The following is a 72,089-nucleotide window of genomic DNA, read 5'->3' as shown; positions in this document are numbered from 1 at the left end:
ACAAGAACTCAACGTGAGACAACTCTTTGAATAAGAGGGACAGAAACTGTTTTATAACTCTGGTTCCAGTTTTGATTCTTTCTTTCAATTGTTAAATCTCTGCACTGACAGGAGACAAAGACAACATGATGGTCCTGACAAAAAACAACTGTGTCCCTGAACTTAACTGAAGCCCACACATTTGATTCACCTTGCTTTTTAATAGCATCCAAAACTGTAGATGTGTAAAATGCACAACGCTGCGTGTGCAGAGTGATTAATCCTCTTTAAAGAAGGATGGAGATTTTTCATCTAACAAGAGTTTCAAGGCTGCAAGAACGTTTTAGTGAAAATGAGAAATAAACAGCATATGTGAATAACTATAGAGTTTATATAAAACCTGAAGCTGCAGACATTAATGTAAAGAACTGAAGAAATAAAGGTTTCTTCTTACCTGTTACAAACAGTTTAGTCCCCGAGCCGAAGCTATAAACCCCACAGTGAAACAGACTGATACAAAAACCCCTCTGCTGCTGAATGACTCCGATTATCAACCACGATCATATTTCAGCCCCTTGATTCATTTCTCTGAACTCCACATCAACATTATTTTCTCAGATGTCGTTCGACACTCCAGCAGAGTTTCTCTGTGGACAACAGTGTCTGTCGGTCCCATCGTTTTTGAATGTTGCACAGACTTCTTACTCAGAGGATTCTCCCCGTTCATTCAGATCACTGCAAAGGTGTCCTATAACAGAGAGAAACATGTGACTATAAAATGTTGTTTATGTTCAAAATCAACAGTGAAGCTTTCATCATTTACACTTCACAGGCAAGTCTGGACATGTAGCCCAGACTTGCCGCATTTACACGGAGACGCTGTGACAGTAAGACCAAACAGTTGAGTAACGAATTAGCCTTTCGTTCACACGGCGTCGGTGTTTGATGGGGGTGAAGATGCAAGCTTTAGAACTGCCCACTACTGGCCGGGCGTGAGAACTACACCGTTTTCACTCACGCAGATAGAGGCCTGCAGTGTAGACGGTCTGTACTTCGAAACCGGAGTGGGGTCCTTTTTCTGCGTTTCTAGGCTGTGTCTCCATGTAAACTAACAAGGCCTTATGTCTTCCCAGCATTGTTCCTTTTCTCTCCTTTAAAGATCTCATCTGGTTTAGGGGTGAAATCAGATCATGTCTATAAACCCCTCTATTTCAGCCCTGGTCAGAACAGGCTGTTTCTGTGTCTGTAGCTTTAAATATGTAAATGAGCTGTGTCTGACCACGCCCCCTCTCTGGAAGGGCTCGGGTGTACTCGCTGCTTTCTGGCTCCATGTCCTATTGTTTACGGTGAGAAGGCAGACTCAGAGGGCAGAACAAACACCTAGCTGTGGGAGTGTCACCCACCTGGGGGAGGAGCTACTGCCCTTTGTGATGTCATGAAGGGAGCATCTCCAAACGGCCTGTTTGAGCACACATTGTCTAAAAAGTGGAGCAGGCAGAAGACGGAGAGGATGGACTTTTTTCATCATTGGGGGGTGAAGTGTATTTAGTATGTCGGACCACTGACTTTTTTCTGGCAAGTCGAATCGGCTTTGACGGTCTGTGAAAGGAATCTCTCTGATTGGCTGTTTGCACACGCAATGAACAAAGAATGACCGCTGTTTCATGGCATGGTGAGTTATTTCCTCTTACATGCGCCACATAAGTGGTGGTTGTTCTGTCGGCTGTAGTCTTTGTGATGTGTTCAAGTGCAACTTTATGGACAATACAAAAGGTGATGTGAGGCGAAGCCGCTAGTTCTTAGCCGCTAGTTCTCAGCCGCTAGTTCTTAGCCGCTAGTTCTTAGCCGCTAGGTCTTAGCCATTAGTTCTTAGCCGCTAGTTCTCAGCCGCTAGTTCTTAGCCACTAGTTCTTAGCCGCTAGTTCTCAACCGCTAGTTCTTAGCCACTAGTTCTTAGCTATTAGTTCTCAGCAGCTAGTTCTTAGCCGTTGGCTTGGTGTCCGGGCCTTTACCTTCATAGATTCATCTATCCAACCTCATTATTTAGATTATCCAACCTGTCCAATCCTCCATACATAATACAACAAACTATGCTAAATCAAGAACTTTCTTGGTGTGGTCTTTGTTGGTAGTGTACTTTAGCTGCACATCTTTTGAACTGTTTTGATCATGTTTTTAGTTGGTTCTGATCCTCATGATTCTCTTTTCTGTTTTCTTCCGTCTTTCCAACAATAACAGTGTCATTGAAGAATAGAGAAGTCCTGTCAGCAGTGATGAAGTGAATCCCTCAGTGTTTGAGACACCTGAGCTGTGGTTTACTGCTCTCTTCCTCTAATTCACTCTGACTGACATCTGTTCATGTGTTGGTTTTTATTCAGGCAGCTCGCTTCATTTCTCACCGTGGTCACGAACATACCAACAGGAGCAGTAATATGTGGCTGAATGAGAGCGTTGAACTCTCTGGATCTGCAGCTCCCAGCCCTTCTGTTTGTTCACAGCTGAGAAATCACCTTGTTGTGGATGATTGTAGCTTTTAGCTATCTTTCCACTAGCCTCATTAATATGAAGAATCAATCCAAATGTTTCTGTGTCTTTCTTTTGATACCAGTATGTGTAGGAAATGGAACACTGGTAAGTCCCTCCACATCTGAAGGAGACTTCTTCACCGACTCTCCTGGTCAGTGATAAATCCTGACTCAGCTCGGCTGCCATGGTAACCAGCGCTGCAGAGAGAGAGGGTCAGACAGGTGAATGTGTGTTGGGTAAAGGTAGAGTTTGTCAGCTTCTGGTTGGCCGGGAACACTCACCTAAACACAGGCAGCACAGGGCGGCGGCTCGGAGGAGAAGCATTTTGTGCTGCGATGTTTTCGTCCCGTGAACCCGAGGAGAAGTGACGGCGTGACGCTGCAGAGGACAAACGAGGACGAGCTGAGAGAGCAGAGGAGGAACATGTGGTTTCTGTCAGAGGCCTCAGATCTCCCATCAGCCCCCTGTGGCGGACTGAGAGGGCTGCGGCGTGAGGCCGGCTGCTATTTCATTAAAGACTAAAACATCTGCACCTTTAACCTCCAGGGTCACCTGATCAGACTGAATCTTTACTCTTTAAAGTCAACAATTGACATACAGAAACATCAAACCACTGTGCTAACTGAGTATAGAAAGATTTAATAATAAAATACAAAATACCAAAAATGAGGTTAAAAAAACAGATTTACAGAAGTACAAGATAATGTGCATAAAGAAGCACTCAAAAGAAGAAATACTCTTCCTCTGTGATGAATCAGCCAATCAGAGAGCTGCTCTCTTCCTCTGTGATCAATCAGCCAATCAGAGAGCTGCTCTCTTCCTCTGTGATCAATCAGCCAATCAGAGAGCTGCTCTCTTCCTCTGTGATCAGACATGAAGGAAACATGCTGTGTTGAAGCTTCTCTTCAACAATGATTCAGAGTCTATAGACTGGTGTAGTTTTGAGTCCTAAAACCAGGAAGTGAGTTAGCATGTTAGCTTCATGGGTTCCTAACTCTAAAAGTCTAAATGTGGATTTTGAATGTGTTTGTGTTTAGACTGAAATAAGGTCTGTGGTTAACACAAGCTGAAGAGATGTTGATGTTTTGTTAGACGAGATAAACTACGTTAGCTAAGACTCCAACTTGTGAATTTTAAAGTTTTTACACAAACTTTAAACGGCGGTTGCAAACGAGTAGCTAACTGAAACTCCAGTGTTTGTCATGGAGACATTAAACGTCATCACACCGGGAACTCTCTCCCTAATCCTCCTTACAGCCTCTAGTCATGTTTTTCAGAGGTTAATAAACAACTTATTCAGCTAACGTTTAGCTAGCTTGTCAAATCCGCTGATTAGATCGATGAAGCATAACGGTCGTGACGTCCTTACAAACCGAACGCGATGCAGTTCACTAGAGCATAACGTTAGCTTTTTACTTCTCTGGGCTGCATTAACTCTTCAAACTTCATATAAATGATGTTCATCTGTAAAGATTATCCCGCTAAACAAAACAGCTACACATCAGAAACGTGTGTTTGACACAGAGCTTATTTTCTGGAATGATCCAAAATCCAATTCAAAAATCCCAGAGGAGAATTATCGTAGGAACCACCGGCGCCGTTTTTTCAGGTTGGCCTACAAAAATACGTCATTACTACTCCAGTCTATTTAGGTGAGGATGGAACAGAACTCATGTCTAAAGTTACCTTTAGGTGCACTTTCATTTCTGACAGAAAAGGCTCAGAGGGGAGTTAAGACCATGGACCATGGTAAGGACCATGTGCAAAAACAACATTAATCTCACAGAGAAAAGAGGCTTCGCACCAGATTAGAGCAGTTTGCTAATTTCCACCTGTAGACCCCGGACAGGTACGAGAGACAATGAGAGGAATCATTCAGAGGATTCATAAATGAACAGTCAGGATGTAATCTTGAATGTTGAACATGTTACATGTAAAGACGACTTGAGAAACTGGACTGAAGTGAAACTGAAAAGCTTCTCTAAAGTTGTTTATTAAACATTTACCATTAAACCTGATAAGTGTCATTTAAGAATAGAGAAGTCCTGTCAGCAGTGATGAAGTGAATCCCTCAGTGTTTGAGACACCTGAGCTGTGGTTTACTGCTCTCTTCCTCTAACTCACTCTGACTGACATCTGTTCATGTGTTGGTTTTTGTTCAGGCAGCTCGCTTCATTTCTCACCGTGGTGATTACCCATCCAACATGAGCAGTAATATGTGGCTGAATGAGAGCGTTGAACTCTCTTGATCTGCAGCTCCCAGCCGTTCTGTTTGTTCACAGCTGAGAAATCATCTTTCTGTGGATGATTGTAGCTTTTATCTAAATTTCCATTATATCTGCCAATATCAAGAATCACTCTGAATGTTTCTGTGTCTTTCTTTTGATACCAGTATATGTATCCGCCACACTGGTAAGTGCCTCCACATCTGAAGGAGACTTCTTCACCGACTCTCCTGGTCAGTGATATATCCTGACTCAGCTCGGCTGCCATGGTAACCAGCGCTGCAGACAGAGAGGGTCAGACAGGTGAATGTGAGTGTGTTAAGTAAAGGTAGAGTTTGTCAGCTTCTGATTGGCCGGGAACACTCACCTGAACATAGGCAGCACAGGGCGGCGGCTCGGAGGAGAAGCATTTTGTGCTGCGATGTTTTCGTCCCGTGAACCCGAGGAGAAGTGACGGCGTGACGCTGCAGAGGACAAATGAGGACGAGCTGAGAGATCAGAGGAGGAACACGTGGTTTCTGTCAGAGGCCTCAGATCTCCCATCAGCCCCCTGTGGCGGACTGAGAGGGCTGCGGCGTGAGGCCGGCTGCTATTTCAGTAAAGACTAAAACATCTGCACCTTTAACCTCCAGGGTCACCTGATCAGACTGAATCTTTACTCTTTAAAGTCAACAATTGACATACAGAAACATCAAACCACTGTGCTAACTAAGTATAGAAAGATTTAATAAAATAATACAAAATACCAAAAATGAGGTTAAAAAAACAGATTTACAGAAGTACAAGATAATGTGCATAAAGAAGCATTCAAAAGAAGAAATACTTTTTATTATATACATCCACACGCACACATAAATATATTCTATTTTAATTTACTTACTTGCTATTTAAGCTTCACATGTTGTTTTTGTACAAATACACCAATAAAAAATCCTTGTGTGTGTTTAAATATACTTGATAATAAAAAACGACTCTGACTCAGACTCTGCTGATGCTCTCTTCCTCTGTGATCAATCAGCCAATCAGAGAGCGGCTCTCTTCCTCTGTGATCAATCAGCCAATTAGAGAGCTGCTCTCTTCCTCTGTGATCAATCAGCCAATCAGAGCGCTGCTCTCTTCCTCTGTGATCAGACATGAAGGAAACGTGCTGTGTTGAAGCTTCTCTTCAACAATGATTCAGATATAGACTGGTGTAGTTTTGAGTCCTAAAACCAGGAAGTGAGTTAGCATGTTAGGTCCATGGGTTCCTAACTCTAAAAGTCAAAGTGGATTTTGAATGTGTTTGTGTTTAGACTGAAATAAGATCTGTGGTTAACACAAGCTGAAGAGATGTTGATGTTTTGTTAGACGAGATAAACTACGTTAGCTCAAACCCCACTTGTGACTTTTAAAGTTTTTACATGAACTTTAAACGGCGGTTGCTAACGAGTAGCTAACTGAAACTACAGTGGTTGTCATGGAGACATTACACGTCATCACGCCGGGAACTCTCTCCCTAATCCTCCTTACAGCCTCTAGTCATGTTTTTCAGTGCTCTTATAAATATTAGGTTAATAAACAACTTATTAAGCTAATGTTTAGCTAGCTTGTCAAATCCGCTGATTAGATCAATGAAGCATAACGGTCGTGACGTCATTATAAACTGACCGCGGTGTAGTTAGCTTGTAGCATAACGTTAGCTTTTAACTTCTCTGGGCTGCATTAACTCTTCAAACTTCATATAAATGATGTTCATCTGTAAAGATTATCCCGCTAAACTAAACAGCATCAGAAACGTCTGTTTGACACAGAGATTATTTTCTGCAATGATCCAAAATCCAATGCAACAATCCCATTGACGAATATTCGTAGGAACCACCGGCGCCGTTTTTTCAGGTTGGCCTCCAAAAATATGTCATTACTACACCAGTCTATTTAGGTGAGGATGGAACAGAACTCATGTCTAAAGTTACCTTTAGGTGCACTTTCATTTCTGACAGAAAAGGCTCAGAGGGGAGTTAAGATTACTGATGAATGCATCGGGAAACGATGAAAATGTGGTCGATGGTACGAAACACATCATGAGTGTCAAACTCCACGTGTAGAGCTACTGAAACAGCTGCTGATAAAGATGTTGGACCCGTCCTTCTTTAGTTGTCAGGGACCATGTACAAAAACAACATTAATCTCACAGAGAAAAGAGGCTTCGCACCAGATTAGAGCAGTTTGCTAATTTCCACCTGTTGACCCCGGACAGGTACGAGAGACAATGAGAGGAATCATTCAGAGGATTCATAAATGAACAGTCAGGATGTAATCTTGAATGTTGAACATGTTACATGTAAAGACGACTTGAGAAACTGGACTGAAGTGAAACTGAAAAGCTTCTCTAAAGTTGTTTATTAAACATTTACCATTAAACCTGATAAGTGTCATTTAAGAATAGAGAAGTCCTGTCAGCAGTGATGAAGTGAATCCCTCAGTGTTTGAGACACCTGAGCTGTGGTTTACTGCTCTCTTCCTCTAACTCACTCTGACTGACATCTGTTCATGTGTTGGTTTTTGTTCAGGCAGCTCGCTTCATTTCTCACCGTGGTAATTACCTATCCAACAGGAGCAGTAATATGTGGCTGAATGAGAGCGTTGAACTCTCTTGATCTGCAGCTCCCAGCCGTTCTGTTTGTTCACAGCTGAGAAATCATCTTGTTGTGGATGATTGTAGCCTTTATATAAATTTCCATTACTCTTTTCAATACGAAGAATCACTCTGAATGTTTCTGTGTCTTTCTTTTGGTACCAGAATATGTAGTAACACTGGTTAGTGCCTCCACATCTGAAGGAGACTTCTTCACCGACTCTCCTGGTCAGTGATATATCCTGACTCAGCTCGGCTGCCATGGTAACCAGCGCTGCAGAGAGAGAGGGTCAGACAGGTGAATGTGAGTGTGTTGGGTAAAGGTAGAGTTTGTCAGCTTCTGATTGGCCGGGAACACTCACCTGAACACAGGCAGCACAGGGCGGCGGCTGGGAGGAGAAGCATTTTGTGCTGCGATGTTTTCGTCCCGTGAACCCGAGGAGAAGTGACGGCGTGACGCTGCAGAGGACAAACGAGGACGAGCTGAGAGATCAGAGGAGGAACATGTGGTTTCTGTCAGAGGCCTCAGATCTCCCATCAGCCCCCTGTGAACTTTAGATTCTAACTTTAGATTCTGGTCCTGAATGGTCTGGATTTGTTTGGACCATTTCTTTGTAAAAGTCACATTTGAAAACATTAAAACATTTAAAACACAAGACACATCTGACCATACATGTGTCATTACTGTGTTACCTCAGTCTTTGTTGGATTTCAGAAGGCAGATTGTTGACGTTTAATTTAGAGGAGTAAGAGCACCACCTTATGGTCAGTTTAGGGAACTGCACGTGTACCCTGATGATGCTGTTGTAAAGAGTCTATCAGTATTAACTCATCCATTCAATGCTAATCACTGCTCCTTTATGTTGCTGAGCACTTTAATGGCCCAGTCTGCATCCCTGCATTGACTGTTTAATGACTGTACTCACACCTCTGGCACTACCTCAAACACCTCTGTACATGCACATGTAACTAGTTTCTAGAAGGTCAGCACTTTGTTTCTAAGGCTCTTTAACTGTTTACAGGTCTCTTTTAACCAGCACATGTTTTTCTCTCCTCACAGGTTATGTACATTATGCTATATAAGTTTAAGTCTAATGCTAATGCTAACTGCACAGGTTATGTACATTATACTATATAAGTTTAACTCAGGATCAATAAAGTATCTATCTATCTATCTATCTATCTGTCTATCTGTCTATCTGTCTGTCTGTCTGTCTGTCTGTCTGTCTGTCTGTCTGTCTATCTATCTATCTATCTATCTATCTGAGACATAACTAACTCATCCACTATATTATCCAATTTTGACTGATTCCAGGAATGATTTCATTTTACATACAAAACAAGGACAGCTGAATGTTTGTACTTCCAACAATGTAGAAACAGGAATGTGAAACTTTGAGATAAAAACAGTAGTGGTGCAATGTGTTGCTGCAGCCACTAGAGGACAGCAGAATTCATCTTTACAGTCAGGAGTACAGTCATGTACACTGTCAAGGTTGATGATACAGGAAACGACAACATAATAGTTTACCATATGACTTTTGGCTGTCTCCTGAAAAAAGGTCATTCATGACAGAACAAACGTGTGTGATGTTGTCAGTTTGTTAGTTTGTTCAAACTTTGTTTCATTTGATCTATATTTTTTATTTACTTTTAACTTCAGGTAACGAGTCTTTGAGTAAGTGAATGCTCTTCATAACAAATTGATCATCATCATTTGTTGTTTAACAAGCCAGTGATTATTGTAATGAACAAACAAACAAACATGGCCTTTCTCAGGTTCATCTCTTTAGCTTAAAAAATACACAAACTCCACAAACGTTGCCTTAAGGTGGGTCTTCAATGGTCTCAGTGTTTAGTGAAGGGCAGGCTTTTTATTTACTAATGACAAAGACAATAAATGACAGAGTGTGAGAACAGTTCATCAATGTGTGCAGCAGCAGATATGAATCAGCCCTCTGTGGTTATTAGGGTTTAGAAAAGCTGTTTACAGCAAATAGACACTTCCTCTCCTGCAGCAGGCAGGCTGTGTGGGTTGTTTCACTCCGCTTCCTGTTCTCCGTTAGCGAAGGGTTTTCACTTTAATAACACAGCGACAGTTAAAACCATCAACTCTGGTTAAAGCATTATTCCAGGAACTTCACTTTAATATGTTTGCTCAGAACTCTCGGTATCAGCTTGCTGTCTAACGTTCTGTTTTATTATTTAACCTAAATGCAGAGAACAATGAAATATTATGCGTTTTAAGTTAGACAAGGTCAAGAAAACATGAAGCTATAATATATAGTAAATGTCATTATAAGTGGTTGTGCGCTCAGGTTCACTGCTCACAGATTTTTATCATTGTGTTAGTGTGAAAGTAAAGCTGTACGCTGATGATGCTATGCTTTATTTACATGAACAAAAAGCAGAGTGAGCTGTTTGAGCACTTCACCACATTTTTAGCTTTCATCAACAGTCACAAATGATGTTTAAGAAGCTGAATATCTCAAACTGATAGAAGTCACAGTATCCGCTGTATTCTGTGTTTTCATTATGAGGGGACCGACAGCTCAAACATTCAACTGAGAGCGGGAAAAAGACCTCTTGCATTTCTGATCCCGTCAAATGATAAACTTCTGCTGTAGTTGAAGTGTGTACGTTTTTAATGTGCTTTATTAATTCTTTAAAGTGTCAACAGTTTTAAAAACTGAATCCAGCATGTTGCACAAAGCATGTGGGGAACAGCATTTTTTATTGATGCTAACATACAGAGACAAGATAAGGCAAGATTATTAATATGTTACATTTTAACAACAAAGCAACTCAATACAAGACATCAAAAGCATCATGACAGATAAAAAAGAACGATAAGATAGATGATTTAAAAATCACGGAAATGTTTGAATCCAAAAATATGTTCAAATAAAAATCATTAAATAAAATTAAAGAATAAATGATTTCTGTTTTAATTATTTTTCACAAATTTAAATGTAAATTTTGTCAAACAAAACACAATTTATAATGTTGTTCTTATGATGTATAACTGTTTCATTCTGTATTTTACAATTAATTTGATTCAGTGACAATCGTTTATTAGATTTTTTGCACCTTTTTAAAAGTTTGATGAAAGGTCATCAATAATCAAATTACTTCATTCTTTGAACTGACAGAGAAAATAAAAAAGTCATTATTTGTTGAAGAACATTGAGAGCTAAGTTGGACTCATGGAGCTGCTGTGTAATCACTTTATAAAAGGTGTAGTTTTATCGTCCATCACTTGGCTGTTTGTTCATATAAACAAGAGTATCATCAGCGTAGAGCTTTAACTTTCACACCGTCAAACACAGAAACATGAACCTGCAGTTACAGCTACACATTTATATCACATCTTCATGTTCATGATTTCTTATCTCTGTCTGACTTTCTCATCATTTTATTTAGTGGTACTTCGGGAAAGTATCTTTTGATCTACTTATAATCAGAAGCTAATTACTAATCGCTGAAAAAATAAAATGCACAACAACACTGATTCTGTTTCAACATATTTACTGTTGGATATTTAAATCCTTAAAAACACAGATTTTAATATGAAAAGAAAACCACACACTTACAGCTCCTTTCATACAACAAAGACATACAGTATTTTCTACTCATGTATTTGATTGAGCTTTATATCCATGCTGGTGTGTCACAGTATTTCTACACTTGTTGACCGTAGCAGGACTTCTGTTTATGTGGGTTTTAGAAACAATAATGCACCAATTACACAAAGACAAATTCCTTGTGTGTGTGATGTAATTTGATTGTTTTGGTTTTGTTCTATATGTAACCTCAAGCAGGGTACACGCCACAAGATACTCTGGCCAATTTTGAGACTGATGTGAAATATTTACAAAATGTATGTAAAACACAGTGTCATCAGCATACAGCTTTACTTTTTCACAAACAAGCATCTTTCTTAAAAATATACTACAAACAGTTTCTAATTCTCATACAAAACTACAATTAACAAAGAAACACAACACACACACACACACACACATGTGCAGTGGACGGTGGACGGTGTGTTGTTTCAGAAGGTCCTGAGCCGAGAGAGGCCACAGCAGTACACCAGACTCTTCACTATCAGCAGCGTGTACAGCAGCAAGAGCAGCCTCACCCTGCACTCTGACTGAAAGGACGCTAACACACACACAGAGACATGATGTAAGCTTTCCTAGTATAGAGAGTCATTTCATCCAAGGATAACTGACACCATGAAACAATCTTACACCAGGCCTCACTACTTCAGTGTTTGAAAAAAAAAACAATCTAATCAATGTATTATTTCCCTGCACTTGAACAAGTCATTAAACACAGTGCAGCTCACCTCCTTCTCCTGCGCCCTGTAAGGCTGGTTGGGCTGTCGGTCCCTGGGCTGCTGAGCGTGAAGTTGGATCTGTTTGGCACCAGGCAGGAGCAGGAAAAAACATTATTACACATAGCTCTCAGAGGCAGCACGCGCTGTAAAATGAATTGAGCAACAGAGTCCGAAATCATGAAAATTCACACGTCATTCAGTCTTTGATGGAAAGACTCCAGTAAGAGAAGAATACTGCTGCCCTGATTTTAACCAATACAAATCACAGGTCCCAAAATCTGTGTTAAGTGAAATTATCCTGAGCTGTGTGTGCTTACCAATGCAGCTCAACCCAAACTTTAAACTATCTATCTATCTATCTATCTATCTATCTATCTATCTATCTAAAACATACGTACTGTCTGTCGGCTGCAGAGTTGGCAGGTCTGTCGGCTCGCCCTCTGGAGGACTGGAGGTGGTAGGAACTGAGACATCTGTCAAACAGAAGGAGGTCAAATAGACTGGTATAGTAATGACGTATTTTTGTAGGCCAACCCAAAAAATGGGTTTAGCGGGATCATCTTTACAGATGAACATCATTTAAGAGTTAATGCAGCCCAGAGAAGTAAAAAGCTAACGTTATGCTACAAGCTAACTACACCGCTGTCGGTTTACAATGACGTCATGACCGTTATGCTTCATCAATCTAATCAGCGGATTTTACAAGCTAGCTCAACGTTAGCTTAATAAGTTGTTTATTAACCTAATATTTACAAGAACACTGAAAAACATGACTAGAGGCTGTAAGGAGGATTAGGGAGAGAGTTCCCGGCGTGATGATGTGTAATGTCTGCAACAACCACTGTAGTTTCAGTTAACTACTCGTTAGCAACTGCCGCTTAAAGTTCGTGTAAAAACTTTAAAATTCACAAGTGGGGTCTTAGCTAACGTAGTTTATCTCGTTTTAAAAACATCAACATCTCTTAAGCTTGTGTTAACCACAGACCTTTTTTCAGGCGTCTAAACACAAACACATTCAAAATCCACTTTGACTTTTAGAGTTAGGAACCCATGGAGCTAACATGCTAACTCACTTCCTGGTTTTAGGACTCAAAACTACACCAGTCTATAAATGTTTGTCGTCTGTCTTAACATGAAGCTGAATCACTGCTGAACAAAGACATCTTCAGTACCTGTTTTGGTTTGAGCATTGACTGTACCCCCCTCGTGCTGCACTGAGCAGCGGTATGTATAGATGCTGTACTCTGTCTGAGTGATCTTCAAGACAGAGCTGGTGCAGCCCGACTCTCTGAGCTCCTGCTGCTTGGCCTCAGCAGGGGTCAGCTCTGTCAGGTCACCGCTCCCTTTCTGTCTCTTCCAGGAGATCCGGACCCGAGAAGGAAACATGTCTCTGGCTACACACAGAAGAGCGCTCGTCTTCTCCAGCTGCGCTCTGGATGCTAGCGGGTACACGCTCACCACGGGCTTCACCACGGGCTCATCTATGAAAGAGCATCAACCCCTCCACAGTTATTATAAAATCCTATAACTTCCACTTTTTAACCTCCTTGTAAAATGTAAAATAAAACAGAATGTGATGGTTTTTAAATCACTAAAAATCAAGGTTCAATTAAAATTAACAAAAAGAAAAGTGATATATTTTATTGTTATTGAAAACAGATACAAACTTTGAACTTTATGCCAAAATAACCTGTTCTGAAACAACGGTCAAGAAAACGTCCCAGATGAAAAAGAACCTGTTCATCAACAGGTCGTTCATCAACAGGTCGTTCACATTTAACTTTTCTGCTCCAAAAATTTGGAATAATTTAAAACACACTCGTCTGGACAAATTGAAACAAATGAAGACAATAATCTCAAACAGCTTTGCGACAGTGTGCGATTGTTTATATGGAGAATCATCCCGACCCATTCTTGTAATTTTATTTAGGCTTTTTTAATTTTGTATTTCAACATCTTTGTAAAAAAAGGGAAACCTCAAAGATCTGATGATGATGAAATTGCATGTTCCCAAGCACAATAACCAAATAATGAAATATAATAAAATGTGTCTTGCTAGAAAATACATTTTGCGTAACAGCAAATATAAAATTGTCATCACTGTTTACAACCCGGCAACTTTATTTTAAACAGTGTTTAAAATCAGTAGAGATATATGTGTGAGTAAAGATATATGAGTGTCACTTAAAAACATTATTTTACATTCTGTAATATTTTGTAACTTGATTCATTATTTATTCACATAAAAAGCACCATTAAAAAAACCTGATTGTAACAAAGTTCATTTTTGTATGTCGTTATAATTGAATCCGTATTTGTTTGTCTCAAAAGCTGCAGCCGACTCACAGAGAGAATCAAAAACATATTTTTAATAATAATACAGTTACAGATTTTTCTAATAAAACTCGATTATCACACGAAGAAAGAAAAAATGACTTCAGATCATTTAAACTTTTTTCAGATACTATGAGTTCTCTATAAAGCATTAAAAACACAACGACGTATAAACCCTAAAGCTGCAGACATTCATGTAAAAACAATAGATTAATAAAGTTTTTGTTCTTACCTGTTACAAACAGTTTAGTCCCAGAGCCAAAGATTCGCACACACAGTGAAACAGACTGATACAAAAACCCTCTGCTGCTGAATATCAAAAACCAGGATCATATTTCACCTCCCTCCTGTTTTTTATACTCCAGCTGTGTAATCTCTGATAGTCCACTACTTTAGTCCACATGCACTAAAGGTGCATTCACATGTTGTCGGACACATCGGGAAAACGAGTTTCTCAGTTGGAAAAGAAACAAAAGTCTGCTCAAGTCGGAGCAACAACTCGAGAAAGAAGGAGAGCGACTCGATGTCATCTTCGTCACCACATTTTTAACAATTCAGGTATCGTACATTAACATTGTAATCGAACATAACTCGTAACAGAGACTGATCTTTCATACCGAAATCAGATAAACACACTGAAGACAGAAGAACGACTTCCCAACTCGGAAGCTTGGACCATCCAAGGAGCAGAACCTGAATACTGCATTCCTTCTCAGCTCAGAAGTCAGAAATTCTGCTATGCTGGTCTGATGCGTCATCAGGAACGTTTTTTATTCTGTTTCGCTATCATGTGTCATGTACTTTGGTCAACTGTTGCTGTTTTTAAATGTCCTTTATAAATAGATGTGATTGAAATCTGACTTGAAAACTGTGAAAACCGTCAGTAGCCAGAGCTAAAATCTAACATGCGACTACACGCATCAACAGTGACGTTTGAGCTGTAGTTTTTGTGTTTACTAACAACGTAGTCCTCTTCATGTCTAATTAAATGAATCACACTGATAGTAGCATGCAAGTTACTTAAAACTCGCCTCAGCTCCAGCTCTCAGTCTGTCGTTAGCTTGACTCAAAGTTAGGCTGAGACAGCATTTCCAGCACGGAGACCGCCATCCATGGGACACACGGGGGACTCCAGCGCCCCCTGCAGGGACACACAGGGACTCCAGCGCCCCTGCAGGGACACACAGGGGACTCTAGCGCCCCCTGCAGGAACACACGGGGGACTCCAGCACCCCTGCAGGGATACACAGGGGACTCCAGCGCCTCCTGCAGGAACACACTGTGTTATTGACTGTAACACTCTTTTGTCCCCCTATACTCTTTTGTCCCCCTGGCCATAAGACTGTACAACACTTCACTGTCACGGCAGGGAAGAAGCACACGGTGAACCCTGGACTCATTTTTCACTTTTTTTCTCACTCCTCATCTGCACTGCTGACCTCAGAGTCAGCCTCCAGTTGGACACTTTAATACTGTTACTGAGCACTGGTCACTTTAATGATAATCACTCTAATCATGTCTGGTTTCATCCTACTGTTGTGTTATGCTACATCTGTAATGGTTGACATGATCACCCTAATTAGGTCAAGTTTCACTCTATTGTCTTTGACACTTAATGCTAATCTGCCCCTCAGTAGTTGGGTACTTTAATGGCAATCACCCTAATCACTCCTGGTTTCACCTTATTGTTTTGGACACTTAATGCTAATCACTGCTCCTTTATGTTGCTGAGCACTTTAATGGCCCAGTCTGCATCGCTGCATTGACTGTTTAATGACTGTACTCACACCTCTGGCACTACCTCAAACACCTCTGTACATGCACATGTAACTAGTTTCTAGAAGGTCAGCACTTTGTTTCTAAGGCTCTTTAACTGTTTACAGGCCAGCACATGTTTTTCTCTCCTTCACAAGTTGTGTACATTATACTATATAAGTTTTAAGTCTAATGCTAATGCTAACTGCACAGGTTTAACCTGTAATCATGTTTACTGTTAGTCACATAGGGGCTGCTAAATCTTGTTTGGGGGATTATTGTATACAGGGGGGAGGGGGGGACAGCGGGTGTGTATTGTAACTAATGTCTTGTGTCCTGCCTGTCTGTATACTGCTACTGGATGCCTTGAATTTCCCTTGGGATCAATAAAGTATCTATCTATCTATCTATCTATCTAACACAGCTGATTGTTTACGTGTGTGGAATTTATTAGTTAGCGGTTAGCTGTTAGTGGTTAGCTGCTATCATATGACTCTATTTACATAGCGGCTATTGTCCAGAAACATGATCGGGCTTAATCTCTTTATTTGTATAGCGCCAATTCTCAGGACACTTTAATAACATAGTTGAATCCAGCCTGTGGCTCCTCTCCCTGGTTTCCATCTCTGTCCAGTCTCCTATCTCTCCAATAAAGGCACAAAAATAAATCTTAAACAAACAAAAAACAGAGCAGTCTCTCTGAGTGATGCTGGAGGGGATGTGGACATGTGGGGGAACCTTTGGAAACATGTACAGACTAAATTAATATTTATGGTTTTATGTTTGATGTGAATGATGATGACGAGACACATTTCTCACTTTGAACAACAATACAGTTAATCTTGAATCTTGAACCATTTAAGAATATAGAAGTTCTGTCAGCAGTGATGAAGTGAATCCCTCAGTGTTTGAGACACCTGAGCTGTGGTTTACTGCTCTCTTCCTCTAACTCACTCTGACTGACATCTGTTCATGTGTTGGTTTTTGTTCAGGCAGCTCGCTTCATTTCTCACCGTGGTGATTATTTATCCAACAGTAGCAGTAATATGTGGCTGAATGAGAGTGTTGAACGCTTTGAATCTGCAGCTCCCAGCCGTTCTGTTTGTTCACAGCTGAGAAATCATCTTGTTGTGGATGATTGTAGCTTTTAGCTAACTTTCCATTCCTCTTGTTAATCTCAAGAATCACTCTGAATGTTTCTGTGTCTTTCTTTTGAATCCAAAATACCCAGTCAGTCTTACACTGATCAATGATTCCACATCTGAAGGAGACTTCTTCACCGACTCTCCTGGTCAGTGATAAATCCTGACTCAGCTCGGCTGCCATGGTAACCAGCGCTGCAGAGAGAGAGGGTCAGACAGGTGAATGTGAGTGTGTTGGGTAAAGGTAGAGTTTGTCAGCTTCTGATTGGCCGGGAACACTCACCTGAACACAGGCAGCACAGGGCGGCGGCTGGGAGGAGAAGCATTGTGTGCTGCGATGTTTTCGTCCCGTGAACCCGAGGAGAAGTGACGGCGTGACGCTGCAGAGGACAAACGAGGACGAGCTGAGAGATCAGAGGAGGAACACGTGGTTTCTGTCAGAGGCCTCAGATCTCCCATGAGCCCCCTGTGGCGGACTGAGAGGGCTGCGGCGTGAGGCCGGCTGCTGTTTCATTAAAGACTAAAACATCTGCACCTTTAACCTCCAGGGTCACCTGATCAAACTGAATCTTTACTCTTTAAAGTCAACAATTGACATACAGAAACATCAAACCACTGTGCTAACTGAGTATAGAAAGATTTAATGATATAATACAAAATACCAAAAATGAGGTTAAAAAAACAGATTTACAGAAGTACAAGATAATGTGCATAAAGAAGCATTCAAAAGAAGAAATCCTTTTTATTATATATATATATATATATATATATATATATATATATATATATATATATATATATATATACACACACGCACACATAAATATAGTCTATTTTATTTTACTTACTTGCTATTTAAGCTTCACATGTTGTTTTTGTACAAATACACCAATAAAAAATCCTTGTGTGTGTTTAAATGTACTTGATAATAAAAAACGACTCTGACTCAGACTCTGCTGATGCTCTCTTTCTCCATGATCAATCAGCCAATCAGAGAGCGGCTCTCTTCCTCTGTGATCAATCAGCCAATCAGAGCGCTGCTCTCGTCCTCTGTGATCAGACATGAAGGAAACATGCTGTGTTGAAGCTTCTCTTCAGCAATGATTCAGAGTCTATAGACTGGTGTAGTTTTGAGTCCTAAAACCAGGAAGTGAGTTAGCATGTTAGCATGTTAGCTCCATGGGTTCCTAACTCTAAAAGTCTAAATGTGGATTTTGAATGTGTTTGTGTTTAGACTGAAATAAGGTCTGTGGTGAACACAAGCTGAAGAGATGTTGATGTTTTGTTAGACGAGATAAACTACGTTAGCTAAGACCCCACTTGAGAATTTTAAAGTTTTTACATGAACTTTAAACGGCGGTTGCTAACAAGTAGCTAACTGAAACTACAGTGGTTGTTGCAGACATTACACGTCATCACGCCGGGAACTCTCTCTCTAATCCTCCTTACAGCCTCTAGTCATGTTTTTCAGTGTTCCTGCAAATATGAGGTTAATAAACAACTTATTAAGCTAATGTTTAGCTAGTTTGTCAAATCCGCTGATTAGATCGATGAAGCATAACGGTCATGACGTCATAATAAAACGACCACGGTGTAGTTAGCTTGTAGCGTAACGTTAGCTTTTTACTTCTCTGGGCTGCAAAAAACTCTTCAAACTTCATATAAATGATGTTCATCTGTAAAGATTATCAGCTGAACTAAACAGCATCAGAAACGTGTGTTTGACACAGAGATTATTTTCTGCAATGATCCAAAATCCAATGAAAAATCCCATAGGAGAATTTTTGTAGGAACCACCGGCGCCGTTTTTTCAGGTTGGCCTATAAAAATACGTCATTACTACACCAGTCTATTTAGGTGAGGATGGAACAGAACTCATGTCTAAAGTTACCTTTAGGTGCACTTTCATTTCTGACAGAAAAGGCTCAGAGGGGAGTTAAGATGGTAAGGACCACGTGCAAAAACAACATTAATCTCACAGAGAAAAGAGGCTTCGTACCAGATTAGAGCAGTTTGCTAATTTCCACCTGTTGTCCCCGGACAGGTACGAGAGACAGTGAGAGGAATCATTCAGAGGATTCATAAATGAACAAACAGTCAGGATGTAATCTTGAATCTCAAACATGTTACATGTAAAGACGACTTGAGAAACTGGACTGAAGTGAAACTGAAAAGCTTCTCTAAAGTTGTTTATTAAACATTTACCATAAAACCTGATAAGTGTCATTTAAGAATAGAGAAGTCCTGTCAGCAGTGATGAAGTGAATCCCTCAGTGTTTGAGACACCTGAGCTGTGGTTTACTGCTCTCTTCCTCTAACTCACTCTGACTGACATCTGTTCATGTGTTGGTTTTTGTTCAGGCAGCTCGCTTCATTTCTCACCGTGGTCATTACCTATGTAACAGAAGCAGTAATATGTGGCTGAATGAGAGCGTTGAACTCTCTGGATCTGCAGCTCCCAGCCGTTCTGTTTGTTCACAGCTGAGAAATCATCTTTCTGTGGATGATTGTAGCTTTTATCTAAATTTCCATTCCTCTTGTCAATATAAAGAATTACTCTGAATGTTTCTGTGTCTTTCTTTTGGTACCACCATATGTAGCCACACTGATCAGTGATTCCACATCTGAAGGAGACTTGTTCACCGACTCTCCTGGTCAGTGATAAATCATCCTGACTCAGCTCGGCTGCCATGGTAACCAGCGCTGCAGAGAGAGAGGGTCAGACAGGTGAATGTGAGTGTGTTGGGTAAAGGTAGAGTTTGTCAGCTTCTGATTGGCCGGGAACACTCACCTGAACACAGGCAGCACAGGGCGGCGGCTGGGAGGAGAAGCATTTTGTGCTGCGATGTTTTCGTCCCGTGAACCCGAGGAGAAGTGACGGCGTGACGCTGCAGAGGACAAACGAGGACGAGCTGAGAGATCAGAGGAGGAACACGTGGTTTCTGTCAGAGGCCTCAGATCTCCCATCAGCCCCCTGTGAACTTTAGATTCTAACTTTTGATTCTGGTCCTGAATGGTCTGGATTTGTTTGGACCATTTCTTTATAAAAGTCACATTTGAAAACATTAAAACATTTAATACACAAGACACATCTGACCTTACATGTGTCATTACAGTGTTACCTCAGTCTTTGTTGGATTTCAGAAGGGAGATTGTTGACGTTTAATTTAGAGGAGTAAGAGCACCACCTTATGGTCAGTTTAGGAAACTGCACGTGTACCCTGATGATGCTGTTGTACAGAGTCTATCAGTATTAACTCATCCATTCAATGCTAGTCACTGCTCCTTTATGTTGCTGAGCACTTTAATGGCCCAGTCTGCATCCCTGCATTGACTGTTTAATGACTGTACTCACACCTCTGGCACTACCTCAAACACCTCTGTACATGCACATGTAACTAGTTTCTAGAAGGTCAGCACTTTGTTTCTAAGGCTCTTTAACTGTTTACAGGTCTCTTTGAATCAGCACATGTGTTTCTCTCCTTCACAGGTTATGTACATTATGCTATATAATTTTAAGTCTAATGCTAACGCTAACTGCACAGGTTATGTACATTATGCTATATAAGTTTTAAGTCTAATGCTAATGCTAACTGCACAGGTTTAACTTGTAATTATGTTTACTCTCAGTCACATAGGGGCTGCTAAATCTTGTTTGGGGTATCTATCTATCTATCTATCTATCTATCTATCTATCTATCTATCTATCTATCTATCTATCTATCTATCTATCTATCTATCTATCTATCTATCTATCGATCTATACACACTCACACACTGATGGTAGAGGCTGCAGAGTGAAGAGTCCATCAGTATTAACTCATCCATTCATACACATTCATATGCTGTTGACAAAGCAATGGGAGCAACTTGGGGTTAAGTGTGTTGCCCAAGAACATGTGGCTGCAGGAGGTAGAGATTGAACCCCCAACCTTCTGGTTGAGACATAACTAACTCATCCACTATATTATCCAATTTTGACTGATTCCAGGAATAAAATCATTTTCCATACAAAACAAGGACAGCTGAATGTTCGTACTTCCAACAATGTAGAAACAGGAATGTGAAACTTTGAGATAAAAACAGTAGTGGTGCAATGTGGTGCTGCAGCCACTAGAGGGCAACAGAATTCATCTTTACATTCAGGAGTACAGTCATGTACACTGTCAAGGTTGATGATACAGGAAACAACATCATAATAGTTTACCATATGACTTTTGGTTGTGTCCTGAAAAAAGGTTATTCATGACAGAACAAACGTGTGTGATGTTTTCAGTTTGTTAGTTTGTTCAGACTTTGTTTCATTTGATCTTTATTTTTTTATTTACTTTTAACTTAAAGTAAAGAGTCTTTGAGTAATTGAAAGCTCTTTATAACAAATTGATCATCATCATTTGTTATTTAACAAGCCAGTGATTATTGTAATGAACAAACAAACAAACATGGCCTTTCTCAGGTTCATCTCTTTAGCTTAAAAAATACACAAACTCCACAAACGTTGCCTTAACGCGGGTCTTCAATGGTCTCAGTGTTTAGTGAAGGGAAGACTCTTTATTTACTAATGACAAAGACAATAAATGACAGAGTGTGAGAACAGTTCATCAGTGTGTGCAGCAGCAGATATGAATCAGCCCTCTGTGGTTATTAGGGTTTAGAAAAGCTGTTTACAGCAAATCAACACTTCCTCTCCTGCAGCAGGCAGGCTGTGTGGGTTGTTTCACTCCGCTTCCTCTCCTCCGTTAGCGAAGGGCTTTCACTTTAATAACACAGCGACAGTTAAAACCATCAACTCTGGTTAAAGCATTAATCCAGGAACTTCACTTTAATTTGTTTGCTCAGAACTCTCGGTATCAGCTTGCTGTCTAACGTTCTGTTTTATTATTTAACCTAAATGCAGAGAACAATGAAATATTATGCGTTTTAAGTTAGACAAGGTCAAGACAACATGAAGCTATAATATACAGTAAATGTCATTATAAGTGGTTGTGCACTCAGGTTCACTGCTCACAGATTTTTATCATTGTGTTAGTGTGAAAGTAAAGCTGTACGCTGATGATGCTATGCTTTATTTACATGAACAAAAAGCAGAGTGAGCTGTTTGAGCACTTCACCACATTTTTAGCTTTCATCAACAGTCACAAATGATGTTTAAGAAGCTGAATATCTCAAACTTATAGAAGTCACAGTATCTGTGTATTGTGTGTTTTTATTATGAGGGGACCGACAGCTCAAACATTCAACTGAGAGCCGGAAAAAGACCTCTTGCATTTCTGATCCCATTAAATGATAAACTTCTGCTGTAGTTGAAGTGTGTACGTTTTTATTGTGTTTTATTAATTCTTTAAGTGTCAACAGTTTTAAAAACTGAATCCAGCATGTTGCACAAAGCATGTGGGGAACAGCATTTTTTATTGATGCTAACATACAGAGACAAAATAAGGCAAGATTATTAATATTTTACATTTTAACAACAAAGCAACTCAATACAAGACATCAAAAGCATCATGACAGTTAAAAAAGAACGATAAGATAGATGATTTAAAAATCACTGAAATGTTTGAATCCAAAAATATGTTCAAATAAAAATCTAATCAAAGTAAATAAAATTAAAGAATAAATGATTTATGTTTTAATAATTTTTCACAAATTTAAATCTAAATTGTGTCGAACATATCACAATTTATAATGTTGTTCTTATGATGTATCACTGTTTCATTTTGTATTTTACAATTAATTTTATTTAGTGACTATCATTTATTAGATTTTTTGCACCTTTTGTAAAGTTTGATAAAAGGTCATCAGTAATCAAATTACTTCATTCTTTGAACTGACAGAGAAAATAAAAAAGTCATTATTTGTTGAAGAACATTGAGAGCTCAGTTGGACTCATGGAGCTGCTGTGTAATCACTTTATAAAAGGTGTAGTTTTATCGTCCATCACTTGGCTGTTTGTTCATGTAAACAAGAGTATCATCAGCGTAGAGCTTTAACTTTCACACCGTCAAACACAGAAACATGAACCTGCAGTTACAGCTACACATTTATATCACGTCTTCATGTTCATGATTTCTTATCTCTGTCTCACTTTCTCATAATTTTATTTAGTGGTACTTCGGGAAAGTATCTTTTCATCTACTTATAACCAGAAGCTAATTACTAATCGCTGAAAAAAAAAAAGTCCAAAAACGCTGATTCTGTTTCAACATATTTACTGTTGGAAATTTAAATCCTTAAAAACACAGATTTTAATATGAAAAGAAAACCACACACTTACAGCTCCTTTCATACAACAAAGACATACAGTATTTTCTACTCGTGTATTTGATTGAGCTTTATATCCATGCTGGTGTGTCACAGTATTTCTACACTTGTTGACCATAGCAGGACTTCTGTTTATGTGGGTTTTAGAAACAATAATGCTCCAATTACACAAAGACAAATTCCTTGTGTGTGTGATACAATGTGATTGTTTTGGTTTTGTTCTATATGTAACCTCAAGCAGGGTACACGCCACAAGATACTCTGGCCAATTTTGTGGCTGATGTGAAATATTTACAAAATGTATGTAAAACACAGTGTCATCAGCATACAGCTTTACTTTTTCACAAACGAGCATCTTTCTTAAAAATATACTACAAACAGTTTCTACTTCTCATAGAAAACTACAATTAACAAAGAAACACAACACACACACACACACACACACACACACACACACATGTGCAGTGGCAGGACGGTGTGTTGTTTCAGAAGGTCCTGAGCCGAGAGAGTCCACAGCAGTACACCAGACTCTTCACTATCAGCAGCGTGTACAGCAGCAAGAGCAGCCTCACCCTGCACTCTGACTGAAAGGACGCTAACACACACACAGAGACATGATGTAAGCTTTCCTAATATAGAGAGTCATTTCATCCAAGGATAACTGACACCATGAAACAATCTTACATCAGGCCTCACTACTTCAGTGTTTGAAAAAAAAAAAACCAATCTAATCAATGTATTATGCACTTGAACATGTCATTAAACACAGTGCAGCTCACCTCCTTCTCCTGCGCCCTGTAAGGCTGGTTGGGCTGTCGGTCCCTGGGCTGCTGAGCAGGAACAAAGATTTAGCACACATAGCTGAGAACATTTTAGCTGCTATGCTAATCCAGTCATTTTATGAGGACTTTCCACTAACGCTTTTAACCAATACAAATCACAGGTCCCAAAATCTGTGTAAAGTGGAATTATCCTGAGCTGTGTGTGCTTACCAATGCAGCTCAACCCAAACTTTAAACCTTACTCCCCTTGGACACCTCCAAATAGAAACTAATCAGTCCTAGAACAGAACCCTGTGGTACACCAGAGGTAATGTTAAAGTGGGTGAGGAGTAATAAAACATACGTACTGTCTGTCGGCTGCAGAGTTGGCAGGTCTGTCGGCTCGCTCTCTGGAGGACTGGAGGTGGTAGGAACTGAGACATCTGTCAAACAGAAGGAGGTCAAATACATGTTAGTCCTCTGTGTGAACATGAAGCTGAATCACTGCTGAACAAAGACACCTTCATTACCTATTTGTGTTTGAGCATACACTGTACCCCCCTGGTGCTGCACTGAGCATGTGTATGTGTATGATTCCTGAGGGATCTTTAACACAGAGCTGGTGCAGCCCGACTCTCTGAGCTCCTGCTGCTTGGCCTCAGCAGGGGTCAGCTCTGTCAGACGACCGCTCCCTTTCTGTTTCTTCCAGGAGATCCGGACCCGAGAAGGAAACATGTCTCTGGCCACACACAGAAGAGCGCTCGTCTTCTCCAGCTGCGCTCTGGATGCTAGCGGGTACACGCTCACCACGGGCTTCACCACGGGCTCATCTGAAGAGGACACACACACACACACACACACACACACACACACGCTGATCACTAAACTAGTTGTCTTTAAACATCTAGGGACACAAAGGTTTTAAGGTTTTGGCCCGTGATCCAATTTTTCATTAAAAATAAATAGAACATTTAAAAAAGAACAATACGTCAACTTTTTCATCAGATTCTGAAAATAAAATAATTTTGAATTGACCTATTCTACATTCTAGTGTTGTAGTTAAGACAAGCGATAAAGACATAACAGAAACCCGAGCGCTCTGAGGCCGAGACAAGACCGAGTAAAAACACTTTCCAGCCCTTAAAACCTTCAAACAGTTCACAGTGACTCAGATTACCAGTCATTTCTTATCAATTCAATATTATTAAAACATAAAATGTTAATGACATTCTTAGGAGTTTATTTTTTTTTTACCATTCACAGTTTATTAATAAAGTTTTCTATGCCCATGTGGTTAAAAGGAAGGTGGTCACATGTAAACGGTCAGCTTGGATTGAATTCAGGCAACGTGTCGATCTAAAGAAGGAAAGGATGAAATCAGATAAATTGAGGTCGTCAGGTTTAGATTTGATCCTGATTAATCCTCCAGTTTGTGTTGATTGAGATGATTGATTAAATTAATGAGGATTATTCTGCAGCAAACACATTATTACAAGAACTCAACGTGAGACAACTCTTTGAATAAGAGGGACAGAAACTGTTTTATAACTCTGGTTCTAGTTTTGATTCTTTCTTTCACTTGTTAAATCTCTACACTGACAGGAGACAAAGACAACATGATGGTCCTGACAAAAACAACTGTGTCCCTGAACTTAACTGAAGCCCACACATTTGATTCACCTTGCTTTTTAATAGCATCCAAAACTGTAGATTTGTAAAATGCACAACGCTGCATGTGCAGAGTGATTAATCCTCTTTAAAGAAGGATGGAGATTTTTCATCTAACAAGAGTTTCAAGGCTGCAAGAACGTTTTAGTGAAAATGAGAAATAAACAGAATATGTGAATAAATATAGAGTTTAAATAAAACCTGAAGCTGCAGACATTAATGTAAAGAACTGAAGAAATAAATGTTTCTTCTTACCTGTAACAAACAGTTTAGTCCCCGAGCCGAAGATATACACCCACACAGTGAAACAGACTGATACAAAAACCCCTCTGCTGCTGAATGACTCTGATTATCAACCACGATCATATTTCAGCCCCTTGATTCATTTCTATGAACTCCACATCAACATGACTTTCTCAGATATTGTTTGACACTCCAGCAGAGTTTCTCTGTGGACAACAGTGTCTGTCGGTCCCATCATTTTTGAATGTGGCACAGACTTCTTACTCAGAGGATTCTCCCCGTTCATTCAGATCACTGCAAAGGTGTCCTATAACAGAGAGAAGCATGTGACTATAAAATGTTGTTTATGTTCAAAATCAAAAGTTAAGCTTTGACTTTTACTACTGGATGCCTTGAAATTCCCTCGGGATCAATAAAGTATCTATCTATCTATCTATCTATCTATCTATCTATCTATCTATCTATCTATCTATCTATCTATCTATCTATCTTTCTTTCTTTCTTTCTTTCTTTCTTTCTTTCTTTCTTTCTTTCTTTCATCATTTACACTTTACAGGCAATGACATTTAGCCCAGACTTGACGCTGTGACAGTAAAACGAAACAGTAGAGTAACGAATTAGCCTTTCGTTCACACGGCGTCGGTGTTTGATGGGTGTGAAGATGCAAGCTTTTGAACTGCCCACCACTGGCCGGGTGTGAGAACTACACCGTTTTCACTCACGCAGATAGAGGCCTGCAGTGTAGACGGTCTGTACTTCGAAACCGGAGTGGGGTCCTTTTGCTGCATTTCTAGGCTGTGTCTCCATGTAAACTAACAAGACCTTATGTCTTCCCAGAATTGTTCCTTTTCTCTCCTTTAAAGATCTCATCTGGTTTAGGGGTGAAATCAGATCATGTCTATAAACCCCTCTATTTCAGCCCTGCTCAGAACAGGCTTTAAATATGTAAATGAAATGTGTCTGACCACGCCCCCTCTCTGGAAGGGCTCGGGTGTACTCGCTGCTTTCTGGCTCCATGTCCTATTGTTTACGGTGAGAAGGCAGACTCAGAGGGCAGAACAAACACCTAGCTGTGGGAGTGTCACCCACCTGGGGGAGGGGCTACTGCCCTTTGTGATGTCATGAAGGGAAAACCTCCAAACAACCTGTTTGAGCACACATTCTCTGAAAAGTGGAGCAGGCAGAAGATGGAGAGGATGGACTTTTCTCCTCATTGGGGGGTGAAGTGTATTTAGTATGTCGGACCACTGACTTTTTTCTGGCAAGTCTAATCGGCTTTGACAGTCTGTGAGAGGAATCTCTCTGATTGGCTGTTTGCACACACAATGAACAAAAAATGGCCGCTGTTTCCTGACATGGTGAGTTATTTCCTCTCACATGCGCCACATAAGTGGTGGTTGTTCCGTCGGCTGTAGTCTTTGTGATGTGTTCAAGTGCAACTTTATGGACAAGACAAAAGGTGATGTGAGACCAAGCTGCTAGTTCTTAGCCGCTAGTTCTCAGCCGCTAGTTCTTAGCCACTAGTTCTTAGCCTCTAGTTCTTAGCCGCTAGTTCTTAGCCATTAGTTCTTTGCCTCTAGTTCTTAGCCGCTAGTTCTTAGCCGTTAGTTCTTAGCCGCTAGTTCTTAGCCGCTAGTTCTTAGCTGCTAGTTCTTAGCCACTAGTTCTTAGCCGCTAGTTCTTAGCCACTAGTTCTTAGCCGCTAGTTCTTAGCCACTAGTTCGTAGCTGCTAGTTCTTAGCCGTTCGTTCTTAGCCGCTAGTTCTTAGCCATTAGTTCTTAGCCGTTAGTTCTTAGCCGCTAGTTCTTAGCTGCTAGTTCTTAGCCACTAGTTCTTAGCTGCTAGTTCTTAGCCACTAGTTCTTAGCTGCTAGTTCTTAGCCACTAGTTCTTAGCCGCTAGTTCTTAGCCACTAGTTCTTAGCCGTTAGTTCTCAGCCACTAGTTCTTAGCCACTAGTTCTTAGCCGTTAGTTCTTAGCCGCTAGTTCTTAGCCATTAGTTCTTAGCCGCCAGTTCTTAGCCACTAGTTCTTAGCCACTAGTTCTTAGCCGTTAGTTCTTAGCCGCTAGTTCTTAGCCATTAGTTCTTAGCCGCCAGTTCTTAGCCACTAGTTCTTAGCCGCTAGTTCTTAGCCATTAGTTCTTAGCCGCCAGTTCTTAGCCGCTAGTTCTTAGCTGCTAGTTCTTAGCCACTAGTTCTTAACCGCTAGTTCTTAGCCGCTAGTTCTTAGCCACTAGTTCTTAGCCGCTAGTTCTCAGCCGCTAGTTCTTAGCCACTAGTTCTTAGCCGTCCGGGCCTTTATCTTCATAGATTTATCTATCCAACCTCATTATTTAGATTATCCAACCTGTCCAACCCTCCATACATAATACAACAAACTATGCTAAATCAAGACCTTTCTTGGTGTGGTCTTTGTTGGTAAAGTGTACTTTAGCTGCACATCTATTGAACTGTTTTGATCATGTTTTTAGTTGGTTCTGATCCTCATGATTCTATTTTCTGTTTTCTTCCGTCTTTCCAACAATAACAGTGTCATTTAAGAAGAGAGAAGTCCTGTCAGCAGTGATGAAGTGAATCCCTCAGTGTTTGAGACACCTGAGCTGTGGTTTACTGCTCTCTTCCTCTAACTCACTCTGACTGACATCTGTTCATGTGTTGGTTTTTGTTCAGGCAGCTCGCTTCATTTCTCACCGTGGTCACCACCTATCCAACAGTAGCAGTAATATGTGGCTGAATGAGAGCGTTGAACTCTCTTGATCTGCAGCTCCCAGCCGTTCTGTTTGTTCACAGCTGAGAAATCATCTTGTTGTGGATGATTGTAGCTTTTATCTAAACCTCCATCATATCTGTTAATACCAAGAATCAATCCAAATGTTTCTGTGTCTTTCTTTTGGATCCACCATACGTAGCCACCACACTGCCAAGTGTTACCACATCTGAAGGAGACTTCTTCACCGACTCTCCTGGTCAGTGATAAATCATCCTGACTCAGCTCGGCTGCCATGGTAACCAGCGCTGCAGAGAGAGAGGGTCAGACAGGTGAATGTGAGTGTGTTGGGTAAAGGTAGAGTTTGTCAGCTTCTGATTGGCCGGGAACACTCACCTGAACACAGGCAGCACAGGGCGGCGGCTGGGAGGAGAAGCATTTTGTGCTGCGATGTTTTCGTCCCGTGAACCCGAGGAGAAGTGACGGCGTGACGCTGCAGAGGACAAACGAGGACGAGCTGAGAGATCAGAGGAGGAACATGTGGTTTCTGTCAGAGGCCTCAGATCTCCCATCAGCCCCCTGTGGCGGACAGAGAGGGCTGCGTCGTGAGGCCGGCTGCTATTTCATTAAAGACTAAAACATCTGCACCTCTAACCTCCAGGGTCACCTGATAAGACTGAATCTTTACTCTTTAAAGTCAACAATTGACATACAGAAACATCAAACCATTGTGCTAACTGAGTATAGAAAGATTTAATAATATAATACAAAATATCAAAAATGAGACTAAAAAAACAGATTTACAGAAGTACAAGATAATGTGCATAAAGAAGCACTCAAAAGAAGAAATACTCTTCCTTTGTGATCAATCAGCCAATCAGAGAGCTGCTCTCTTCCTCTGTGATCAATCAGCCAATCAGAGAGCTGCTCTCTTCCTCTGTGATCAGACATGAAGGAAACATGCTGTGTTGAAGCTTCTCTTCAACAATAATTCAGAGTCTATAGACTGGTGTAGTTTTGAGTCCTAAAACCAGGAAGTGAGTTAGCATGTTAGCTCCATGGGTTCCTAACTCTAAAAGTCTAAATGTGGATTTTGAATGTGTTTGTGTTTAGACTGAAATAAGGTCTGTGGTTAACACAAGCTGAAGAGATGTTGATGTTTTGTTAGACGAGATAAACTACGTTAGCTAAGACCCCACTTGTGAATTTTAAAGTTTTTACGTGAACTTTAAACGGCGGTTGCTAACAAGTAGCTAACTGAGACTACAGTGGTTGTCATGGAGACATTAAACATCACGCCAGGAACTCTCTCCCTAATCCTCCTTACAGCCTCTAGTCATGTTTTTCAGAGGTTAATAAACAACTTATTAAGCTAACGTTTAGCTAGCTTGTCAAACCGCTGATTAGATCGATGAAGCATAACGGTCGTGACGTCATTATAAACCGACCGCGGTGTAGTTAGCTTGTAGCATAACGTTAGCTTTTTACTTCTCTGGGCTGCATTAACTCTTCAAACTTCATATAAATGATGTTCATCTGTAAAGATTATCAGCTGAACAAAACAGCATCAGAAACGTGTGTTTGACACACAGATTATTTTCTGCAATGATCCAAAATCCAATGCAACAATCCCATTGACGAATTTTCGTAGGAACCACCGGCGCCGTTTTTTCAAGCTAGCCTACAAAAATATGTCATTACTACACCAGTCTATTTAGGTGAGGATGGAACAGAACTCATGTCTAAAGTTAACTTTAGGTGCACTTTCATTTCTGACAGAAAAGGCTCAGAGAGGAGTTAAGATTACTGATGAAGCATCGGGAAACAATGAAAATGTGGTCGATGGTACGAAACACATCATGAGTGTCAAACTCCACGTGTAGAGCTACTGAAACAGCTGCTGATCCAGATGTTGGACCCGTCCTTCTTTAGTTGTCAAGGACCATGTGCAAAAACAACATTAATCTCACAGAGAAAAGAGGCTTCGCACCAGATTAGAGCAGTTTGCTAATTTCCACCTGTAGACCACAGACAGGTACGAGAGACAGTGAGAGGAATCATTCAGAGGATTCATAAATGAACAGTCAGGATGTAATCTTGAATGTTGAACATGTTACATGTAAAGACGACTTGAGAAACTGGACTGAAGTGAAACTGAAAAGCTTCTCTAAAGTTGTTTATTAAACATTTACCATTAAACCTGATAAGTGTCATTTAAGAATAGAGAAGTCCTGTCAGCAGTGATGAAGTGAATCCCTCAGTGTTTGAGACACCTGAGCTGTGGTTTACTGCTCTCTTCCTCTAACTCACTCTGACTGACATCTGTTCATGTGTTGGTTTTTGTTCAGGCAGCTCGCTTCATTTCTCACCGTGGTCATTACCTATGTAACAGAAGCAGTAATATGTGGCTGAATGAGAGCGTTGAACTCTCTTGATCTGCAGCTCACAGCCGTTCTGTTTGTTCACAGCTGAGAAATCATCTTTCTGTGGATGATTGTAGCGCTTATCTAAATCTCCATTATATCTGTTAATATCAAGAATCACTCTGAATGTTTCTGTGTCTTTCTTTTGGATCCACCGTATGTAGCTGCCACACTGGTTAATGCCTCCACATCTGAAGGAGACTTCTTCACCGACTCTCCTGGTCAGCGATAAATCATCCTGAATCAGCTCGGCTGCCATGGTAACCAGCGCTGCAGAGAGAGAGGGTCAGACAGGTGAATGTGAGTGTGTTGGGTAAAGGTAGAGTTTGTCAGCTTCTGATTGGCCGGGAACACTCACCTGAACACAGGCAGCACAGGGCGGCGGCTCGGAGGAGAAGCATTTTGTGCTGCGATGTTTTCGTCCCGTGAACCCGAGGAGAAGTGACGGCGTGACGCTGCAGAGGACAAACGAGGACGAGCTGAGAGATCAGAGGAGGAACATGTGGTTTCTGTCAGAGGCCTCAGATCTCCCATCAGCCCCCTGTGAACTTTAGATTCTAACTTTAGATTCTGGTCCTGAATGGTCTGGATTTGTTTGGACCATTTCTTTATAAAAGTCACATTTGAAAACATTAAAACATTTAAAACACAAGACACATCTGACCTTACATGTGTCATTACAGTATTACCTCAGTCTTTGTTGGATTTCAGAAGGGAGATTGTTCACATTTAATTTAGAGGAGTAAGAGCACCACCTTATGGTCAGTTTAGGGAACTGCACGTGTACCCTGATGATGCTGTTGTAAAGAGTCTATCAGTATTAACTCATCCATTCAATGCTAATCACTGCTCCTTTATGTTGCTGAGCACTTTAATGGCCCAGTCTGCATCCCTGCATTGACTGTTTAATGACTGTACTCACACCTCTGGCACTACCTCAAACACCTCTGTACATGCACATGTAACTAGTTTCTAGAAGGCCAGCACTTTGTTTCTAAGGCTCTTTAACTGTTTACATGTCTCTTTTAACCAGCACATGTTTTTCTCTCCTTCACAGGTTATGTACATTATGCTATATAAGTTTAAGTCTAATGCTAATGCTAACTGCACAGATTTAACCTGTAATCATGTTTACTCTTAGTCACATAGGGGCTGCTAAATCTTGTTTGGGGGATTATTGTATACAGAGGGGAGGGGGGGGACAGCGGGTGTGTATTGTAACTAATGTCTTGTGTCCTGCCTGTCTGTATACTGCTACTGGATGCCCTGAATTTCCCTCGGGATCAATAAAGTATCTATCTATCTATCTATCTATCTATCTATCTATCTATCTATCTATCTATCTATCTATCTATACATACATACACATTCACACACTGATGGCAGAGGCTGCAGAGTAAAGAGTCCATCAGTATTAACTCATCCATTAACATTCATATGCGGTTGACAAAGCAATGGGAGCAACTTGGGGTTGAGTGTGTTGCCCAAGAACATGTGGCTGCAGGAGGTAGGGATTGAACCCCCAACCTTCTGGTTGAGACATAACTAACTCATACACTATATTATCCAATTTTGACTGATTCCAGGAATAAATTCATTTTCCATACAAAACAAGGACAGCTGAATGTTTGTACTTCCAACAATGTAGAAACAGGAATGTGAAACTTTGAGATAACAGTAGTGGTGCAATGTGGTGCTGCAGCCACTAGAGGGCAGCAGAATTCATCTTTACAGTCAGGAGTACAGTCACAGTCAGTTTACCATATGACTTTTGGTTGTGTCCTGAAAAAAGGTTATTCATGACAGAACAAACGTGTGTGATGTTTTCAGTTTGATAGTTTGTTCAGACATTGTTTCATTTGATCTTTATTTTTTTATTTACTTTTAACTTAAAGTAAAGAGTCTTTGAGTAATTGAAAGCTCTTTATAACAAATTGATCATCATCATTTGTTGTTTAACAAGCCAGTGATTATTGTAATGAACAAACAAACAAACATGGCCTATCTCAGGTTAATCTCTTTAGCTTAAAAAATACACAAACTCCACAAACGTTGCCTTAACGCGGGTCTTCAATGGTCTCAGTGTTTAGTGAAGGGAAGGCTTTTTATTTACTAATGACAAAGACAATAAATGACAGAGTGTGAGAACAGTTCATCAGTGTGTGCAGCAGCAGATATGAATCAGCCCTCTGTGGTTATTAGGGTTTAGAAAAGCTGTTTACAGCAAATCAACACTTCCTCTCCTGCAGCAGGCAAGCTGTGTGGGTTGTTTCACTCCACTTCCTCTTCTCCGTTAGCGATGGGCTTTCACTTTAATAACACAGCGACAGTTAAAACCATTAACTCTGGTTAAAGCATTATTCCAGGAACTTCACTTGAATTTGTTTGCTCAGAACTCTTGGTATCAGCTTGCTGTCTAACTTTCTGTTTTATTATTTAACCTAAATGCAGAGAACAGTGAAATATTATGTGTTTTAAGTTAGACAAGGTCAAGAAAACATGAAGCTATAATATACAGTAAATGTCATTATAAGTGGTTGTGCACTCAGGTTCACTGCTCACAGCTTTTTATCATTGTCTTAGTGTGAAAGTAAAGCTGTACGCTGATGATGCTATGCTTTATTTACATGAACAAAAAGCAGAGTGAGCTGTTTGAGCACTTCACATTTTTAGCTTTCATCAACAGTCACAAATGATGTTTAAGAAGCTGAATATCTCAAACTTATAGAAGTCACAGTATCCGCTGTATTCAGTGTTTTTATTATGAGGGGACCGACAGCTCAAACATTCAACTGAGAGCGGGAAAAAGACCTCTTGCATTTCTGATCCCGTTAAATGATAAACTTCTGCTGTAGTTGAAGTGTGTACGTTTTTATTGTGTTTTATTAATTCTTTAAGTGTCAACAGTTTTAAAAACTGAATCCAGCATGTTGTACAAAGCATGTGGGGAACAGCATTTTTGATTGATGCTAACATACAGAGACAAGATAAGGCACGTTTATTAATATTTTACATTTTAACAACAAGGCAACTCAGTACAAGACATCAAACGCATCATGACAGATAAAAAAGAATAAGATAGATGATTTAAAAATCACTGAAATGTTTGAATCCAAAAATATGTTTCTAATAAAAATCATTAAATAAAATCAAAGAATAAATGATTTATGTTTTAATTATTTTTCACAAATTTAAATGTAAATTGTGTTGAGCATAACACAATTGATAATGTTGTTCTTACAATTTATTAACTGTTTCATTCTGTATTTTACAATTAACTTTATTTAGTGACAATCGTTTATTAGATTTTTTGCACCTTTTTAAAAGTTTGATTAACGGTCATCAATAATCAAATTACTTCATTCTTTGAACTGACAGAGAAAATAAAAAAGTCATTATTTGTTGAAGAACATTGAGAGCTCAGTTGGACTCATGGAGCTGCTGTCTAATCACTTTATAAAAGGTGTAGTTTTATCGTCCATCACTTGGCTGTTTGTTCATATAAACAAGAGTATCATCAGCGTAGAGCTTTAACTTTCACACCGTCAAACACAGAAACATGAACCTGCAGTTACAGCTACACATTTATATCACATCTTCATGTTCATGATTTCTTATCTCTGTCTGACTTTCTCATCATTTTATTTAGTGGTACTTCGGGAAAGTATCTTTTCATCTACTTATAACCAGAAGCTAAGTACTAATCGCTGAACAAAACAAAATGCACAAAAACACTGATTCTGTTTCAACATATTTACTGTTGGAAATTTAAATCCTTAAAAACACAGATTTTAATATGAAAAGAAAACCACACACTTACAGCTCCTTTCATACAACAAAGACATACAGTATTTTCTACTCGTGTATTTGATTGAGCTTTATATCCATGCTGGTGTGTCACAGTATTTCTACACTTGTTGACTGTAGCAGGACTTCTGTTTATGTGGGTTTTAGAAACAATAATGCTCCAATTACACAAAGACAAATTCCTTGTGTGTGTGATATAATTTGATTGTTTTAGTTTTGTTCTATATGTAACCTCAAGCAGGGTACACGCCACGAGATACTCTGGCCAATTTGTGGCTGATGTGAAATATTTACAAAATGTATGTAAAACACAGTGTCATCAGCATACAGCTTTACTTTTTCACAAACGAGCATCTTTCTTAAAAATATACTACAAACAGTTTCTACTTCTCATAGAAAACTACAATTAACAAAGAAACACAACACACACACACACACACACACACATGTGCAGTGGCAGGACGGTGTGTTGTTTCAGAAGGTCCTGAGCCGAGAGAGTCCACAGCAGTACACCAGACTCTTCACTATCAGCAGCGTGTACAGCATCAAGAGCAGCCTCACCCTGCACTCTGACTGAAAGGACGCTAACACACACAGAGACATGATGTAAGCTTTCCTAATATAGAGAGTCATTTCATCCAAGGATAACTGACACCATGAAACAATCTTACATCAGGCCTCACTACTTCAGTGTTTGAAAAACAAACAGTCTAATCAATGTATTATTTCCCTGCACTTGAACATGTCATTAAACACAGTGCAGCTCACCTCCTTCTCCTGCGCCCTGTAAGGCTGGTTGGGCTGTCGGTCCCTGGGCTGCTGAGCAGGAACAAAGATTTAGCACACATAGCTGCAAACATTTTAGCTGCTATGCTAATCCAGTCATTTTATGTGGACTTTCCACTAACACTCACAAACCCCACTGAGCTTTCTTTAGCCTTTTTCACACACACTCCACAAAAGGTTATTTGCTCACACATGCATCTCGCAGTGGGAGACCATCCCTGTCAGACAGGGGGGGGGGGTCTCAGAGGCAGCATGCGCTGTAAAATGGCGGCTTGAGCAACAGAGTCCGAAGTCATGAGTCATTAGAAAAACTATCTTGACATGACCCTTTTTTGTAGAAAGTTTGTAGAAACTAATCAGTCCTAGAACAGAACCCTGTGGAACACCAGAGGTAATGTTAAAGTGGGTGAGGAGTAATAAAACATACGTACTGTCTGTCGGCTCGCTCTCTGGAGGACTGGAGGTTGTAGGAACTGGGACCTCTGTCAAACAGAAGGAGGTCAAATAAATGTTAGTCCTCTGTGTGAACATGAATCTGAATCACTGCTGAACAAAGACACCTTCATTACCTATTTGTGTTTCAGCATACACTGTACCCCCCTGGTGCTGCACTGAGCATCTGTATGTGTATGATTCCTGAAGGATCTTTAACACAGAGCTGGTGCAGCCCGACTCTCTGAGCTCCTGCTGCTTGGCCTCAGCAGGGGTCAGCTCTGTCAGGTCACCGCTCCCTTTCTGTTTCTTCCAGGAGATCCGGACCCGAGAAGGAAACATGTCTCTGGCCACACACAGAAGAGCGCTCGTCTTCTCCAGCTGCGCTCTGGATGCTAGCGGGTACACGCTCACCACGGGCTTCACCACGGGCTCATCTGAAGACGACACACACACACGCTGATCACTAAACTAGTTGTCACTCAATCACAACACGCTTTATATACTGAGTCTTTAAACATCTAGGGACACAAAGGTTTTAAGGTTTTGGCCCGTGATCGAATTTTTCATTAAAAATAAAGAGAACATTTAAAAAAGAAGAATACTTTAACTTTTTCATCAGATTACGAAAATAAAAAATAATTAATAATTTTTAATTGCCCTATTCTACATTCTAGTGTTGTAGTGAAGACAAGAGATGAAGACATAACAGAAACCCGAGCGCTCTGAGGCCGAGACAAGACCGAGTAAAAACACTTTCCAGCCCTTAAAACCTTCAAACAGTTCACAGTGACTCAGATTACCAGTCATTTCTTATCAGTTCAATATTATTAAAACATAAAATGTTAATGACATTCTTAGGAGTTTATTTATTTACCATTCACAGATTATTAATGACGTTTTCTATGCCCATGTGTTTAAAAGGAAGGCGGTCACATGTAAACGGTCAGCTTGGATCGAATTCAGGGAACGTGTCGATCAAAAGAACGAAAGGATGAAATCAGATAAATTCAGGTCGTCAGGTTTAGATTTGATCCTGATTAATCCTCCAGTTTGTGTTGATTGAGATGATTGATTAAATTAATGAGGATTATTCTGCAGCAAACACATTATTACAAGAACTCAACGTGAGACAACTCTTTGAATAAGAGGGACAGAAACTGTTTTATAACTCTGGTTCTAGTTTTGACTCTGTCTTTCACTTGTTAAATCTCTGCACTGACAGGAGACACAGACAAAAACAACTGTGTCCCTTAACTTAATTAATTAATTAATACTTAATTGTTAATACTTTAATTTATCCACATACTACCTCCATGGTGAAATACTCACCATCAAGTGCCCTTGTCTGTCGATTGTCTGTCGTTCGTTATTTGTTGTCCCAAATGTCTTTAGTTAAGTTATTTGTATTATAGTATCGTTTTTTTATTGCTAGTTTTTTCGTGCTCTTTTTATGCACTGCAGGTTTGCACTGGGGGTTGGGGGGGATTGCAATTTCATCTGTGCTGTATGTTTAACATGGAGCATATTTGACAAATAAACAACCTTGAACCTTAACTGAAGCCCACACATTTGATTCACCTTGGTTTTTAATAATAATGAATCACTTGTGTGTGATGAATAGTTAATCACATATTGAGACAAAACGATGGAGAATCAACAGAAACAGCAGCGTTATTCTCTCGAGCTAACTAGCCGTGATAAATAAGTGAGAAGCTAAATATCCTGAAGGCCGTAGTGTTGTCTGTGCGCTCGGGACTGCTGGCATGAAGCGATGCTGCTGAATCACTGACAGTATCCAAAACTGTAGATTTGTAAAATGCACAACGCTGCATGTGCAGAGTGATTAATCCTCTTTAAAGAAGGATGGAGATTTTTCATCTAACAAGAGTTTCAAGGCTGCAAGAACATTTTAGTGAAAATGAGAAATAAACAGAGTATGTGAATAAATATAGAGTTTAAATAAAACCTGAAGCTGCAAACATTAATGTAAAGAACTGAAGAAATAAAGGTTTCTTCTTACCTGTAACAAACAGTTTAGTCCCCGAGCCGAAGATATACACCCCACACAGTGAAACAGACTGATACAAAAACCCCTCTGCTGCTGAATGACTCCGATTATCAACCACGATCATATTTCAGCCCCTTGATTCATTTCTCTGAACTCCACATCAACATTATTTTCTCAGATATCGTTCGACACTCCAGCAGAGTTTCTCTGTGGACAACAGTGTCTGTCGGTCCCATCGTTTTTGAATGTGGCACAGACTTCTTACTCAGAGGATTCTCCCCGTTCATTCAGATCACTGCAAAGGTGTCCTATAACAGAGAGAAACATGTGACTATAAAATGTTGTTTATGTTCAAAATCAAAAGTCAAGCTTTCATCATTTACACTTTACAGGCAACGACATGTAGCCCGGACTCGCCGCGTTTACATAGAGACGCTGTGACAGTAAGACCAAACAGTAGAGTAACGAATTAGCCTTTCGTTCACACGCCGTCGGTGTTTGATGGGGGTGAAGATGCAAGCTTTTGAATTGCCCACTACTGGCCGGGCGTGAGAACGACACCGTTTTCCCTCACGCAGATAGAGGCCTGCAGTGTAGACGGTCACACAATGAACAAAAAATGGCCGCTGTTTCCTGGCATGGTGAGTTATTTCCTCTCACATGCGCCACATAAGTGGTGGCTGTTCTGTCGGCTGTAGTCTTTGTGATATGTTCAAGTGCAACTTTATGGACAAGACAAAAGGTGATGTGAGATGAAGCCGCTAGTTCTTAGCTGCTAGTTCTTAGCCGCTAGTTCTTAGCCGCTAGTTCTTAGCCGCTAGTTCTTAGCCATTAGTTCTTAGTCGCTAGTTCTCAGCCGCTAGTTCTCAGCCACTAGTTCTTAGCCGCTAGTTCTTAGCCGCTAGTTCTTAGCCGCTAGTTCTTAGCCACTAGTTCTCAGCCACTAGTTCTTAGTCGCTAGTTCTCAGCCGCTAGTTCTCAGCCACTAGTTCTTAGCCATTAGTTCTTAGTCGCTAGTTCTCAGCTGCTAATTCTTAGCCGTTGGCTTGGTGTCCGGGCCTTTACCTTCATAGAGTCATCTATCCAACCTCATTATTTAGATTATCCAACCTGTCCAACCCTCCATACATAATACAACAAACTATTCTGAATGAAGAACTGGTCTTTGTTGGTAAAGTGTACTTTAGCTACACATCTATTGAACTGTTTTGATCATGTTTTTAGTTGGTTCTGATCCTCATGATTCTCTTTTCTGTTTTCTTGCCTCTTTCCAACAATAACAGTGTCATTTAAGAATAGAGAAGTCCTGTCAGCAGTGATGAAGTGAATCCCTCAGTGTTTGAGACACCTGAGCTGTGGTTTACTGCTCTCTTCCTCTAACTCACTCTGACTGACATCTGTTCATGTGTTGGTTTTTGTTCAGGCAGCTCGCTTCATTTCTCACCGTGGTTATTATATATCTATTTATCTGACAATAGCAGTAGTATGCGGCTGAATGAGAGCGTTGAACGCTTTGGATCTGCAGCTCCCAGCCGTTCTGTTTGTTCACAGCTGAGAAATCATCTTGTTGTGGATGATTGTAGCTTTTAGCTAACTTTCCATTACTCTTGTTAATCTCAAGAATCACTCTGAATGTTTCTGTGTCTTTCTTTTGAATCCAAAATATCCAGTCAGTCTTACACTGATCAATGATTCCACATCTGAAGGAGACTTCTTCACCGACTCTCCTGGTCAGTGATATATCCTGACTCAGCTCGGCTGCCATGGTAACCAGCGCTGCAGAGAGAGAGGGTCAGACAGGTGAATGTGAGTGTGTTGGGTAAAGGTAGAGTTTGTCAGCTTCTGATTGGCCGGGAACACTCACCTGAACACAGGCAGCACAGGGCGGCAGCTGGGAGGAGAAGCATTTTGTGCTGCGATGTTTTCGTCCCGTGAACCCGAGGAGAAGTGACGGCGTGACGCTGCAGAGGACAAACGAGGACGAGCTGAGAGATCAGAGGAGGAACACGTGGTTTCTGTCAGAGGCCTCAGATCTCCCATCAGCCCCCTGTGGCGGACTGAGAGGGCTGCGGCGTGAGGCCATTAAAGACTAAAACATCTGCACCTTTAACCTCCAGGGTCACCTGATCAGACTGAATTTATTTATAAATTATTTATTTTATACTTTACACACAAATATAAAGACTTTTGTTTTTGCAAGGAAAAGACAGCCACCATCTTTTGGATGGTTTCCAGTCGTGTGACATTTTTCATGTGATTAAAATCTACTAAGACCTATTTTAGATTCAACATACCACAGTGATGATTGAATGAAATGTACATGTTTACAATATGTCACACATTTTAAATGAAGATCAAAGTTTGGCTTGAAGACAAAATGAAAGTTAGTTCCTTTGCAGAATGTCTTTTTCTAAAAAGAGTTTTAGTCCATGATGAGATTGTTTGTGCTTTGGCTCCATGCATTGTTGCTACAGACAGTTCCATGTTAACAATAAATGGAACAGTATTGAGCCACTGAGTGCATGTAATATTATTTGAAGATTACCAACGAAGAACCAACATTTGTTTGGCTGCTGTTAATCCTGCTAATAGACATGTCTGTTGTAGAAAGCTCCAGTTTAATAAATATTGAAAATTATTAATTATTAAGATCTGAGGAGAGAAGCTAAATAAATATGTTCCTACTGCATTAGAACAACATTTATCAGTGTGTGCAAGTTTCATAAGAAACCTTTTCTTCTGTGTCAAATAAGTTCTATGCAGGAAGTTAAGATGTACCAGTGGATGGTTGGGATTTCTCGACCAAATTGAAATTCTGTTCCATGTTGGTCTCCAGATGTCATCCTCCAATTGCACCTCTACATCCTTGTACCACACTTTTTCAATTGGCCTTCAGTTAATTATATCTAAAAAGTCTTTGGCCAGTGGCTTATCCTCACAGCAAAAATCAATATTAAAATCACCCACGATTAAAATCCTATTCATTAGACTTGGGAGGGCGATAAAGAACAGCAACTTAGACCACACAGGGGTGATTTATAGTGAAGAGCAGTGACTCAAAGGAGGTAAATGCAGGAGAGCTTACAGACTGTCTGCATTTAAAGAAGTTGTTAGAAAGTGAAAGCAGCCCTCCTCCCCTGCCTGTCAGCCTGGGGGAGCTGAAGAAGCTGACATCAGGAGGACAGAGTTCCAGCAGGGGGGCCACTTCACCATCACACAGCCAACTCTCCATGATAAACATGAGTCTCAGAGAAATCACAGAGGACACATGTTTTATTAGGAAGAGACCGGCATTTATCAGTGCCATGAATCTCAAACATGTTACCTGTAAAGACGACTTGAGAAACTGGACTGAAGTGAAACTGAAAAGCTTCTCCAAAGTTGTTTATTAAACATTTACCATTAAACCTGATAAGTGTCATTTAAGAATAGAGAAGTCCTGTCAGCAGTGATGAAGTGAATCCCTCAGTGTTTGAGACACCTGAGCTGTGGTTTACTGCTCTCTTCCTCTAACTCACTCTGACTGACATCTGTTCATATGTTGGTTTTTGTTCAGGCAGCTCGCTTCATTTCTCACCGTGGTCACTATCATACCAACAGAAGCAGTAATATGTGGCTGAATGAGAGCGTTGAACTCTCTGGATCTGCAGCTCCCAGCCGTTCTGTTTGTTCACAGCTGAGAAATCACCTTGTTGTGGATGATTGTAGTGCTTAGCTAAATCTCCATTACTCTGGTCAATACGAAGAATCACTCTGAATGTTTCTGCGTCTTTCTTTTGGATCCACCGTATGTAGCTACTGCTACACTGGTCAGTGCCTCCACATCTGAAGGAGACTTCTTCACCGACTCTCCTGGTCAGCGATAAATCATCCTGAATCAGCTCGGCTGCCATGGTAACCAGCGCTGCAGAGAGAGAGGGTCAGACAGGTGAATGTGAGTGTTTTGGGTAAAGGTAGAGTTTGTCAGCTTCTGATTGGCCGGGAACACTCACCTGAACACAGGCAGCACAGGGCGGCGGCTGGGAGGAGAAGCATTTTGTGCTGCGATGTTTTCGTCCCGTGAACCCGAGGAGAAGTGACGGCGTGACGCTGCAGAGGACAAACGAGGACGAGCTGAGAGATCAGAGGAGGAACACGTGGTTTCTGTCAGAGGCCTCAGATCTCCCATCAGCCCCCCTGTGAACTTTAGATTCTAACTTTAGATTCTGGTCCTGAATGGTCTGGATTTGTTTGGACCATTTCTTTGTAAAAGTCACATTTGAAAACATTAAAACATTTAAAACACAAGATACATCTGACCTTACATGTGTCATTACAGTGTTACCTCAGTCTTTGTTGGATTTCAGAAGGCAGATTGTTGACGTTTAATTTACAAGAGTAAGAGCACCACCTTATGGTCAGTTTAGGGAACTGCACGTGTACCCTGATGATGCTGTTGTAAAGAATCTATCAGTATTAACTCATCCATTCAATGCTAATCACTGCTCCTTTATGTTGCTGAGCACTTTAATGGCCCAGTCTGCATCCCTGCATTGACTGTTTAATGACTGTACTCACACCTCTGGCACTACCTCAAACACCTCTGTACATGCACATGGAACTAGTTTCTAGAAGGTCAGCACTTTGTTTCTAAGGCTCTTTAACTGTTTACAGGTCTCTTTTAACCAGCACATGTTTTTCTCTCCTCACAGGTTATGTACATTATGCTATATAAGTTTAAGTCTAATGCTAATGCTAACTGCACAGATTTAACCTGTAATCATGTTTACTCTTAGTCACATAGGGGCTGCTAAATCTTGTTTGGGGGATTATTGTATACAGAGGGGAGGGGGGACAGCGGGTGTGTATTGTACCTACTGTCTTGTGTCCTGCCTGTCTGTATACTGCTACTGGATGCCCTGAATTTCCCTCGGGATCAATAAAGTATCTATCTATCTATCTATCTATCTATCTATCTATCTATCTATCTATCTATCTATCTATCTATCTATCTATCTATCTATCTATCTATCTATCTATCTATCTATCTATCTATCTATCTATCTATCTATCTATCTATCTATCTATCTATCTATCTATCTATCTATACATACATACACATTCACACACTGATGGCAGAGGCTGCAGAGTAAAGAGTCCATCAGTATTAACTCATCCATTAACATTCATATGCGGTTGACAAAGCAATGGGAGCAACTTGGGGTTGAGTGTGTTGCCCAAGAACATGTGGCTGCAGGAGGTAGGGATTGAACCCCCAACCTTCTGGTTGAGACATAACTAACTCATACACTATATTATCCAATTTTGACTGATTCCAGGAATAAATTCATTTTCCATACAAAACAAGGACAGCTAAATGTTTGTACTTCCAACAATGTAGAAACAGGAATGTGAAACTTTGAGATAACAGTAGTGGTGCAATGTGGTGCTGCAGCCACTAGAGGGCAGCAGAATTCATCTTTACAGTCAGGAGTACAGTCACAGTCAGTTTACCATATGACTTTTGGTTGTGTCCTGAAAAAAGGTTATTCATGACAGAACAAACGTGTGTGATGTTTTCAGTTTGATAGTTTGTTCAGACTTTGTTTCATTTGATCTTTATTTTTTTATTTACTTTTAACTTAAAGTAAAGAGTCTTTGAGTAATTGAAAGCTCTTTATAACAAATTGATCATCATCATTTGTTGTTTAACAAGCCAGTGATTATTGTAATGAACAAACAAACAAACATGGCCTTTCTCAGGTTAATCTCTTTAGCTTAAAAAATACACAAACTCCACAAACGTTGCCTTAACGCGGGTCTTCAATGGTCTCAGTGTTTAGTGAAGGGAAGGCTTTTTATTTACTAATGACAAAGACAATAAATGACAGAGTGTGAGAACAGTTCATCAGTGTGTGCAGCAGCAGATGTGAATCAGCCCTCTGTGGTTATTAGGGTTTAGAAAAGCTGTTTACAGCAAATCAACACTTCCTCTCCTGCAGCAGGCAGGCTGTGTGGGTTGTTTCACTCCGCTTCCTCTTCTCCGTTAGTGAAGGGCTTTCACTTTAATAACACAGCGACAGTTAAAACCATCAACTCTGGTTAAAGCATTATTCCAGGAACTTCACTTGAATTTGTTTGCTCAGAACTCTCGGTATCAGCTTGCTGTCTAACTTTCTGTTTTATTATTTAACCTAAATGCAGAGAACAATGAAATATTATGTGTTTTAAGTTAGACAAGGTCAAGAAAACATGAAGCTATAATATACAGTAAATGTCATTATAAGTGGTTGTGCACTCAGGTTCACTGCTCACAGCTTTTTATCATTGTGTTAGTGTGAAAGTAAAGCTGTACGCTGATGATGCTATGCTTTATTTACATGAACAAAAAGCAGAATGAGCTGTTTGAGCACTTCACCACATTTTTAGCTTTCATCAACAGTCACAAATGATGTTTAAGAAGCTGAATATCTCAAACTTATAGAAGTCACAGTATCCGCTGTATTCTGTGTTTTTATTATGAGGGGACCGACAGCTCAAACATTCAACTGAGAGCGGGAAAAAGACCTCTTGCATTTCTGATCCCGTTAAATGATAAACTTCTGCTGTAGTTGAAGTGTGTACGTTTTTATTGTGTTTTATTAATTCTTTAAGTGTCAACAGTTTTAAAAACTGAATCCAGCATGTTGCACAAAGCATGTGGGGAACAGCATTTTTTATTGATGCTAACATACAGAGACAAGATCAGGCAAGATTATTAATATTTTACATTTTAACAACAAAGCAACTCAATACAAGACATCAAAAGCATCATGACAGATAAAAAAGAACGATAAGATAGATAATTTAAAAATCACTGAAATGTTTGAATCCAAAAATATGTTCAAATAAAAATCATTAAATAAAATTAAAGAATAAATGATTTATGTTTTAACTATTTTTCACAAATTTAAATGTAAATTGTGTCGAACATATCACAATTTATAATGTTGTTCTTATGATATATAACTGTTTCATTCTGTATTTTACAATTAACTTTATTTAGTGACAATCATTTGTTAGATTTTTTGCACCTTTTTAAAAGTTTGATTAAAGCTCATCAATAATCAAATTACTTCATTCTTTGAACTGATAGAGAAAATGAAAAAGTCATTATTTGTTGAAGAACATTGAGAGCTCAGTTGGACTCATGGAGCTGCTGTGTAATCACTTTATAAATGGTGTAGTTTTATCATCCATCACATGGCTGTTTGTTCATATAAACAAGAGTATCATCAGCGTAGAGCTTTAACTTTCACACCGTCAAACACAGAAACATGAACCTGCAGTTACAGCTACACATTTATATCACATCTTCATCTTCATGATTTCTTATCTCTGTCTGACTTTCTCATCATTTTATTTAGTGGTACTTCGGGAAAGTATCTTTTCATCTACTTATAACCAGAAGCTAATTACTAATCGCTGAAAAAAAAAAAAAAAGTCCAAAAACGCTGATTCTGTTTCAACATATTTACTGTTGGAAATTTAAAACCTTAAAAACACAGATTTTAATATGAAAAGAAAACCACACACTTACAGCTCCTTTCATACAACAAAGACATACTGTATTTTCTACTCGTGTATTTGATTGAGCTTTATATCCATGCTGGTGTGTCACAGTATTTCTACACTTGTTAACCGTAGCAGGACTTCTGTTTATGTGGGTTTTAGAAACAATAATGCTCCAATTACACAAAGACAAATTCCTTGTGTGTGTGATACAATTTGATTCTTTTGGTTTTGTTCTATATATAACCTCAAGCAGGGTACACGCCACACGATACTCTGGCCAATTTTGTGACTGATGTGAAATATTTACAAAATGTATGTAAAACACAGTGTCATCAGCATACAGCTTTACTTTTTCACAAACGAGCATCTTGCTTAAAAATATACTACAAACTGTTTCTAATTGTCATACAAAACTACAATTAACAAAGAAACACAACACACACACACACACACACACACACACATGTGCAGTGGAAGGTGGACGGTGTGTTGTTTCAGAAGGTCCTGAGCAGAGAGAGTCCACAGCAGTACACCAGACTCTTCACTATCAGCAGCGTGTACAGCAGCAAGAGCAGCCTCACCCTGCACTCTGACTGAAAGGACGCTAACACACACACAGAGACATGATGTAAAGTTAACTTCAGTGTTTGAAATGTTATCTTTGAAAACAATAATAATTTTGCTGGTTGCTGAGTGTAAATCTGAAACTGTTTGGCACCAGACAGGAGCAGGAAATGAGATGAAGCATACATAACCAAAAATTCAGCTGCTCTGATGAACTCTCGGCGTGATGTAAAGACAAAAAATAGAATAATAGCTGAAGTACTAATGAAAGTTTGTGTCATTTGATTTCACGTGGACTAAATTTCCCAGACAAATCGCAGGTCCCACATTCCTGTCTTCATTGGCTGCCTGTTACAGACAGGATTGATTTTAAAATGATTTAATTAACTTTTAACCCCCCCATTGAACTTTTGACTCCTTATGCTCCAGGATAAAATCTCAACATGTTCATTGTATCTTGTTTAATTGTAATTAATTGTCCTGAATATTTCTTGTTGTATTTCCACGATGCCTTGCCCGACTCTCTCCTGGAGGCGAGCAGGAGAACATGTGTCTCAACACAAAAATTTGAGCCTGCACATATGACAGCATTGTTGTTACTTTTCTCCCCCCAAAACAGCACCCCTGGGAGTCATCTAAAGAGAAACTCCATCAGCCCTAATCCGGACCCTGTGTAAATATCGGGTGAAGATAAAACATGTTGACTGAGTTGGTTCGTTCTTAAAGGTAAGAATAAACAGTTTGATCTACTGTCAGTCGGCTGCAGAGCTGAGACCTCTGTCAAACAGAAGGAGGTCAAATAAATGTTAGTCCTCTGTGTGAACATGAAGCTGAATCACTGCTGAACAAAGACACCTTCATTACCTGTTTTGGTTTGAGCATTGACTGTATCCCACTCGTGCTGCACTGAGCAGAAGTATTTATAGGTGCTGTACTCTCTCTGAGTGATCTTTAACACAGAGCTGGTGCAGCCCGACTCTCTGAGCTCCTGCTGCTTGGCCTCAGCAGGGGGCAGCTCTGTCAGACGACCGCTCCCTTTCTGTCTCTTCCAGGAGATCCGGACCCGAGAAGGAAACATGTCTCTGGCCACACACAGCAGAGCGCTCGTCTTCTCCAGCTGCGCTCTGGATGCTAGCGGGTACACGCTCACCACGGGCTTCACCACGGGCTCATCTGAAGACGACATACACACACACACACACACACGCTGATCACTAAACTAGTTGTCACACTCAATCACAACACGCTTTATATACTGAGTCTTTAAACATCTAGGGACACAAAGGTTTTAAGGTTTTGGCCTGTGATCCAATTTTTCATTAAAAACAAATAGAACATTTAAAAAAGAACAATACGCTAACTTTTTCATCAGATTATGAAAATAAAAAATAATTAATAATTTTGAATTGACCTATTCTACATTCTAGTGTTGTAATTAAGACAAGAGATGAAGACATAACAGAAACCCGAGCGCTCTGAGGCCGAGACAAGACCGAGTAAAAACACTTTCCAGCCCTTAAAACCTTCAAACAGTTCACAGTGACTCAGATTACCAGTCATTTCTTATCAATTCAATATTATTAAAACATTAAATGTTAATGACATTCTTAGGAGTTTATTTATTTGTTTTTTTTTTTACCATTCACAGATTATTAATGAAGTTTTCTATGCCCACGTGTTTAAAAGGAAGGCGGTCACATGTAAACGGTCAGCTTGGATTGAATTCAGGGAACGTGTCGATCAAAAGAAGGAAAGGATGAAATCAGATAAATTCAGGTCGTCAGGTTTAGATTTGATCCTGATTAATCCTCCAGTTTGTGTTGATTGAGATGATTGATTAAATTAATGAGGATTATTCTGCAGCAAACACATTATTACAAGAACTCAATGTGAGACAACTCTTTGAATAAGAGGGACAGAAACTGTTTTATAACTCAGGTTCTAGTTTTGATTCTTTCTTTCACTTGTTAAATCTCTGCACTGACAGGAGACAAAGACAACATGATGGTCCTGACAAAAACAACTGTGTCCCTGAACTTAACTGAAGCCCACACATTTGATTCACCTTGGTTTTTAATAGCATCCAAAACTGTAGATGTGTAAAATGCACAACGCTGCATGTGCAGAGTGATTAATCCTCTTTAAAGAAGGATGGAGATTTTTCATCTAACAAGAGTTTCAAGGCTGCAGGAACGTTTTAGTGAAAATGAGAAATAAACAGAATATGTGAATAAATATAGAGTTTAAATAAAACCTGAAGCTACAGACATGAATGTAAAGAACTGAAGAAATAAAGGTTTCTTCTTACCTGTAACAAACAGTTTAGTCCCCGAGCCGAAGATATACACCCACACAGTGAAACAGACTGATACAAAAACCCCTCTGCTGCTGAATGACTCCGATTATCAACCACGATCATATTTCAGCCCCTTGATTCGTTTCTCTGAACTCCACATCAACACGACTTTCTCAGATATCGTTCGACACTCCAGCAGAGTTTCTCTGTGGACAACAGTGTCTGTCGGTCCCATCGTTTTTGAATGTGGCACAGACTTCTTAGACTTAGACTTAGACTTAGACTGAACTTTATTGATCCTTTGGGTTGACTCCCTCAGGAAATTTAAGGTTCCAGCAGCAGATACAATAGTAGTGCAAAATAAAGATCAAAAAAAGATCAAAAATGTAACACAAAATACAAAAAAATGTATTGTAAGTAGCAATATACAGAATAATATAGCATCAATAATAGAACACTCTTCCATTGGAAGGAATATACCAGAAATATGCATGGAGGAAGCAAAATAAACAGAAAAATGGCAGTGATTATAATTGGTATTATTGCACTTGGTTTGATTATTATTGCACATACGATTATTGATTATTATTGCACATACGAGTGAAAGTGTCCATGTGTTATTGCACAGTGAGGGTAGAAGGAGACGCTCCAACTCCTACCCCTCTGTCCCGTGTGCTCTAGTCCTCCTCCCCCCAAGTGAGGAGTTGTAGAGCGTGATGGCCTGATGGACAAAGGAGTTTTTGAGCCTGTTGGTTCTGCACTTGGGAAGGAGCAGTCTCTCACTGAACCGGCTCCTCTGATTGCTGATGACAGTGTGCAGAGGGTGGCTGGCATTGTCCATAATATCCAGCAGTTTGTCCAGTGTCCTCTTCTCTGCCACCGTCACCAGAGAGTCCAGCTTCATGCCGACCACAGAGCCGGCCCGCCTGATCAGTTTGTCCAGTCTGGATGTGTGCTGTTTGGATATGCTGCCCCCCCAGCATACCACGGTGTAAAAAAGCACGCTGGAAACCACGGACTGGTAAAACATCCCCAGCAACTTGCTGCAGATGTTAAAGGACCGCAGTCTCCTTAGAAAGTACATCCTGCTTTGTGTCTTCCCGTACAGGTGGTTGGTGTCTGTTGTCCAGTCCAGTTTATTGTCTAGACACAGCCCAAGGTATTTGTAGGAGTCCACAGCCTCCACTTCAGCTCCCTCTAACAGAAGAGGTTGCATCCTCTGTCTGGACCTCCCAAAGTCAGTGTCCTATAACAGAGAGAAACATGTGACTATAAAATGTTGTTTATATTCAAAATCAAAAGTTAAGTTCTTAGCCGCTAGTTCTTAGCCATTAGTTCTTAGCCACTAGTTCTTAGCCATTAGTTCTTAGCCACTAGTTCGTAGCCACTAGTTCTTAGCCACTAGTTCTTAGCCATTAGTTCTTAGCCACTAGTTCTTAGCCATTAGTTCTTAGCCATTAGTTCTTAGCCACTAGTTCGTAGCCACTAGTTCTTAGCCACTAGTTCTTAGCCGCTAGTTCTTAGCCATTAGTTCTTAGCCACTAGTTCTTAGCCATTAGTTCTTAGCCACTAGTTCGTAGCCACTAGTTCTTAGCCACTAGTTCGTAGCCGCTAGTTCTCAGCCGCTAGTTCTCAGCCGCTAGTTCTCAGCCATTAGTTCTTAGCCGCTAGTTCTCAGCCGCTAGTTCTCAGCCGCTAGTTCTTAGCCATTAGTTCTCAGCCGCTAGTTCTTAGCCATTAGTTCTTAGCCACTAGTTCTTAGCCATTAGTTCTTAGCCGCTAGTTCTTAGCCATTAGTTCTCAGCCGCTAGTTCTTAGCCATTAGTTCTTAGCCACTAGTTCTTAGCCATTAGTTCTTAGCCATTAGTTCTTAGCCACTAGTTCTTAGCCACTAGTTCTCAGCCGCTAGTTCTTAGCCATTACTTCTTAGCCACTAGTTCTTAGCCATTAGTTCTTAGCCATTAGTTCTTAGCCATTAGTTCTTAGCCACTAGTTCTTAGCCATTAGTTCTTAGCCGCTAGTTCTTAGCCATTAGTTCTCAGCCGCTAGTTCTTAGCCATTAGTTCTTAGCCACTAGTTCTTAGCCGCTAGTTCTTAGCCATTAGTTCTCAGCCGCTAGTTCTTAGCCATTAGTTCTTAGCCACTAGTTCTTAGCCACTAGTTCTTAGCCGCTAGTTCTTCGCCACTAGTTCTTAGCCGTTGGTTTTCAGCCGCTAGTTCTTAGCCGTTGGCTTGGTGTCCGGGCCTTTACCTTCGTAGATCTATCCAACTTCATCATTTAGATTATCCAACCTGTCCAACCCTCCATACATAATACAACAAACTATGCTAAATAAAGAACTTTCTTAGTGTGGTCTTTGTTGGTAAAGTGTACTTTAGCTGCACATCTATTGAACTGTTTTGATCATGTTTTTAGTTGGTTCTGATCCTCATGATTCTCTTTTCTGTTTTATTGCCTCTTTCCAACAATAACAGTGTCATTTAAGAATAAAGAAGTCCTGTCAGCAGTGATGAAGTGAATCCCTCAGTGTTTGAGACACCTGAGCTGTGGTTTACTGCTCTCTTCCTCTAACTCACTCTGACTGACATCTGTTCATGTGTTGGTTTTTGTTCAGGCAGCTCGCTTCATTTCTCACCGTGGTCATTATCTATCCAACAGGAGCAGTAATATGTGGCTGAATGAGAGCGTTGAACTCTCTGGATCTGCAGCTCCCAGCCGTTCTGTTTGATCACAGCTGAGAAATCATCTTTCTGTGGATGATTGTAGCCTTTATATAAATCTCCATTACTCTGGTCAATACGAAGAATCAATCCAAATGTTTCTGTGTCTTTCTTTTGGTACCAGTATATGTAGTCAAAGTAACACTGATCAGTGCCTCCACATCTGAAGGAGACTTCTTCACCGACTCTCCTGGTCAGTGATAAATCATCCTGACTCAGCTCGGCTGCCATGGTAACCAGCGCTGCAGAGAGAGAGGGTCAGACAGGTGAATGTGAGTGTGTTGGGTAAAGGTAGAGTTTGTCAGCTTCTGATTGGCCGGGAACACTCACCTGAACACAGGCAGCACAAGGCGGCGGCTGGGAGGAGAAGCATTTTGTGCTGCGATGTTTTCGTCCCGTGAACCCGAGGAGAAGTGACGGCGTGACGCTGCAGAGGACAAACGAGGACGAGCTGAGAGATCAGAGGAGGAACACGTGGTTTCTGTCAGAGGCCTCAGATCTCCCATCAGCCCCCTGTGAACTTTAGATTCTAACTTTAGATTCTGGTCCTGAATGGTCTGGACTTGTTTGGACCATTTCTTTATAAAAGTCCCATTTGAAAACATTAAAACATTTAAAACACAAGACACATCTGACCTTACATGTGTCATTACAGTGTTACCTCAGTCTTTGTTGGATTTCAGAAGGCAGATTGTTGATGTTTAATTTAGAGGAGTAAGAGCACCACCTTATGGTCAGTTTAGGGAACTGCACGGGTACCCTGATGATGCTGGTGGTGGTATTCAGACCAGGCAGCAGCCTCTGAAGATAAAAAAAGGCTGCAGAGTAAAGAGTCCATCAGTATGAACTCATCCATTCATACACATTCACACGCTGATGGTAGAGGCTGCTGCAGAGTAAATAGTCCATCAGTACTAACTCATCCATTAACATTCATATGCTGTTGACAAAGCAATGGAAGCAACTTGGGGTTGAGTGTGTTGCCCAAGAACATGTGGCTGCAGGAGGTAGGGATTGAACCCCCAACCTTCTGGTTGAGACATAACTAACTCATCCACTATATTATCCAATTTTGACTGATTCCAGGAATGAATTCATTTTCCATACAAAACAAGGACAGCTGAATGTTCGTACTTCCAACAATGTAGAAACAGGAATGTGAAACTTTGAGATAAAAACAGTAGCTGTGCAATGTGGTGCTGCAGCCACTAGAGGGCAGCAGAATTCATCTTTACAGTCAGGAGCACAGTCATGTACACTGTCAAGGTTGATGATACAGGAAACAACATCATAATAGTTTACCATATGACTTTTGGTTGCGTCCTGAAAAAAGGTTATTCATGACAGAACAAACGTGTGTGATGTTGTCAGTTTGTTAGTTTGTTCAGACTTTGTTTCATTTGATCTTTATTTTTTTATTTACTTTTAACTTAAAGTAACGAGTCTTTGAGTAATTGACAGGTCGTTTTAACAAATTGATCATCATCATTTGTTATTTAAGACGCCAGTGATTATTGTAATGAACAAACAAACAAACATGGTCTTTCTCAGGTTCATCTCTTCAGCTTAAACTCCACAAACGTTGCCTTAAGGTGGGTCTTCAATGGTCTCAATGTTTAGTGAAGGGAAGACTTTTTATTTACTAATGACAAAGACAATAAATGACAGAGTGTGAGAACAGTTCATCAGTGTGTGCAGCAGCAGATGTGAATCAGCCCTCTGTGGTTATTAGGCTTTAGAAAAGCTGTTTACAGCCAATCACCACTTCCTCTCCTGCAGCAGGCAGGCTGTGTGGGTTGTTTCACTCCGCTTCCTGTTCTCTGTTAGCGAAGGGTTTTCACTTTAATAACACAGCGACAGTTAAAACCATCAACTCTGGTTAAAGCATTATTCCAGGAACTTCACTTTAATATGTTTGCTCAGAACTCTCGGTATCAGCTTGCTGTCGAACTTTCTGTTTTATTAATTAACCTAAATGCAAAGAACAATGAAATATTATGTGTTTTAAGTTAGACAAGGTCAAGAAAACATGAAGCTATAATATACAGTAAATGTCATTATAAGTGGTTGTGCACTCAGGTTCACTGCTCACAGCTTTTTATCATTGTGTTAGTGTGAAAGTAAAGCTGTACGCTGATGATGCTATGCTTTATTTGCATGAACAAAAAGCAGAGTGAGCTGTTTGAGCACTTCACCACATTTTTAGCTTTCATCAACAGTCACAAATGATGTTTAAGAAGCTGAATATCTCAAACTTAAAGAAGTCACAGTATCCGCTGTATTCAGTGTTTTTATTATGAGGGGACCGACAGCTCAAACATTCAACTGAGAGCGGGAAAAAGACCTCTTGCATTTCTGATCCCGTTAAATGATAAACTTCTGCTGTAGTTGAAGTGTGTACGTTTTTATTGTGTTTTATTAATTCTTTAAGTGTCAACAGTTTTAAAAACTGAATCCAGCATGTTGCACAAAGCATGTGGGGAACAGCAATTTTTATTGATGCTAACATATAGAGACAAGATAAGGCAAGTTTATTAATATTTTACATTTTAACAACAAAGCAACTCAATACAAGACATCAAAAGCATCATGACAGATAAAAAAGAACGATAAGATAGATGATTTAAAAATCACTGAAATGTTTGAATCCAAAAATATCAAAGTTCAAATAAAAATCATTAAATAAAATTAAAGAATAAATGATTCATGCTTTAATTATTTTTCACAAATTTCAATGTAAATTGTGTCGAACATAACACAATTTATAATGTTGTTCTTATGATGTACAACTGTTTCATTCTGTATTTTACTATTAACCTTATTTAGTGACAATCGTTTTTTAGATTTCTTGCACCTTTTTAAAAGTTTGATGAAAGGTAATCAATAATCAAATTACTTCATTATTTGTTGAAGAACATTGAGAGCTCAGTTGGACTCATGGAGCTGCTGTGTAATCACTTTATAAAAGGTGTAGTTTTATCGTCCATCACTTGGCTGTTTGTTCATATAAAGAAGAGTATCATCAGCGTAGAGCTTTAACTTTCACACCGTCAAACACAGAAACATGAACCTGCAGTTACAGCTACACATTTATATCACATCTTCATGTTCATGATTTCTTATCTCTGTCAGACTTTCTCATCATTTTATTTAATGGTACTTCAGGAAAGTATCTTTTCATCTACCTATAATCAGAAGCTAATTACTAATCGCTGAAAAAAATAAAATGCACAAAAACGCTGATTCTGTTTCAACATATTTACTGTTGGAAATTTAAATCCTTAAAAACACAGAATTTAATATGAAAAGAAAATCACACACTTACAGCTCCTTTCATACAACAAAGACATACAGTATTTTCTACTCGTGTATTTGATTGAGCTTTATATCCATGCTGGTGTGTCACAGTATTTCTACACTTGTTGACCGTAGCAGGACTTCTGATTATGTGGGTTTTAGAAACAATACTGCTCCAATTACACAAAGACAAATTCCTTGTGTGTGATGTAATTTGATTGTTTTGGTTTTGTTCTATATGTAACCTCAAGCAGGGTACACGCCACACGATACTCTGGCCAATTTTGTGACTGATGTGAAATATTTACAAAATGTATGTAAAACACAGTGTCATCAGCATACAGCTTTACTTTTTCACAAACGAGCATCTTTCTTAAAAATATACTACAAACAGTTTCTAATTCTCATACAAAACGACAATTAACAAAGAAACACACACACACACACACACACACACACACACACACACACACACACACATGTGCAGTGGTAGGACAGTGTGTTGTTTCAGAAGGTCCTGAGCAGAGAGAGTCCACAGCAGTACACCAGACTCTTCACTATCAGCAGCGTGTACAGCATCAAGAGCAGCCTCACCCTGCACTCTGACTGAAAGGACGCTAACACACACAGAGAGACAGGATGTAAGCTTTCCTAAAATAGAGAGTCATTTCATCCAAGGATAACTGACACTATGAAACAATCTTACACCAGGCCTTACTACTTCAGTGTTTGACAAAAAAACCAATCTAATCAACGTATTATTTCCCTGCACTGGAACATGTCATTGAACACAGTGCAGCTCACCTCCTTCTCCTGCGCCCTGTAAGGCTGGTTGGGCGGTCGGTCCCTGGGCTGCTGAGAGTGAAGTTGGATCTGTTTGGCACCAGGCAGGAGCAGGAAAAAACATTTAGCACACATAGCTCTCAGAGGCAGCACGCGCTGTAAAATGGATTGAGCAACAGAGTCCAAAATCATGAAAATTCACACCTCATTCAGTCTTTGATGGAAAGACTCCAGTAAGAGAAGAATACTGCTGCCCTGATTTTAACCAATACAAATCACAGGTCCCAAAATCTGTGTGAAGTGAAATTATCCTGAGCTGTGTGTGCTTACCAATGCAGCTCAACCCAAACTTTAATCTATCTATCTATCTATCTATCTATCTATCTATCTATCTATCTATCTATCTAAAACATACGTACTGTCTGTCGGCTGCAGAGTTGGCAGGTCTGTCGGCTCGCCCTCTGGAGGACTGGAGGTGGTCGGAACTGAGACATCTGTCAAACAGAAGGAGGTCAAATAGACTGGTATAGTAATGACGTATTTTTGTAGGCCAACCCAAAAAATGGGTTTAGTGGGATCATCTTTACAGATGAACATGATTTATATGAAGTTTGAAGAGTTAATGCAGCCCAGAGAAGTAAAAAGCTAACGTTATGCTACAAGCTAATTACACCGCGGTCGGTTTACAATGACGTCATGACCGTTGTGCTTCGTCAATCTAATCAGCGGATTTTACAAGTTAGCTCAACGTTAGCTTAACAAGTTGTTTATTAACCTCTGAAAAACATGACTAGAGGCTGTAAGGAGGATTAGGGAGAGAGTTCCCGGCGTGATGACGTGTAATGTCTGCAACAACCACTGTAGTTTCAGTTAGCTACTCGTTAGCAACCGCCGCTTAAAGTTCGTGTAAAAACTTTAAAATTCACAAGTGGGGTCTTAGCTAACGTAGTTTATCTCGTTTTAAAAACATCAACATCTCTTCAGCTTGTGTTAACCACAGACCTTATTTCAGTCTAAACACAAACACATTCAAAATCCACTTTGACTTTTAGAGTTAGGAACCCATGGAGCTAAGATGCTAACTCACTTCCTGGTTTTAGGACTCAAAACTACACCAGTCTATAAATGTTTGTCGTCTGTCTTAACATGAAGCTGAATCACTGCTGAACAAAGACATCTTCAGTACCTGCTTTGGTTTGAGCATTGACTGTACCCCCCTCGTGCTGCACTGAGCAGCGGTATGTATAGATGCTGTACTCTGTCTGAGTGATCTTCAAGACAGAGCTGGTGCAGCCAGACTCTCTGAGCTCCTGCTGCTTGGCCTCAGCAGGGGTCAGCTCTGTCAGGTCGCTCCCTTTCTGTCTCTTCCAGGAGATCCGGACCCGAGAAGGAAACATGTCTCTGGCCACACACAGAAGAGCGCTCGTCTTCTCCAGCTGCGCTCTGGATGCTAGCGGGTACACGCTCACCACGGGCTTCACCACGGGCTCATCTATGAACGAACATCAACACATCCACAGTTATTATAAAATCCTATAACTTCCACTTTTTAACCTCCTTGTAAAATGTAAAATAAAACAGAATGTGATGTTTTTTAAATCACTAAAAATCAAGGTTCAATTAAAATTAACAAAAAGAAAACTGATATATTTTATTGTTATTGAAAACAGATACAAACTTTGAACTTTATGCCAAAATAACCTGTTCTGAAACAGCGGACAAGAAAACGTCCCAGATGAAAAAGAACCTGTTCAACCATCAACAGGTCGTTCATCAACAGGTCGTTCATAAACAGGTCGTTCACATTTAACTTTTCTGCTCCAAAAATGTGGAATAATTTTAAACACACTCGTCTGGACAAATTAAAACAAATGAAGACAATAATCTCAAACAGCTTTGCGACAGTGAGCGATTGTTTATATGGAGAATCATCCCGACCCGTTCTTGTAGTTTTATTTAGGCTTTTTTAATTTTGTATTTCAACATCTTTGTAAAAAAAGGGAAACCTCAAAGATCTGATGATGATGAAATTGCATGTTCCCAAGCACAATAACCAAATAATGAAATATAATAAAATGTGTCTTGCTAGAAAATAAATTTTGCGTAACAGCAAATATAAAATTGTCATCACTGTTTACAACCCGGCAACTTTATTTGAATCAGTGTTTAAAATCAGTAGATATATATGTGTGAGTAAAGATATATGAGTGTCACTTTAAAGCATTATTTTACATTCTGTAATATTATATGTAGTATTTTGTAACCTGATTCATTATTTATTCACGTAAAAAGCACCATTAAAAAAACCCTGATTTTAACAAGGTTAATTTTTGTATATTGTTAGAATTGAATGTTTGTGTCAAAATCTGCAGCCGACTCACAGAGAGAATCAAAAACATATTTTTAATATTAATACAGTTACAGACTTTTCTAATAAAACTCGATTATCACACGAAGAAAGAAAAAATGACTTCAGATCATTGAAACTTTTTTCAGATACGATGAGTTCTCTATAAAGCATTAAAAACACAACGACGTATAAACCCTAAAGCTGCAGACATTCATGTAAAAACAATAGATTAATAAAGTTTTTGTTCTTACCTGTTACAAACAGTTTAGTCCCAGAGCCAAAGATTCTCACACACAGTGAAACAGACTGATACAAAAACCCTCTGCTGCTGAATATCAAAAACCAGGATCATATTTCACCTCCCTCCTGTTTTTATACTCCAGCTGTGTAATCTCTGATAGTCCACTACTTTAGTCCACATGCACTAAAGGTGCATTCACATGTTGTCGGACACAGCGGGAAAACGAGTTTCTCAGTTGGAAAAGAAACAAAAGTCTGCTCAAGTCGGAGCAACAACTCGAGAAAGAAGGAGAGCGACTCGATGTCATATTCGTCACCACATTTTTTTTTTATTTTTTTTTATTTTTTGGCTTTTATGCCTTTATTATAGAGGGAGGACAGTGGATAGAGTCGGAAATCAGGGAGAGAGAGTGGGGAGAGACATGCGGGAGATGGGCCACAGGCCGGACGCGAGCCCGGGCCGCCCGCGCGTGAGGGCTGAGCCTCAATACATGGGGTCGCGCGCACTTTTATTTCTGGACATGTCGACATGTTAGTTTCACTCACAAACTATCTAGTAGTTTGTCATTATCATCAGGTATAAGCTAACAAAACAAAGGTACCTCTGGAGGCTACCATGGTGATTGTTTGACTCGCTGCCAACTGGCTCCAGAAACTCTGTACGTGGGTAGGGACACACGGGGACTCCAGCGCCCCCTGCAGGGACACACGGGGACTCCAGCGCCCCCTGCAGGGACACACAGGGACTCCAGCGCCCCTCTGCAGGGACTGCAGGGACACACGGGGACTCCAGCACCCCCTACAGGGACACACAGGGACTCCAGCACCCCCTGCAGGGACTGCAGGGACACACAGGGACTCCAGCGCCCCCTGCAGGGACTGCAGGGACACACAGGGACTCCAGCGCCCCCCTGCAGGGACTGCAGGGACACACAGGGACTCCAGCGCCCCCTGCAGGGACTGCAGGGACACACGGGGACTCCAGCACCCCCTACAGGGACACACAGGGACTCCAGCGCCCCCTGCAGGGACACACGGGGACTCCACTCAGGCCTTGTCCATCAACATTTACAGTCTCTGGATAAGAACCAGTGTCACAGATTAAAGATTGACTGTGTTCGGCCGACTTTTAGCAGAATGCTTGTGTGGTTTTCGTAGTTACAACAAACGTTGAAGACAGAAATTGTCCTGATCACTGCTTCTTGTTTAGTTTTTCATCAAAGACATATCTACTGAGTGTTTTTGACCAAATTCCCTCTGTAGCTCTCTCTACCCCTCTCGCAGTCTGGAGGAAAGCTAATGACACAGTTGACCCAACTGATTAGACTTGTTGGGACGTTCTGGATCAGCTGGTGTAAGTCTTAGCTGGACTACAGTACTTAAGCCCCGTTTCCACCGAGCAGTCCGGCTCGGTTCGTCTCGGTACGGTGCACATTTTGCGGCGTTTCCATCGACTAATCCCGGGAAAGATTCCCAAATAACAGATCCATACCGTCCCACTTTTTGGGACCCTTCCGTTGGGGGGCCAAGAATGTTGATGCGACCTGAAAAGGTGGAGCTAAACACTGCAGTCCTCTGATTGGTTGAAAGAATCGTCACTTCCTGTGTTACGTCGGTAAACTCTGCCGTGTTTAAACCATTGACTGTAACAGCTGATTGTTTACGTGTGTATTTCTCCTCGACGCTCACAGCCTTCTCTGAAACAAAGCTGGATTGAGTTCTTGTAATAAAGAGTCACATGACAGTGACAGAGGAGATGACCTGCTGGATGTCTCCAGCGTTGGTTTTGTTTGTTTAGTGTTTTTCTCCTTTGTTGAGTTTATTAGTTAGCTGTTAGCTGCTATCATATAACGCCATTTACATAGCAGCTATCGTCCTCCGGCTTACACGCCGCCTACCAAACAGGGCACGGGTGGTCGTGGAAACAGAAACAGGATCGGGCTTTGTCTTTGTATAGCGCCAATTCTCAGGACACTTTAATAACATAGTTGAATCCAGCCGGTGGCTCCTCTCCCTGGTTTCCATCTCTGTCCACTCTCCTATCTCTCCGATAAAGGCACAAAAATAAATCTTAAACAAACAAAAAACAGAGCAGTCTCTCTGAGTGATGCTGGAGGGGATGTGGACATGTGGGGGAACCTTTGGAAACATGTACAGACTAAATTACTATTTATGGTTTTATGTTTGATGTGAATGATGATGACGAGACACATTTCTCACTTTGAACAACAATACAGTTAATCTTGAATCTTGAACCATTTAAGAATAGAGAAGTTCTGTCAGCAGTGATGAAGTGAATCCCTCAGTGTTTGAGACACCTGAGCTGTGGTTTACTGCTCTCTTCCTCTAACTCACTCTGACTGACATCTGTTCATGTGTTGGTTTTTGTTCAGGCAGCTCGCTTCATTTCTCACCGTGGTCATTACCTCTCAAACAGGAGCAGTAATATGTGGCTGAATGAGAGCGTTGAACTCTCTGGATCTGCAGCTCCCAGCCGTTCTGTTTGTTCACAGCTGAGAAATCATCTTTCTGTGGATGATTGGAGCTTTTAGCTAAACGTCCATTACTCTGGTCAATACGAAGAATCAATCCAAATGTTTCTGTGTCTTTCTTTTGATACCAGTATATGTAGTTATTGCCACACTGATCAGTGCCTCCACATCTGAAGGAGACTTCTTCACCGACTCTCCTGGTCAGTGATAAATCTTCCTGAATCAGCTCGGCTGCCATGGTAACCAGCGCTGCAGAGAGAGAGGGTCAGACAGGTGAATGTGAGTGTGTTGGGTAAAGGTAGAGTTTGTCAGCTTCTGATTGGCCGGGAACACTCACCTGAACACAGGCAGCACAGGGCGGCGGCTGGGAGGAGAAGCATTTTGTGCTGCGATGTTTTCGTCCCGTGAACCCGAGGAGAAGTGACGGCGTGACGCTGCAGAGGACAAACGAGGACGAGCTGAGAGATCAGAGGAGGAACACGTGGTTTCTGTCAGAGGCCTCAGATCTCCCATCAGCCCCCCTGTGAACTTTAGATTCTAACTTTAGATTCTGGTCCTGAATGGTCTGGATTTGTTTGGACCATTTCTTTGTAAAGGTCACATTTGAAAACATTAAAACATTTAAAACACAAGACACATCTGACCTTACATGTGTCATTACAGTGTTACCTCAGTCTTTGTTGGATTTCAGAATGGAGATTGTTGACGTTTAATTTAGAGGAGTGAGAGCACCACCATATGGTCAGATGAGGGAACTGCATGGATACCCTGATGATGCTGGTGGTGGTATTCAGACCAGGCAGCAACCTCTGAAGATAAAAAAGGCTGCAGAGTAAAGAGTCCATCAGTATGAACTCATCCATTCATACACATTCACACACTGATGGTAGAGGCTGCTGCAGAGTAAAGAGTCCATCAGTATGAACTCATCCATTAACATTCATATGCTGTTGACAAAACAATGGGAGCAACTTGGGGTTGAGTGTCTTGCCCAAGAACATGTGGCTGCAGGAGCTCGGGATTGAACCCCCAACCTTCTGGTTGAGACATAACTAACTCATCCACTATATTATCCAATTTTGACTGATTCCAGGAATAAATTCATTTTCCATACAAAACAAGGACAGCTGAATGTTCGTACTTCCAACAATGTAGAAACAGGAATGTGAAACTTTAAGATAAAAACAGTAGTGGTGCAATGTGGTGCTGCAGCCACTAGAGGGCAGCAGAATTCATCTTTACAGTCAGGAGTACAGTCATGTACACTGTCAAGGTTGATGATACAGGAAACAACATCATAATAGTTTACCATCTGACTTTTGGTTGTGTCCTGAGAAAAGGTTGTTCATGACAGAACAAACGTGTGTGTGATGTTTTCAGTTTGTTAGTTTGTTCAGACTTTGTTTCATTTGATTTTTATTTTTTTTAATTACTTTTAACTTAAAGTAAAGAGTCTTTGAGTAATTGAATGCTCTTTATAACAAATTGATCATCATCATTTGTTGTTTAACAAGCCAGTGATTATTGTAATGAACAAACAAACAAACATGGCCTTTCTCAGGTTCATCTCTTCAGCTTAAAAAATACACAAACTCCACAAACGTTGCCTTAAGGTGGGTCTTCAATGGTCTCAGTGTTTAGTGAAGGGAAGGCTTTTTATTTACTAATGACAAAGACAATAAATGACAGAGTGTGAGAACAGTTCATCAATGTGTGCAGCAGCAGATATGAATCAGCCCTCTGTGGTTATTAGGGTTCAGAAAAGCTGTTTACAGCAAATCAACACTTCCTCTCCTGCAGCAGGCAGGCTGTGTGGGTTGTTTCACTCCGCTTCCTCTTCTCCGTTAGCGATGGGCTTTCACTTTAATAACACAGCGACAGTTAAAACCATCAACTCTGGTTAAAGCATTATTCCAGGAACTTCACTTGAATTTGTTTGCTCAGAACTCTCGGTATCAGCTTGCTGTCTAACTTTCTGTTTTATTATTTAACCTAAATGCAGAGAACAGTGAAATATTATGTGTTTTAAGTTAGACAAGGTCAAGAAAACATGAAGCTATAATATACAGTAAATGTCATTATAAGTGGTTGTGCACTCAGGTTCACTGCTCACAGCTTTTTATCATTGTGTTAGTGTGAAAGTAAAGCTGTACGCTGATGATGCTATGCTTTATTTACATGAACAAAAAGCAGAGTGAGCTGTTTGAGCACTTCACCACATTTTTAACTTTCATCAACAGTCACAAATGATGTTTAAGAAGCTGAAAATCTCAAACTTATTGAAGTCACAGTATCCGCTGTATTCTGTGTTTTTATTATGAGGGGACCGACAGCTCAAACATTCAACTGAGAGCGGGAAAAAGACCTCTTGCATTTCTGATCCCGTTAAATGATAAACTTCTGCTGTAGTTGAAGTGTGGACGTTGTTATTGTGTTTTATTAATTCTTTAAGTGTCAACAGTTTTAAAAACTGAATCCAGCATGTTGCACAAAGCATGTGGGGAACAGCATTTTTTATTGATGCTAACAAACAGAGACAAGATAAGGCAAGATTATTAATATTTTACATTTTAACAACAAAGCAACTCAATACAAATCAAAAGCATCATGACAGATAAAAAAGAACGATAAGATAGATGATTTAAAAATCACTGAAATGTTTGAACCCAAAAATATGTTCAAATAAAAATCATTAAATAAAATTAAAGAATAAATGATTTATGTTTTAATTATTTTTCACAAATTTAAATGTAAATTGTGTCAAACAAAACACAATTTATAATGGTGTTCTTATGATGTATAACTGTTTCATTCTGTATTTTACAATTAACTTTATTTACTGACAATCGTTTATTAGATTTTTTGCACCTTTTTAAAAGTTTGATTAAAGGTCATCAATAATCAAATTACTTCATTCTTTGAACTGACAGAGAAAATAAAAAAGTCATTATTTGTTGAAGAACATTGAGAGCTCAGTTGGACTCATGGAGCTGCTGTGTAATCACTTTATAAAAGGTGTCGTTTTATCGTCCATCACTTGGCTGTTTGTTCATATAAACAAGAGTATCATCAGCGTAGAGCTTTAACTTTCACACCGTCAAACACAGAAACATGAACCTGCAGTTACAGCTACACATTTATATCACATCTTCATGTTCATGATTTCTTATCTCTGTCTGACCTTCTCATCATTTTATTTAGTGGTACTTTGGGAAAGTATCTTTTCATCTATTTATAACCAGAAGCTAATTACTAATCGCTGAAAAAAATAAAATGCACAAAAACACTGATTCTGTTTCAACATATTTACTGTTGGAAATTGAAATCCTTAAAAACACAGATTTTAATATGAAAAGAAAACCGAACACTTACAGCTCCTTTCATACAACAAAGACATACAGTATTTTCTACTCGTGTATTTGATTGAGCTTTATATCCATGCTGGTGTGTCACAGTATTTCTACACTTGTTGACCGTAGCAGGACTTCTGTTTATGTGGGTTTTAGAAACAATAATGCTCCAATTACACAAAGACAAATTCCTTGTGTGTGTGATACAATTTGATTCTTTTGGTTTTGTTCTATATGTAACCTCAAGCAGGGTACACGCCACAAGATACTCTGGCCAATTTTGTGACTGATGTGAAATATTTACAAAATGTATGTAAAACACAGTGTCATCAGCATACAGCTTTACTTTTTCACAAACGAGCATCTTTCTTAAAAATATACTACAAACAGTTTCTACTTCTCATATAAAACTACAATTAACAAAGAAACACAACTCACACACACACACATGTGCAGTGGACGGTGTGTTGTTTCAGAAGGTCCTGAGCAGAGAGAGTCCACAGCAGTACACCAGACTCTTCACTATCAGCAGCGTGTACAGCATCAAGAGCAGCCTCACCCTGCACTCTGACTGAAAGGACGCTAACACACACACAGAGACATGATGTAAGCTTTCCTAGTATAGAGAGTCATTTCATCCAAGGATAAGTGACACCATGAAACAATCTTACACCAGGCCTCACTACTTCAGTGTTTGAAAAAAAACCCCACTCTAATCAATGTATTATTTCCCTGCACTTGAACATGTCATTAAACACAGTGCAGCTCACCTCCTTCTCCTGCGCCCTGTAAGGCTGGTTGGGCTGTCGGTCCCTGGGCTGCTGAGCAGGAACAAAGATTTAGCACACATAGCTGAGAACATGTTAGCTGCTATGCTAATCCAGTCATTTTATGTGGACTTTCCACTAACACTCAGAGGCAGGTCTCAGAGGCAGCACGCGCTGTAAAATGGCGGATTGAGCAACAGAGTCCAAAGTCATAAATCATTAGAAAAACTGTCTTGACATGACCCTTTTTTGTAGAAAGTTTGTAGAAACTAATCAGTCCTAGAACAGAACCCTGTGGAACACCAGAGGTAATGTTAAAGTGGGTGAGGAGTAATAAAACATACGTACTGTCTGTCGGCTCGCTCTCTGGAGGACTGGAGGTGGTAGGAACTGAGACCTCTGTCAAACAGAAGGAGGTCAAATAAATGTTAGTCCTCTGTGTGAACATGAAGCTGAATCACTGCTGAACAAAGACACCTTCATTACCTATTTGTGTTTGAGCATACACTGTACCCCCCTGGTGCTGCACTGAGCATGTATATGTGTATGATTCCTGAGGGATCTTTAACACAGAGCTGGTGCAGCCCGACTCTCTAAGCTCCTGCTGCTTGGCCTCAGCAGGGGTCAGCCCTGTCAGGTCACCGCTCCCTTTCTGTCTCTTCCATGAGATCCGGACCCGAGAAGGAAACATGTCTCTGGCCACACACAGAAGAGCGCTCGTCTTCTCCAGCTGCGCTCTGGATGCTAGCGGGTACACGCTCACCACGGGCTTCACCACAGGCTCATCTATGAAAGAGCATCAACACATCCACAGTTATTAGACAATCCTATAACTTCCACTTATTAACCTCCAACTCTCCTTCATGAAAAATTGGGACGTCTTGTAAAATGTAAATTAAAACAGAATGTGATGTTTTTTAAATCACTAAAAATCAAGGTTTAATTAAAATTAATAAAAAGAAAACTGATATATTTTATTGTTATTGAAAACGGATATAAACTTTGAACTTTATGCCAAAATAACCTGTTCTGAAACAGCGGTCAAGAAAACGTCCCAGATGATAAAGAACCTGTTCATCAACAGGTCGTTCATCAACAGGTCGTTCATAAACAGGTCGTTCATCAACAGGTCGTTCATCAACAGGTCGTTTATAAACAGGTCGTTCATCAACAGGTCGTTTATAAACAGGTCGTTCATCAACAGGTCGTTCATCAACAGGTCGTTCACATTTAACTTTTCTGCTCCAAAAATGTGGAATAATTTAAAACACACTCGTCTGGACAAATTAAAACAAATGAAGACAATAATCTCAAACAGCTTTGCGACAGTGTGCGATTGTTTATATGGAGAATCATCCCGACCCGTTCTTGTAGTTTTATTTAGGCTTTTTTAAATTTGTATTTCAACATCTTTGTAAAAAAGGGAAACCTCAAAGATCTGATGATGATGAAATTAAATGTTCCCTAGCACAATAACCAAATAATGAAATATAATAAAATGTGTCTTGCTAGAAAATAGATTTTGCGTAACAGCAAATATAAAATTGTCATCACTGTTTACAACCCGGCAACTTTATTTGAATCAGTGTTTAAAATCAGTAGAGATATATGTGTGAGTAAAGATATATGAGTGTCACTTTAAAACATTATTTTACATTCTGTAATATTATATGTAGTATTTTGTAACCTGATTCATTATTTATTCACAAAAAAACAACATTAAAAAACCCCTGATTTTAACAAGGTTCATTTTTGTATGTCGTTATAATTGAATAGTTGAATTGAATATAAGTTTGTTTGTGTCAAAAGCTGCAGCCGACTCACAGAGAGAATCAAAAACATATTTTTAATAATAAAACAGTTACAGACTTTTCTAATAAAACTCGATTATCACACGAAGAAAGAAAAAATGACTTCAGATCATTTAAACTTTTTTCAGATACGATGAGTTCTCTATAAAGCATTAAAAACACAACAACGTATAAACCCTAAAGCTGCAGACATTCATGTAAAAACAATAGATTAATTAAAATAAGTTTTTGTTCTTACCTGTTACAAACAGTTTAGTCCCAGAGCCAAAGATACCCTCGCCCACAGTGAAACAGACTGATACAAAAACCCTCTGCTGCTGAATATCAAAAACCAGGATGATATTTCACCTCCCTCCTGTTTTTATACTCCAGCTGTGTAATCTCTGATAGTCCACTACTTTAGTCCACATGCACTAAAGGTGCATTCACATGTTGTCGGACACAGCGGGAAAACGCGTTTCTCAGTTGGAAAAGAAACAACTTGGAAGCTCGGGAAAGAAGTAGGAGAGCGACTTGTTGACTTGATATCATATTTGTCACGACATGTCAAACATAGTTTGACACTTCTGGTCCGTAACACTCCCAGTCGACGAGGTACTGGTAACCCCGACCCGGCCGGGGGGTCGACGGCCGGAGGGCATAGTTTGCTGGTGGTTAGAGGTTTCAACAAGGAGATGTGGAAGGTGGGATAAATATTTAAGGAAGCAGGAAGCTTGAGGCGGACTGCAGAGGGATTGATGATGGGATCTACCTCGAATGGTCCGATGAATCTGGAAGTAAGTTTCTTTGAAGTCACATTGGAGGGAATGTCCTTAGCCTTAAGTTACACCCTTTGACCTGGTTTGAAGCCAGGAGCAGGGATTTGCCGCTGGTCAGCTAACCTTTGATTCTGAGACTGAGTGCGCAGGAGAGCTGCCCTGGTTTCCCTCCAGACCCTGAATATCCTCTGCAGGTTTAGCTGGACTGAAGGAACGACTATCTCTACTTTCTGAGAGGTAAACAAGGGCGGTAAGTAACCAAGAGAGGCTTCAAATGGAGAGACACCAGTGGCAGCAGAACCATTAGTGTGTTATGTTTTAACTCAACACAAGTAAGATGAGTACTCCAGGTAGCCGGATTCCGGGCACAGATACACTGAAGGGTAGCCTCCAAATCCTGATTTGCCCGTTCTGTCTGGCCATTTGACTGAGGGTGATTGCCTGAGGATAAACTCACCGTCGCCCCCGGTGCCCTGCAAAACTCCTTCCAGACCTGTGATGTGAACTGAGGCCCTCTATCCGAAACGATGTCCGCAGGTATTCTATGGATCCGAAACACATTGTCCACTAGGAGCGCAGCAGTCTTGGCAGCTGAGGGCAGTTTTGGAAGGGCCACAAAGTGCACTGCTTTAGAAAAATAATCAGCTATTGTCAAAATAGTGTCTTTACCTTGTGGAGGGGGAAGTCCGGTCACAAAGTCCACAGCGATGTGTGACCAAGGAAACCAGGGCACCTCTCCTGCGCACTCAGTCCCAGAATGTACTTTTTCATACTCTCGGGTGCCGGAAGCCATGGAAGGCCACCAGTAGTGGCGCTGTAGTATGGTCAGGGTACGAAAGTTCCTAGGATGGCAAGGGGAAACCAAAATGTGTGACCCCACTCAAAAACCTGACGGCGTACAGAAACGGGCACAAACAACCGATCCAGAGGACCACCTCCAGGATTGGGGTTAGTACCTAAGGCGAGAGTTCAGTCTTTTGGCGTTCTGTATGTAACTAAGGTTTTTGTGGTCAGTCCATACCGTGAAAGGCGTGTCCACTCCCTCCAGCTAGTGCCTCCATTCTTTAAGTGCCAACTTAACAGCGAGTGGCTCAAGGTTTCCCACATCATAATTCCTCTCTGCTGGGGAAAGTTTCTTGGAGAAGAAGGCACATGGGTATAGCTTGTTGTCGTCAGCAGATCTCTGGGACAGCACGGCTCCAACACCCACATCTGAAGCGTCCACCTCCACAATGACTTGGCGGAAGGGACCTGGCTGCACCAGGACAGGGGCTAAAGAAAATCTTTTCTTCACTTCTAGGAAGGTGTTTTCTACCCTCGGAGACCAAACAAATGGCACAGACATAGAGAGGTTAACTTGGTCCACGGTGATACTACCTGACTGTAGTTGCGAGTGAACCAACGGTAGAAGTTTGCAAATCCCAAGAACCTCTGGAGTTGTTTTCGGGTGTTGGGTCTGGGCCACTCCATGATTGCTTGGATCTTGGCTGAGTCCGTCCTCACCTGTCCACCCTCCAGTGTGTAGCCCAAAAAGGAAACAGATGTGGCATGACATTTACATTTTTCACCCTTAACAATGTGTTCTCCCACAACCTCTGGAGAACCTGTCACACATGAACTATGTGTTCCTTAAGGTGGAGTGAAAATATGAGTATGTCATCCAAGTAGACGAACACGGATTGGTTGACGAAGTCTCTCAAAATGTCATTAACCATAGCATGAAAAATGCCTGGTGCATTAGTTAACCCGAGTGGCATGACAAAATACTCAAAGTGTCCTAGAGGTGTCTTTTATGCCGTCTTTCACTCGTCCCCTTCCTTAATCTGAACCAAGTGGTAGGCGTGGGCGAAGATCCAGCTTTGTGAAGATTGTGGCACCATGGAGGGGTTCAAAAGCAGTTCTCCATGGCTCCACATTCAGGAGCAGAGAGGTTGTTGAGCAGACTGACAGGTAGAGCTCCAGGCAGAAGCTCAATGGAACAATCATAGGGCCTGTGAGGTGGTAAAGACAAGGCCCGATGCTTGCGGAACACCTCGGCGAGGTTGTGGTAGACTGAGGGTACAGAGGAGAGATCAGGGGGTTCTGGTGGAGCAACACTGGGACTAGGAGAGCACAGGGGTTGAGCAGATTTTAGACAATGGGAACTCCAACTTATTATTCTACCCACGGCCCAGTCCATTATGGGATTATAAACCTGGAGCCACGGCAACCCGAGTACTCATGGGGCATGAGAAGATGACATGACATGAAAAACAGTTGTCTCACGGTGATTACCCACTATCAAAAGAGACACGGGTTCACTCTGCCAGGTTACGTGTGCTAACAGGTCACCATTTAAAGCATTTACAGCAAGCAGTGAATCGATGGGGGTGGTGATTATCTGGGCCTCTTATACAAAATCAGAGTACAGAAGATTGGAATCAGAACCTGAATCAACATTAAATTAACGTTATGGTTGTGTGTCTGATATGAATGATGATGATTGTTGGTTTTTTTATGACTGCAGCCCAGGTGAAGAGCCCAAGACTGAGATGAAGGTGATACATGAAGCTGAGCTGTGGTTTACTGCTCTCTGCCTCTAACTCACTCTGACTGACATCTGCTCATGTTTTGGTTTTTATTCTGGCAGCTCGCTTCATTTCTCACCGTGGTGATGCACTACCCCAACAGGAGCAGTAATATGTGGCTGAATGAGAGCGTTGAACTCTCTGGATCTGCAGCTCCCAGCCCTTCTGTTTGTTCACAGCTGAGAAATCATCTTGTTGTGGATGATTGTAGCGCTTAGCTAAATCTCCATCACGTCTGTTCATACGAACAATCACTCTGAATGTTTCTGTGTCTTTCTTATGGTACCAGTATATGTAGTCATTGTAACACTGGTCAGTGCCTCCACATCTGAAGGAGACTTCTTCACCGACTCTCCTGATCAGTGATAAATCATCCTGATTCAGCTCGGCTGCCATGGTAACCAGCGCTGCAGAGAGAGAGGGTCAGACAGGTGAATGTGAGTGTGTTGGGTAAAGGTAGAGTTTGTCAGCTTCTGATTGGCCGGGAACACTCACCTGAACACAGGCAGCACAGGGCGGCGGCTGGGAGGAGAAGCATTTTGTGCTGCGATGTTTTCGTCCCGTGAACCCGAGGAGAAGTGACGGCGTGACGCTGCAGAGGACAAACGAGAACAAGCTGAGAGATCAGAGGAGGAACATGTGGTTTCTGTCAGAGGCCTCAGATCTCCCATCAGCCCCCTGTGGCGGACAGAGAGGGCTGCAGCGTGAAGCCGGCTGCTATTTCATTAAAGACTAAAACATCTGCACCTTTAACCTCCAGGGTCACCTGATCATAAAGTCAACAATTGACATACAGAAACATCAAACCACTGTGCTAACTAAGTATAGAAAGATTTAATAAAATAATACAAAATACCAAAAATGAGGTTAAAAAACAGATTTACAGAAGTACAAGATAATGTGCATAAAGAAGCATTCAAAAGAAGAAATCCTTTTTATTATATATAGACACACGCACACATAAATATATTCAATTTTAATTTACTTACTTGCTATTTAAGCTTCACATGTTGTTTTTGTACAAATACACCAATAAAAAATCCTTGTGTGTGTTTAAATGTACTTGATAATAAAAAACGACTCTGACTTAGACTCTGCTGATGCTCACTTTCTCCATGATCAATCAGCCAATCAGAGAGCTGCTCTCGTCCTCTGTGATCAGACATGAAGGAAACATGCTGTGTTGAAGCTTCTCTTCAACAATGATTCAGAGTCTATAGACTGGTGTAGTTTTGAGTCCTAAAACCAGGAAGTGAGTTAGCATGTTAGCACCCTGCATTCCTAACTCTAAAAGTCTAAATGTGGATTTTGAATGTGTTTGTGTTTAGACTGAAATAAGGTCTGTGGTTAACACAAGCTGAAGAGATGTTGATGTTTTGTTAGACGAGATAAACTACGTTAGCTAAGACCCCACTTGAGAATTTTAAAGTTTTTACTTGAACTTTAAACGGCGGTTGCTAACAAGTAGCTAACTGAGACTACAGTGGTTGTCATGGAGATGTTAAACGTCATCACGCCATGAACTCTCTCCCTAATCCTCCTTACAGCCTCTAGTCATGTTTCTCTGAGGTTAATAAACAACTTATTAAGCTAACGTTTAGCTAGCTTGTCAAATCCGCTGATTAGATCGATGAAGCATAACGGTCATGATGTCATTGTAAACCGACCGTGGCGTAGTTAGCTTGTAGCATAACGTTAGCTTTTTACTTCTCTGGGCTGCATTAACTCTTCAAACTTCATATAAATGATGTTAATCTGTAAAGATTATCCTGCTAAACAAAACAGCATCAGAAACGTGTGTTTGACAAAGAGATTATTTTCTGCAATGATCCAAAATCCAATGCAACAATCCCATTGACGAATTTTCGTAGGAACCACCGGCGCCATTTTTTCAGGTTGGCCTACAAAAATACGTCATTACTACACCAGTCTATTTAAGTGAGGATGGAACAGAACTCATGTCTAAAGTTACCTTTAGGTGCACTTTCATTTCTGACAGAAAAGGCTCAGAGGGGAGTTACGTTGGTAAGGACCATGTGCAAAAACAACATTAATCTCACAGAGAAAAGAGGCTTCGTACCAGATTAGAGCAGTTTGCTAATTTCCACCTGTAGTCCCCGGACAGGTACGAGAGACAATGAGAGGAATCATTCAGAGGATTCATAAATGAACAGTCAGGATGTAATCTTGAATGTTGAACATGTTACATGTAAAGACGACTTGAGAAACTGGACTGAAGTGAAACTGAAAAGCTTCTCCTAAAGTTGTTTATTAAACATTTACCATAAAACCTGATAAGTGTCATTTAAGAATAGAGAAGTCCTGTCAGCAGTGATGAAGTGAATCCCTCAGTGTTTGAGACACCTGAGCTGTGGTTTACTGCTCTCTTCCTCTAACTCACTCTGACTGACATCTGTTCATGTGTTGGTTTTTGTTCAGGCAGCTCGCTTCATTTCTCACCGTGGAGGAACAGTAGCAGTAATATGTGGCTGAATGAGAGCGTTGAACTCTCTTGATCTGCAGCTCACAGCCGTTCTGTTTGA

General features: G+C 40.5%; 1 protein-coding gene across 1 annotated transcript; it reads right to left on the bottom strand.

Annotated features, from left to right (window-relative positions):
- Positions 1-23,323: 23,323 nt before the first annotated feature.
- Positions 23,324-48,487, bottom strand: LOC306826987 (uncharacterized protein). Its single transcript, XM_079348591.1, has 4 exons — positions 48,423-48,487; positions 46,979-47,287; positions 24,308-24,382; positions 23,324-23,773 (listed from the first exon to the last, which is right to left on the bottom strand). The coding sequence occupies exons 2-4, from the start codon at positions 47,190-47,192 to the stop codon at positions 23,664-23,666; spliced, it is 399 nt and encodes a 132-aa protein (XP_079204717.1). The 5' UTR covers positions 47,193-47,287; positions 48,423-48,487; the 3' UTR covers positions 23,324-23,663.
- Positions 48,488-72,089: the final 23,602 nt, after the last annotated feature.

Source organism: Symphodus melops (genome assembly GCF_947650265.1).
Source record: "Symphodus melops genome assembly, chromosome: 7".
NCBI lineage: Eukaryota > Metazoa > Chordata > Actinopteri > Labriformes > Labridae > Symphodus > Symphodus melops.
The sequence above is the reverse complement of the archived record's forward strand: the minus strand, read 5'-3'. Positions and strand labels throughout refer to the sequence as shown.

Bases quoted from the DNA above. Each gene is read 5' to 3' on its own strand.
- LOC306826987 (XM_079348591.1), bottom strand. From the start codon at position 47,192: ATGTTTCCTTCTCGGGTCCGGATCTCCTGGAAGAGACAGAAAGGGAGC. The intron at 24,383-46,978 runs GTAATGAAGGTG...TCTGTTTGACAG, and splicing joins CAATGCTCAAACCAAAACAG to ATGTCTCAGTTCCTACCACC. The intron at 23,774-24,307 runs GTACGTATGTTT...TGTGTGTGTTAG, and splicing joins AACTCTGCAGCCGACAGACA to CGTCCTTTCAGTCAGAGTGC.